Source organism: Equus asinus, chromosome 16 (genome assembly GCF_041296235.1).
Source record: "Equus asinus isolate D_3611 breed Donkey chromosome 16, EquAss-T2T_v2, whole genome shotgun sequence".
In the NCBI taxonomy this organism is placed as follows: Eukaryota; Metazoa; Chordata; class Mammalia; order Perissodactyla; family Equidae; genus Equus; species Equus asinus.
In genome coordinates, this window is record NC_091805.1 from 12,524,427 (window position 1) to 12,596,515 (window position 72,089).

General features: G+C 40.2%; 1 protein-coding gene across 3 annotated transcripts; it reads left to right on the forward strand.

Moving 5' to 3' along the window:
- The first annotated feature begins 25,575 nt into the window (after window positions 1-25,575).
- Window positions 25,576-51,526, forward strand: LHX8 (LIM homeobox 8). 3 transcript variants are annotated; one of them, XM_070486606.1, is made up of 9 exons: window positions 25,576-25,767; window positions 27,753-27,839; window positions 28,224-28,385; window positions 32,174-32,295; window positions 34,336-34,556; window positions 35,070-35,173; window positions 39,893-39,988; window positions 46,157-46,340; window positions 50,781-51,526. In XM_070486606.1, the coding sequence occupies exons 1-9, from the start codon at window positions 25,687-25,689 to the stop codon at window positions 50,855-50,857; spliced, it is 1,134 nt and encodes a 377-aa protein (XP_070342707.1). In that variant the 5' UTR covers window positions 25,576-25,686; the 3' UTR covers window positions 50,858-51,526. The 3 variants fall into 3 exon arrangements, with proteins under 3 accessions (XP_070342707.1, XP_070342706.1, XP_044605438.2); XM_070486605.1 differs by lacking the exon at window positions 25,576-25,767 and adding an exon at window positions 25,800-26,018; XM_044749503.2 differs by lacking the exon at window positions 25,576-25,767 and having other exon boundaries at window positions 27,410-27,839.
- The last annotated feature ends 20,563 nt before the right edge of the window (window positions 51,527-72,089 follow it).

Genomic DNA, 72,089 nt, shown 5'->3' on the forward strand with positions numbered 1-72,089 from the left:
AAAACTTCAAAGGGTCACATCTAGACGACACCTTCCTGTCTCAGGGAATTGCTTGCAACCTCCACCCTGATGCAGACTAAAGAGAAGGAAAGCCTGTCAAACCTCATTGACCATAGGTAATGGTACAGGGTAATTTCTTCTGATAATGTCACCCGAAAAGGAAATCCTACAGACTAAACCGATTAAGACCTCAAGGGAAATATCACATGAACGAAATTGTTTTTTTCTTTTTTGCTTTTGGGGAGTTGTGGGGAGGAGAAAGGGGTTGTAGATGGGATGTTTTAAACTGATTTGGGCCTTTTTTTGTAGAAAGACAGAAAATGGAACTAAATTTGGGAAAAAAAATGTTGTGATATATAACAACAGATACATCTCTTACAAGATCTCCTATTAGATATTTATGAACTCTTATATCCTTGGTTCCCCACAATCAGAAAGCACGTGCTTTTTCAAGAACAGTTATTTCTTTAAAAAGAAAGAAAGCTGATTTGGGGATCTTGAGCAGTTTAATTCTTACTGTGTGCTTCTGAGATGAGACAGGAAAATATGGTTTGATTAGCTGAACTGATATCCTGTGAATATATATTTAATACAAACTTGTTTATAGCATTCATTTATTCATCTATAAACATAGTGATTAAAGAAGATATAAGTATTAACATTTAATATTAACATTTAATTCTAGTACTTTCAAGTTCAGATGTCTTATGTGAGTAGATTTCTTATGCTTATTATGGTATCATATATTTTTATTTGAAATGGATTTTTTAAATGAAGACAAAAACTTTATTCTATGTTTTAAAATATTTTTATTTTCCCCTTTTGGCCAAATTTCTCTTTTAAATTACATTTTACAAAAGCACGAGTGTTTTAGGTCTTTATAATGACCACCGATGTATTTTGAAATACGTGTGTATATTAATGGAATGTACTTGACATTCCAAGATAATACTTCTGATGATTCTATAGTCATATGAATGTGAACGGGCTGTGAAAGGTTCATCTTGCCTGCCATCCCTATATGTTACAGGGGTGGAAATAACTGTTTTTTGTTAAGAACATCTAAACTTTTCAGACTATACAGCTAGCTACAACCTATGATAGCTAGTAGGAGGGTCTACCTTCCTAACTATTTACCAAGATGGGTCCCACACTATCCTGTATTGTTTGAAAATAGGCTTTGCTGTACCTTTTTTCTCATTCAGTTTGACACTGCAGTCAGCACCATCATTAGTATCTCCATGTGTCACCTTCTATACGTTCCCCCATGAGACTGCACTTTTCTGCAAAATAAGACTCATTTTAAAAAGTTATCCATGGCACTCAGGAACTTTGATTTGGTGAGAAGCGTGAAACCATACCATCAGGCACATTTGCTAGCCTTCTTGATTTGGTTTTCTACATTTGTTTGAGTATGTTTTTGAACAGTGACTCAGGTATCAAAATCCTAATAGACCATAGGTTATTTGTTATTAGTGAAATTACATGCTTCTACAAGAAAACCTCCTTAATGTAGGTTAAAAGAAAAGAGTTCTGTCCACTGGTAAAAGTCTGACATGAAACTTAAAAGCTGTTGTTATTTCCAAGTCACTACTTTTCAAGTTATTACTTAAGTTATAAGAAATATATATTATTATTTAAGTAACTAAATTAAGGCTAACAAATTTCATTCAGGAGAAATATTTTTAAAACTTGCTTATTAAAAATTCCAACTCCTATGTTTTCCTGATTGTAAAAGTAATTGAGGACACATATTGAAAATATTTAGAAAATGTAAAATCATTTTAAAAAGAAAATAAAAATCACCAACATTTTGACACACTTCATTCTATTCTTTTCTATCCCTATATTATTCTGCATATAGTTGAGATCATACTTTATATATGACATCCTTTTTTACTTAACTGTATAATTTTCTCACTTGAAAATCTCTTCAGAAAAATAACTTTAAGAACTATACAATATTCTATTCTAGAAATATACTATATCTTAATGATTCACCTATTTTGGATAACTTGCATGCTCCAAATAGCTTGCTATTAAAAACTACAAATTTGTACTCCTTTTGCACAAATCTGAGTCTATATTTAGGATTATTTCCTCAGGATAGATTTCTAGATGTGAGATAGCTGAGGAAAAGTTATGAATTTTTTTAAGGTCCCTCTTCCCTAATTTAAAATAAGATAATGTTCTTTGGTTACTAGCAGTAAATAAAAAAGCAATGGGAAAAAATGCCCATAACTTTCCTCCTTGTGCAACCACATTCTGTTCATATTTCCTTCCAGTCTTTTTTCATTCATTTTAACATATTTGAAGTTATTTTGCATATATACTTTTATAGCCATCTTTTCTCATCTAACATATCAGAAGCATTTTCATATGGCATTAAATTTATTTATAGTTATTATTAATGACTGCATTATGTTCCACCATTTGAGTGAAGCATAATTTACCTAACTATATCCCTGGGCATTTAAACTGTTTACAATTTTTCCTTGTTATAAATAAGGCTGTGCCAAACGTCTTTGAGTATAAACCTTAGTGAGAATTTTATATCATTTCCTTTGCATAGATTACTAAAAAGGGAAATACTGCAATATAAACATCTTAAAGCTTTTTTGCTAAATATTGTTAAAAGCTGAACCAGTTTTTACTCCTAGCAAGAGTATTGATGACCTACCCCCTCACCAGCATTACATATCTTTTATAGGCTTTGAAATCTTATTTGAGTAATGAGTAACCTCATTACTCTATTATTTGTATTTTTTCAGATACTATTGAGGTTAAAGTTTTTTTTCATATGCTTCTTAGCCATTTGTGGCTAAGTTCCTCTTTTCTAAGATAGTCATGCTTTTTGCCCATTTATTTATGGGATTTATTATTTTTCTTATTGAGTTACATGAGCTCTTTATAGAACAAGGTTATCAATTCTTTGTCACATTTACTGCAAATTTATTTCACCATGTTAGAAAATTTACTATTTAAATAATACACAAAGCCAATTTTATTTAACATATCATAGTTCACATATAAATGGTACACCAAAAAATTCCCTGAAATATTTTAAATATTACCAAAATAATAATTGTGTAAATTATCCATGAGTAGTCACTCTTTCTTAAGAAAGGCTAACTTCCATTTATATGATCAACTCTAAATTAGCAGAATTTAAATTAATAAGCCTTTTCTGAAAGTAGATTAAGTGTGCCACCTACCTTTTGTCACTTTAAAGGCTAGAGATGACCATAAAATGATAATCGTAATTCATGTGGTTTTTCTCATATAGGAAAAGTCCGTGCATATACAGAGATGCTACCAGATATAGACATTCCATAGGGATTTCTATAGTTTTATAGCCTATTCAGCATAAAAGGATTTCCAGAAGACAAGAAACAATGTGTAGCATCAACTTCAGGTCCTCTACAGGATCCTTAATTTGAAAGAGTAAAATAAGCAAACAAATCAGTTTTCATATAATAAATATATTTTTTAAGTGGAAAAATATCTAAAAAAATCTTGGCAAAACTCTTCCTTTCATTACATTAATAGTAGGGAATGGATTTCACAAAAATACTATTTCATTTTAATTCACTCAAGATTATAAAAGTTATTATTTTAATCAGATGGACATTGTCAATATAAGCATTTATCCCACAAAATTCTCAAGTGACAGATTGTCTTTCTAGTTCCACATAGTTTTTTAAAATACTTTTAATTATATTATATACTTTGAAAGTTATTTTGTAAATTATAAAAAGTTTATCAAATTATTATTCATGTCCTCTCATTTTGATGCTTTCAGGGGTTTAGAAAATTCTCAGCTAAAAAATACATTTAAAAATCTACATGGGAAAAGAGTTTGAAGCCTTCATTCTATAAGTAAAACATATTAATTTCAATTTATTAGCAACCAAGCTGGCCAATGAATATTAAGAATTTCTACATAAGCAGCACCACTACCCATAAATGTTTCACTCTTAGAGAAATTTAACCAAGCATATATTAGAATGCGCTAGTTAAAATCTTGTCAGAACATTTCAGATTATTTTCAGAAATAAAGCAATTTCAAACTGTTTAGATCTTTTTTCTAGTTGAAAAAAATATGATGCAATTAAAGCCAATTCAGATATTCTCTATCAGTAATAAATCAGAGGTAGGGGGATGGTAAAAACTCAGCTCAGATGTAATCTAATTTCAAGATATGCTCTTCTTAATTTCTTCATAAAAAATTAGAAAACTTCCATGTTGTTCCCTTACAAACATACTCATGTATTAACATTTTACTGGCTAAAAAGTAGGGCATTTTTCTCATTAACAATGAAATCAACAGTATACATTTTAAGAATCTACACTTTTTCCATGGGATCCAATAAAATGAAGAAACAATCTTTTATCATTTACAATGTAACACAGTCTGCATGTGAGATATTGTCTGGGTTTCTTTATTTGTATGTTTAATATTTTAATTTTCCAATGAGTATATATACCATATTTATAGTTAGAAAAAAAACAGAATAATTTTTAATTAGCCTCAAAACATTCTTCTCTGATATACCTTCCTGAAAAAAAAGTTTGCTTAACACAGCACTACATATTTATTTCCGTTAGGGGAAAAAAATGTTAGTAGTCCTAAAAATGAAGCCATGAAGTCATCATATCTACTATTATAATTTACCAAATCAAATAGTTCACAAATAAAAATATGCTGGCTCAAAATCATACTTTTTTTTAAACAATTACTGTAACTAGGGATCCATATATGGTTTTCTCTTCAAGCATTTCTGAATCATCTAAGTACTGCATGATCATTCCTGTTCTTTTCTCCAAAGTAAGTCAAACATAAAACAAATCTACCCTGATTCACATACATACAAAGGCTTTGTGTCTAATGATTTGGACATGATGAAACTGCTGGAACCATGCCTTTGACGAAACAGATGGAATGCAGCTAAGAAAATAAAAAGTAAAGCTTCCAATTCTGAATGCACTGTTACTTTGTCTAAACATAGCTCATTATTTCAAATTATAAAATGTAAAAATATATCTAGCGCTGGCATACTTTATGAAATGCAAAAGAAAACAAAACAACGTAGGCTCTTCATTATAGTATCTTTGTAAATTGATTGAATACATCAATTATTTCAAAATGACTTTGTTGAGTTTTTTGTTTTGGTTTTTTTTTTTTTGCCTTGACATTGGCTTTGAACATTTTGGAACAGATTCACAAGGGAATTCATATAAAATTGATGCCTAAATTGTAATCCTTAATTTTAATGCCAACATGTTTATAATGACCTATAATCTTAACTAAGGAATATGTACTATAATATTCTGTTAACCAGATACAAATATAATTAACAAAGGATTATAAATGTTAACTATATTTATAATTCCTCATATGTAAAATATTATGTAATATTAAACATCTTAATTATGATTATCTAAGTATTTTGGTAATAAAACTGCATATTCTAATACTTTTTGAAATATAAACTAGTGTTTTAATTTTTATTGTTACTTTAAGAAAAGCTTAAATTTAAGAGCATTATTTCCTTACTACAAAGAATGTTTAATATGTAGTTGATCAGAAGGGAAATAAACTCTTATAGTGTCTACAAAATCTTTCTTTTTATATTTTTGCAATTTCATTTTAGTAATGATTTCAAGTCTATACAGAAAATACCCAAAGAAATATATCACAATTTTTAAAAAGTGGTTGCTGCAATATCATTTTTCCCAGAAAATATTTTACTTTGCCAGCTCAGTAACAGAAGTTAATCTTCACTGCCTTAATACTGTATTTCCCTCCACCATAATAGCAACTTAACGTGAAGAATCAAGATGTTAATAAAACAATAAAAAACATTGAAATCTATCACTATTTTACCTTGAATAAAAGCTCAATTTCCAAAGACTTTATCAAAAATAAAGAGTGAAAGTGTACTTGGAACTAAGAGTCTATTAAAATCCACCTTATTTACACTCTAATTCTGATCAATTACTTTTATACACCTATAGAGAATAAATTCAAGATATGACTGACCAATTTTCTAAAAACACTATAATAACGTATTTTCTACAACACATTATTTGAAAATTTTTTCCAAATGGAATAAATATCAGCTCTTCATTTGTGCAATTTAATTCAAATTTTGGTTATTTTTGCTATCATTTCAGTTGTTCATAAATCTCTATTTAGCATTTCTCTTTGATAATTTAAGATAAAATGTTTTATCAACAGTATTATTTTAAACATTTTCTTGCTTTCTAAGGAGAAGAGTAAAAAAGAAATGCCCTAAAATTAGAGAGGTTTTACTTGAAATTTAAATCTTGCTGAGACTTTTGGCTTGTTCTCTTAAAAAAAAAAAACCCACATTTAGCAATAGATACGATAAACAGCAAGGCAGCCAAAATAAGTTATACTTGAGTATTAAGGGTATTTTTACTTTATCTCTCCTTTCCCCTAAATGCCTAGAAATCCTTTCCAAAGACAAAATGCTGATTAAACTATAATATCCTAGGTAGATCTAACAGTGGCCCCAGCTGAAAGACAAATAATGGCATTTTACCCATTACATTTTCATTGAACTTAAAAGATATGAACTAATTAATTACTTGTGAGCATTTTAAATACATCAAATATAGTATATACTTATAAATTGCCAGATTTGTAATGAAGCATTTTCCTATACTTAAAGTTTTAGTAGGAGGAAAAAAAAGAAGATACTAGATTTCCAACCTAAAAAGATCAGCACTGAACGTATTTCAAACTGCATGTCCTATATATTAACAACTTACTTTAAAAACCACCAATATTCTGGAAAGTCTCTAGAATTACTAATACATATGCCTTTGGTCAATTACCTATTGTCACCACAACTGCTGATGGTCAGAGAGTTTAACAGGTTGCCAACTGGTAAGCTTTATATGAGGAAATTGCAAAAAGAGCCAGAGTCAAAAAAAAAAAACCAAAAAACATGCCATGTAAGTCCTGGAAAGTCCTCCACCCTAACTGGTGCTCTAGAACTCAGTGCCTATGCTAGAAGGAACTACAGACTTTCCCACTTAACCTCACCATTAGAGACTCTTTAAAATCAGAGTCTAAGCCAGAGAGAGGCAAACACCTGAAGACAGAGACATTTACTGTAAAGTTTTTTAAATGTACCCCTCAACAATTAAAATAGTGAGAAAAGTCTAGATGAATGCAATATATAGTAGAAAGTCTCAACTATTAGAGCTGAAGCATGACTTGTTCTGAATTTCTAGCTGGCAAATATCAGCAATATATTTACCCCCTGGATTTCATCATTTTCAAAAGCTCTCAAGTTGGAGTTTTTAATTTCCTCTTGGTTCTATTTAGGGCAGAAGTACATTTTAAGAGACATTCACAAAAATAAAAGGTTACTATGCTTTACTTTAAACCACAAGTTTCCATAATTTTTCTCTTTACAACATGAAAATCAACACATCAAAATTTTAACATACTCTTTACTTCTCAAGAACCAGAAAAAAGTAATCTATGAGGAGTATTTGCCCCATGTAAATCCACAAGTTGGAAAATACCATAAGCAAAACAAGTGAACAGTAGCTCAATATAGAGAAAGGCAATACCCCAAAGCAAACTCTCAAACGCATCTAGGAGACAGTTTAAAGTTTAGCAAACAAGAAAGCCTAAATCCTTTAGCAGACACTCTGAATTAATGACTCATTACATACTCAACAGCTTAAAAATATTTTATAAAGCATAAAACGGTGGAATTGGTGATTTGGCAGTTATTTAGAAGTATGAAATACTTTCTAAAAATGGAAGCTAGCTGCATCATGATAAGCAAGCCAGTCTGATTATTTATTTTTCTCTGATCTAAACTACCAGATTAGCTGGTAGCTAGAAATAATGGACAGATGTGGAAAGCCTCTTTGCAAAATAGTTTTCTAAATAGTCTTTTGTGATGTGAGATAGGTAGTAAATACGGAAGTATTTAAAACTGACTGATTTACAACTGACTCTGAAGCCAGCAATTTCTAAATAGTGTTTATTTGGCTTTGAAGTTTTTTGGTTTTTTTTTTAATTCTTTCTGCCCTGTAGACTCTCAGGTTTTTGATATTGTTGTTTTTTAAATTAAAACTACAATCATCAGCTCCATAGGGTCATAGCCTGTAGGAGGAAAGTAAAATCTCATTTTTTTCCCTACTGTATTTCCACGTCCTTCAGGATCTGACCATGAATTTATTCATTTATGCAACAAATATTTATTGAGCATCTGCTACAAATGAGATAAATAAGAATAAGAAATAATGGGAAATATATTTTAATGGACCTTTTACCTTTAAAAAAACCCACTAAAATTTATTTAAATAAAAAGTTCGCAAGAGCGTTTATAGTTAAACTGTTTATCAAACTTGGTTTTTATTCTTACTTTTTTTGTTTTTTAATTATTTGCTTTATTCACTTTGAGATTTTGGAGAATTTGCCTATGTCTACTTTCAGGGTTGAATTTGATTCTACATACTTAAACAATCAGACTTGGCAGTAACCTTGAAGAAGAAAAACAAAGAAGTGCGATACAATTTATTCTGAAGGATGCAAGAAAATTAGTTTGAAAAGAAAAGATGAAAGAATTATATTATTCTACATTAGAGAACTGGTTCGTAAATATTTTTGCACTATCATCTATTCTCATCCATGGGAAAAATTATTTGTAAAGTAAGTTGTTTAATGTCTATGACAGCCACCTGCCGGAGAGCATCAAGGGATCAGAGGGACTGTGTCTCTTCTGTTCATCAGTATGTCCCTAGGGCCTGTGACAGCACTTGGTACATAGCAAGTGCTCAGTAAATACTTGCTGAGTGAATATTCACAAGCCATCTTTTCCATTCTCTTGCTATCAAAAGAAAAGATGTACTGCTGTTCTGCTCATCACTTAGGTTATTTACACTCTGTACTTTTTTAAAAACAACTTCTACCTACCTACTCCCCTCTTGAGGAAAGAACCTTAGTGCCACAGAGGAGTTTTAGACTCTGCCTTCCTAAAGGCCTCACTGTAAAGTGAAGACCAAGAAGCAGCACAAATTTGCTGGGAGAAATGTAGTGAACCTCTGTGGGTATGTAGCCTAGTTCAAGCAGTGTCTGTCCCATTTGCCATTCCACCAGGACTTCCCAATGTGTTTTCTCTTAGTAGGAAGCCTTTTTGGATCTCATCTTATCAATTCTTTAAAAGTCCCAAGCAGTTCTAAACCCCTAGGTTGTACATTATCTACCAAAACCAAATCACTGAATTTAGATACGAATTATAATAGAAACCACTATCAGACTTCCTCATTATGGTCCCTAAGTGCTAATGAGCCCTTATCCCTGTGGCTTTTTTTTGTTTGTTTGCATTCAGAATGTCCTCCACAATTTATGCTCTAGAAATTCATACGGTTATCTAAGATCTGTTTATTGCTTTACATTTTAAAAAGCATCTCTGATTCATTATTTCATCTGATCTTCAAAATGACTTTATAAGTTAGTCAAAGAAGTTATTATCTTCATTTTCTAAATAAAAAAGCAGACACAGGGGCTGGCCCCGGGGCCCAGTGGTTAAGTTTGCACGCTCCGCTCCAGCGGCCCAGGGTTTCGCCGGTTTGGATCCTGGGCGTGGACATGACACTACTCATCAGACCACGCTGAGGTGGCGTCCCACATGCCACAACTAGCAGGACCCACAACTAAAATATACAACTATGTACGGGGGGGATTTGGGGAGAAAAAGCAGAAGAAAAAACAAAAGATTGGCAACAGTGGTTAGCTCAGGTGCCAAGCTTTAAAAAAACAAGCAGGCACAGAAAGGTCACAAGGCTAGTAAGTAGCAGAGCTGAGTCTTTTACTAAGTTCAGATTTTTTTAAAAGAAGATCTAATGCAGGGAGCCCAAACTAGCAATCTTCATAAGTGTCTTGACACTCAGATTTTTAAAACCAAAAATAATTTGAGTGTGCATAAGCAAGTACGTCACAAGCCTACCATCCCCTATTGTATTTTATTGGGCCCCTTTCCACATTCACATTACTACGTGGTCACTAAAGCAATCTGCAATCAGACCCTATCAAAAGAACAGCCATTCATTTATTCATTGATCCATCCATTTGTTTGTCAAACACAGTACAAGCACTATTTGAGACACTGGGAAGTTCCATAAGACATGGTCACTATCCTCAAAAAGTTTTAAGCTAGTGAGGGAATCAGACAAGCCCATCTGGACAACAGGGTAGCAGATAGAGGAATGTGCAAAGTGCCACCCAAGTACAAAGCAAAGATCAGGTATTTAAATCAGAATGTGGGGATTAGATCATGGAAGGTAATCACCGTATGGCTATTATAAGTCTGCATTACCTCTCTCACTTTGATTTTCAAATGGCATTCCAGAGTGTAGCTTTCAAAGTTTAAATTCTGAGTTCTTATTAACATTCTGTCATATGGAATGAAAACTATAGACTTAGCTTCAGGTTAAGCTCAAATCAGCTCAAATCATTACAGATTTGTGTTAAAAACTGGTAACTGTTTTGGAGGAAAGCCAACTGCTACAATTCTAACATACATTTAAAAGTGTTTTAAATAGATCTTCAATATATAATGAAAAGGTAGGTAAGAGAGATGCTTATTTCTAATCAATAAAGAAAATTTATTCTATATTATAGTTAGATTAAAGCCATTTCAAATGTTTTATTTAGCACTTCATATAGCATTGTGTTCTAAATACACATGAATGTATTATAGCAAACTCACGGAAAGTAAAAAGCAACATAAATTTACCTAAAAGGAACATATCCAGTTTTCCATGTATTATCTAATATTCACTAAGCCTCTGGATCTAGAAATACTGAATTATATTTTTTGAAACTATTTGTGGGTTTGTTAAAGGAGCTCTGGCTCAACCATGATATGAAAACTGCTTAGATTTCACGTCTTAGAGTTTTCTACCAAAAACTCTAATTCAGTCAAAGACTGTCATGTGGTAATTTTGTTTTCAAGTCTTTAAACTCTTAGCCTCAAGAATTGGTATTTATAGGAAAAGAGCTAATGAATGAATGCACTAATTGTTCTTTGTTATATACCTTGAACCATTTTCAGTATATCATTTAGGATGCTCTTGGTTGAACCAAAAAAAAAATCTAATTCAAGATAGTTTAAACCAGAGAGGTAATGCAGACGTACAGGTTAACACAAAGGGTCTGTTTCTTACTCATATTCTTAGCTTTGCCCTCCCTCCTCCTTGTGTGTTTCATCCTTGGGCATTTCCTTCACCACCACAAAATGGATACACCTGCTACATGCTTCCTAGTTTGTACCTAGGAAAGATAGGGACTCTCCAACATTCTGAGGATCAAACAAAACACCCAAAGATCATTTTGATCAGGCAATCTTGCTTTATTCATTCTTTCAACAAATATTTATTGATCACCTATTGTATGTCAGGTACTATTCTTGGCACTGGGAATACAGTCATGAACAAGAGATTCCCTATCTTTATGGAGCTTAAGTTCCTGTAACCATCCCTGCATCAACTACAGAGAGGTGGAGGATTGGGTTACTTCATTAGTTTGCCACTCCTAGACCTAGGGTTAGGCTCACTCCTAATTAAACTGCACAGTTACTATGCAATGGTGTAAGGAATAGAACAGAAAAGGTAAGTCAACTTCAATGTCTTATCACTCTCACATATTAATATTTTGGCAATGGATATTGATAATCAACTAGGTCAATTCATACAGAATCCTATATGAGTTGAAAAGAGAGATATATACAGAATTACTTTATATGGAAATAACCTATACCTTGGGGATAACAGAAGTAATCCCCTGCAGTTGTAAAATGGCCTGCAGATCCCAGCCAGACAGGATGATGAGACTTCTGTTCTACCCAGCTGTTACTGAGATGCCAACCACCTAAAAACAACATTAGCCATGCCAATGTTTTTACCACCATAATTAATGCCAGGAAATATGTTGAATAAGTTTTTTTAAAAACATACATTTTTGTAAATTAAAATATCATCACACTCCAGACCAAGCCAACAGTGTCCTAGCTTCTTTTAGTCTCTTTCATGGCCACAGCTTTCATCGTTGACTTAAGTCCACTGCCCTGCAAATATCTACTAAGGAGACCAGAAGAGAGGATGGACATTTCAGTCCAAATACATTACGACTACCACAAAACAAACATAAAAATATATGACATACTCATGATGAGTGAGAAGTCTCCTTGAAATAAAGGACACAAAGTAGAATACGCTGAACTTACTAACAAACAACCTATCGGATAACATTACAAGTTTCTAGCTCTGCCTCATCTGCATCATTAGTGGGGTTTACTTAACCCCAAACTCTAAGGCTGAATCACCGAAAACAAGATGCCAGAGCTATAACATTAGGAGAATCACATTCAGCTGTTCCTGTAGTAGGCCCTAACTAAATAAACAAGCAACTGCCCAACTTGATGAAAATGGTTGCTCAAAAAAAAGAGAAATCACCTCCAGCTTGAATGGAAATGTTCAAGGAGAAGGTAGCATTCAGGCTAGGTTTTAAAGGTCGAAGGAAGAGAAGTGGAAGATTGAGGAAGCTTGTTTTGGAATTTCTCATTTTGTTAGACTTGAATTCAGACTCTGGGCTGGCCTCAGAGTTAATGTCTCTTAAGATAATTTTTTCTAGCTTTGGAGAAGAAACTGCTGCTGGTTACAGGCAAGTTCAGCCTCAACTTGATTTTAGTATATACTATGACATAACGGTACTCTTAAACAGAGAGACAACCTGAAGAAAAATTTCCCTCTGGAGGACTGTCATAACTAAGATTTCAAAGCTAGTTTAAGAAAAGCTCTTGAAAATTTGTGAATAGTGATTTACCATTAAAAGCTAAAAAGATTTTCAATGATAGCTTACTCTGATGACTGTTATCTCGCAAAAAGACGGAAAAACTAAGGCTCAGAAAGTTAAGTGATTTCCCCAAGGTCATCACACAGCTAAAAATCGAAGGGGCTAAAACTGAAATACAAGTCAGCAGACTCCATCTGCAAGAGATTTCACTTCAGCATTCTGGCTTTCTAAGAAGCAAAGACTTGAGGAAAATGGAGAGAACCAGAAATGAAATGTGTGACAACAGCCAGTAGGAATCAATTGTTCACATAAACAGATCGGTGACTATGATGAGGGAAATGAGATGCAATATCCTCTAAAAGGAAAGCATAATACAGACTTACTCCAAAAGACGTGATTAAACAGAAGACAATTAAAATACAATGTTAGCCTTTAAAATTTAAAAAACATATAGAAAGTATTGTGATGAGATCATCTGATACTTTACCAATTCAAAGCCCAACCAGTGGACAGAAATCAATATAGAATTGCAGGGTTGAGCTGGTTGTATTTCTGTCAGTCTCCTTAACTGATGGGAATTTTCTGAGAACAAGGACCACCCATGTCCTATTCTTCTCTGTAAGCCCAGCACCCAGTACATTGTAGGTGCTTAATGAATTAAACACATAAAGATGTACACAGCTTTCTTTCAATAATCATTGACACTCATTTTGAGAGCATCTTCCTTTTATACAGATGTAACTGCAAAATATTTTTTTTAGAAAAATGCATCTAGTTATTCCTCTAATCCCAGGTTTTATATAATTTATATAACTATGAACTAAATATGTAGGAAAAAGCATTAGAACTTAAAGAAGCACATAGAAAAATGGTGTAGAACTCCAGATTGACCAAATCAGGCTTGTTATTTTTTCCATTAAATAGTCTAAGCAGATTAATTGGAACCAGACGTGAAGATTCATAAGGTTTGCTTTCTCGTAACATCAGTTATTAAAAAAGAAATTTATAGGTCATATTTCAGAACATCTAAATTAACAATTTAAGGAAAATGTAGATCTTGATAAATAACTTTTTAGAAGTATATGTAGCTAGAAATGTTATGAGACTGGTTCCCTTTTTACAACCCCATTTATCTCACAGTAACAGGTACTGAATTCCAACTGTCTTGCATAAATGATGTGAATTAGCTATATCACCAAGGATACATTTTGTTTAGAAATTAGATACACCAGTTTCTTTAGGAAAATTTGGTTTTCCTAAAGAAACAGAGACTACGCATCCCTAAGCAGTTATCTAATGCCCACACTTTTAAGCACAGCATCTGCAATAAAAGCAGTGTGTCCAGGTAACAACTGAAAGGATGTGATGACCTGTTTTTGACAGATTTCAATCAAAGGAAAGTTCTTTGTCAACTGAAGGATACTGATTTCCAGCAATGAATGTCATAAGCTTATTAACCCAAGAGTCAAGGCTGATATTTCCTGGGGTATAACTAAAATATCATGTGCAATTATAATTTCCAGGTCTTTACACCGGGGTACACATGCTGAGTGTAAACAAAACAGGTCAATGTATCAACAGGAGTGTTGTGTTCTAGAAAAGATATTTGAAAACATACAGCCAGTATTCACTTTTTCAAGTCAATTCCGTCTCGTAGTTATGCCACTATTAGATATATATATACTTAGCCATCAAATATACATCCTTGAATATTGTTTGAGCTGTCACAAATAATCCTACTTTTAAAGAACTCAGAAGTGGGCAACATTGCCTCTTAGCTTTTCATAACACGGTGTAAAATCTTTATGAGTGGCCTCAGGATGAAAAAAAAAAACACCACTTTAGTTAGGCTCAATGCTTAAGTTCATCTGTATGTGTTACATTGAATATATATTTGATACAGTCACATTACCATGTTATTCTACTTTATTATTTTTTAAACCAGTTGTTACACCCTTGGGAATAATGTCAAAAATACGAATTTCTAAATTTAATATATATAATGAAGAAACATAAATAGTCAGAACTATACATTAACTCCCAACAGCCACATTTAAATGCGTGTGTGTGTGTAGCAGTTGTTTATTTCGATCATTACTTGATTTTAATTTAATTGTTTTGTTTCCAAATATTTTCTTTTTCAACATCTTTACTATTTTAATATTGTGCCTCCTATCCAACATTTAGCTAAACTGCCGTTGACCTGGGCAAATGTGTTTCTGATGTCTGTCAGCAAGCATAAAAGCATAATTTCATTAAAGTGTATTATATATGCTCAGGACTGAGAGAACATTACAAAATGAAGAAGTTTGGCTAAAGTTCAACTGGGCATCAAATAGCATTGGCAAGAATTTTCTCAAACAGATGGTGTAAAATCTTGCTAACACAATAGTGGGTGCTTAACACAGGAACAATATCAGAAACAGATGTGCTGCAAATGACCAAAGTACCAAACAGAAACAATAAACACGGGATATACATTAAAACGATGCCCTTGCCAACCGAAAAGAAAAAAGACTGAACAAACGCATTTCCTTGTCAAATAAGAAATGCTACTGATATTTTTCCAGACCAAGGTTGGCATACAAATATTTTCCGTTTGGTTTCCTCTTACGCATTGGTATTAAACCTCTATCAGGGTGGCCAAAATTAAGAATATAAATTCTTTTACGCACGTCAAAAAAAACCCTAGTCATACAAAAAGAAAAGTCCATGATTTAACATAAGAAATTGAGGGGATCTCTGGACTCCTATCCATTATTTGGCACTGAAAATATTCTCATCAGCCCAGCAAAATCTCTTCCTCTCCCTCTCTCTCTCTCTCTCTCTCTCTCTCTCACACACACACACACACACACAAACACACCCCTTTTCCAAGAGCTCTAGACAAGGGCCTGGTAATTACAAGTATTTGCCCAAGCATTGCACAACAGTATTAAAAGTACCAAGAGCCAAGCGACTATGGCTGGCACAGAAACCAAGGCCAAGTAGAAGAAACTCGAATCCCTGGGGAGGCCCTGGCTGAGGCTGTAACCCTGCCCCTCGGGAGCGCAGTTCCGGCCCGCCGCCCCCGGGGCCCAGCCGTGCGCGGCCGCGGCTGCCCGCGTGGATGCCTCGCTGGAAGGACGCTCGCTCCTCGCGGGGCCGCATCACTAACTCAGCAGCTCGGCACGCGCCGCTCCGGCCTGCTCCGGCCTTGCCCCAGGCCCTGTTCCCAGCTGGCTTTCTGGCTTTCCCCCTTCTTGCAACAGCTTTCTGTGAGGTACCGGATGTGCCTTCTGGGCCTTCTGAAGGGTTGAGCAAGAATTACCTACCTACGGACAGACAGATACGGCTGAGGGGAAGAAGGGCCCGGGCCTTGGGTCTCCTCCAGGCGCTGACTTTCTCAGAAAGGAAAAGTCTTAACATCCTCTGGAAGCCAAATCTGATTCCAGGAGACGGAGGTTCCGCATTTGAGACCCAAGCCTCCGCCCTCGGGTCGCCCACGGAAAAGGGCGCGAGGAGCGCGCCGGTGGGACCCTACAGGGCGACGAGCCTGCCTCAGAGCCGGGCCTGGGGTAGGCGTTCGGGCCACCCTCCTCCCCGCCTTCTCCCCGAGTGTGGACTAGTGATGAGGTGGGGGTTTCACGCAGGGCCCCCCCTCCCCCAGCTTTCAGACGAGAGCACACTTCCGGGGTGCTGCGCCCACCCGCCGCGGCGCCTCCCGGGGTGCATCGCGCGGGGACGCTCCCGGCCTGCCCCGGGGCCGCGCCGGCGGGGCCGAAGTCAAGGGGGCCGCAGAACAGGGGCCTGAAGGCCACCAGGGCCTCCGGGGCTCAAGGCTGCTCTCGGGAGGTCGCCTCCGAAGGCGGGCGCCGGCGGGAGGGCCTCGGCTCCCACAGGAGGCGGCCTGGGGGTTACCAAGGAAATGCAACAATATTTACGAGCAGCCGGCGCTGAGAAAGTGTGCGCCCAGCACGCGATCTACACCCCCCCACCTCCCCCGACAGTTTCCTAATCCCTCTAGCCCGGCCTCCCCGTGGGCTCCCCACGTGCGCCTAAGCCCTACACAACTGACCACCGGCGCGATCAGGTCCTTCAAGCTTCCAGGCTACCCCTGCTCCCCCTCCCCCCTCCAACTCCCAAGGGAATCCGGGCTTCTGGGACTCCAGGAAAAAGGGAGGAGCTTCATGTCCAACCAGCAGGAGGGGGCACTTGGCTTCACATCCTCCTGCACAGTTCACAGTATATCCTATATATCTAGCACAATGGTTAAAACCTTGGAATGGGTTTGCATCTAGACTGTCGCTAATTCGCCCTAAGAACTTGGGCCTCCTCTCTGAGCTGTAGGTTCCCCATCTGTGAATTGGGCATAATGATAGCTACCTCATAGATGATTGTGAGGAATATACCGTGACAACATATGTGAACTGTGGGGGATGCTAAACAATAAATGGTGTTTCTTACAAAAGGATAGCTACATATGTACGTATACACTTCTAAAAATAGAAAGGTTTTTTTAGGAGGAAAAAAGATATCTCACGGGGCTGGGGGGAAGAATCTGGAATTATGGCTTAGTTTACTAACTGCCTATTGTTTTCCACCCTGACCTTTAAAAAGCACATTTACATGGACTGACCCAGATAGTTTTTAATGCGAGAGACTTTTCCCACTATACCCCTAGAATAAATTATTGAAGCAAGGCAAAAGTATTTTGAAAGGAGGAGGAGGAAGAAGTCTTGAAAAAAACATTGTATGTATTCAAAGTTTCACAAGAAACTGCTGCCTATTGTTTCTGTTGATTTTGAAACTCAAAAGCAATAATAAACGCAAACTATAAAGCACTGAGCCGGGTCAAGGCGTTATACCTGAAAGGTGGTGCAACCTGAAGGCACCCTTTTAAAAATCGCCCCTCTGAGTCCCTCCAGGGGCAGCTATGCAAAGGAAATGAGGGGGATTCGACACTTTTTAAAACGATTTTTGCCAAGTTTGTATGCCTGCAGCAACAGTGGCTGAGTTTGCAAACTTTCTTGGTGAGTCTGCCTAGAGATTGGAGTCTTCATAATAAAGCTCTAGTGCTTTCCCCCTTGGTGTCAGGGTAAATTCAACACCATGGGGGCTGGTGCAACCATCCAAGGTCAAGAGACCTCTTCCAGCCCTTTTCCAGGACTCTGGGGCCTTAGTCCCTGAGTCCCACGGCTACTGTTCCTGCTCCCAACCGGCTGGGATGATTAGAGACTGGGCCGAGCCACCGAGGCATCCAGGACACAGGATTACGACCTGGCGCAGAGCAGGGATCTGTCCTGTTCAAGACTCCATCTACCACCCGCGCGTCTCTTCCGTGGTCTTTTGCCGTTTTGCAGTATGCATACAGGGGTGCATCTCCATTCCAGGCCAGGGAGGCCTGAGAACACCAGCATGTGGCTCCGAGTCTTGGCGGTTCCCATCCTGACTCTCCACCCTAGGCCCCATTCTTGCCACGGGGCAAGCCAAAACTTATATCAGCTTTTGTGCCGGCCAACACACACAGCATTTCCATGTGTGCAGTCAGAGTGGGTAATAGAGGCTTTCCCAGGCTTCTGAGGTCCAACACGTTCCTACTCCGATTCCCGATCCGGTAGCCACCTCCTCCACAACTGAGGCTCAGACCCGATGGTCTCTTAGGCACCCAGAGTAGGTTTCCAATTTAATTGCAAACACAGGTCTGAAAGACTCTCCAGAGGGGCGGAAATGAACCATTGGGCCTGATGATCCATGGGAGGTTACAAGTCCCTGGCACTAGCAGGAAAGTGGAGCCCGGGAATTCCCTCAATTTAAGTTGTCAGAATCTCCGTGCCTTTCCTTGCCTCGGTCTTCTAGGGATTAAAAGATTCAGCTCCTGGGCAAGAAAGTGCCAATGTGAAGAAGTAGGAAGCTAGAATTAAGAATACAGAGAAAGACACGAAACCCTCTATACCTGCCAGTACATTCTTTCTTTCATTCAAAAAGCCATCCTTTATTGTCGGGTGCCAGGCACATGGTTCCCGTCTCCAAGATGCTAGAAGCCTAGAGCTGAGGAATGATCTGTTGGGGGCGGCTTTATTCACTTGTTTCTGTCGGTAAAACTATTTCTAAGGACTTCTCCCGAGTGGTGATAGTGAGGCGAGATGATCTTTGCGCAGCCTGAGCCGGGCACTGCGGTCTCTGAAGACTCCACGTAGCGACCCGAACTATGGTCGAAGGCGAAAGCAAAGTTCCAGAAGTAAGCCCCCGCCTTTGAATTGAAGGAGGTACAGAGAGCGGTGGTCATTTGTTCTATCCAGGTTTTGATCACTCCCTGATGATTAGTCATGGGATTCTGCAATGTGCAAAGAAAAGGAGAAAGATTTTACCGCCGATTAAATGCTCGACTACTTTTTCCCCTTTGCTGCTGCTTTATGTGACAACTCCAAACCATTGTATGCTATTTAACCTCAGCACAGCGAGAGTAGAGGTGAGAAGGGGGCGCTCTTTCCCACCGGATACCAGAATCCCCGCAGCTGCCAGCAGCTTGCCGCTTGGCCGGAAGCCGGCCCGGGCCAGGGGCTGTGGCTGGACCAGCTGCGCTAGAGCCTAAACCCAAGTCAACAAAGACTATGTAAAGAACCATCTCAAGTTGGGGCATACGAATCCATTAAGTGAAAGGGTCCGTTTCTGAACTCACTGCAAAGAGGACAACATAGCAATATAGCGGAATAGTTAAAAGGCAGGCCTTTAAAAAAGAAAGCAAGCAAGCCGGGCCTGGCATCCGGGTTCGAATTCCGACCCAGCCTCCTAAGGTGGCCTCACGTAGGTTACAAGTAGGGTTACGGGCCTCAGCGCCAGTGGGACGTTTGACGAGTAATAAGCAACAGCTATGATTACTGCTACTTTCACAATATTCAGAAGTTTGCACAAACTGACAGAAGTCAGACTGCCAAGCATTTAAACAATCCAAAATAAACCAGTGACAAAAGGAGAGGAAAAGTTGTTCATTGTGCGTCCTTGGGCCGAGACGCCCTAGTAGAAGTGGCTGCCAGCTGAGAGCTCTTCTCCAGAGCCTCTGCAGACCTGAGAGGCTCCTCCGGAGCCGGCCACCGGATCTGGTGAACTCCTGGAAATGGCCAACTGGAAGCGAGGTTGGTGCTGAGGAGCATCGGCCTTTCCCCTTCACCTGGGGAATGAGGCCTTTGGTGACGCCCCTGCACCCAGGGCTCTCTAGGGCAGAGAAAGAGAGCACCGGAGGAGAGGAAGAAAGTTGCATTCATTGAGAACCTACTGTGTATGGGTGAAGACATTTCAACATAACTGCTGTCATCTCCATTTTAAGGGTGAGAAAACCGAAGTATTAAGTTGTTAAATTGCTCAAAAATCCATTACAGGTTTGATTAACTTCAAATCCTGTACTCTTCCTATAATAACACGTTGTCTGGCTCTTAAACTCTGAGCTCCCGAGAAGGAAGGCAGTCAGGCAAGGAGGAAGGCAAGGGAAGGAGGAAAGGAGGAGGGAGAGGGGGAGGAGAGGAAAGAAAGGAAGAAAACACTGCCACAGTTCCGAGAACCAGTCTCCTGTAGCAGAAATCCATATAGAAAGTTATTTAACTCTAAAAATATACGGCTCAAGATTATTCCTCGGACTTTTTTTTTTTAAGTATCATTTTACAAGACACATCGGATAAGCTACGACGAGACGTGCAAGTGTTGCCTGGGAGAAACGCCTAACACCGAGGTTGTGGGCAGGACGGTGCGGGCTTGTGTGGGGCGCTCTCACACTGCCTGACAACCGGAGCTGCGTGTTCCCTTATCAAAACCGGATCGAAGCCTGCGAATAGGAGGCTCACACAGCTCCTTGTCACCGCCACCCCTCCCCACGCCACCCACGAGACAGCGTCAGGCGCCCATGTTTTTGCACTCAGATCAAGTTTGGCTTTCCTGTCTCCCTGGCCCGGTTTGAGTTCGGCTCTCAGGGGTCCCTAGGGAACAGAAGAGTGGAGGAGGGGAAGCCTGTGGGTCTTGGGTTTCCGTCCTCTTTCTAGATTAGCGAGCTCCGGGCTGGATCCGCCCCAGGCGCCTAGGATGTGTAGGAAAACACCGGGCAGGGGAGAATGGGGTTAGAGAGCTGTTGGGATTTTCGGTATTTTTCTCTCCACCTCCTAGTTTGATTTTTACAGAGCAGTGTGGGCAGAGGTTTGTAAAAGCAGGTTAGAATCAGGTTTCCGCTGTTCCTACCGTGTTGCTCACTCTGAACTATAAAATGCATATAAAATCAGCAGCTCCAAACCACAAGCGTGCTTAAGGCGAGATTGTCGGCTTGGAAATGTCACAATGAGTAAATGGTGTAGTGGACTTTTGCGCTTGGCACAGTAGCGTTTAGCCCAGGAGCGTCCCAGACTGCCCCCTGCCTAATTTCGGGCTCTAAACGGCTCCTAACTCTCTCTCCCGTCACCCGCCCTACCAGGCGAGAAAAGCTTCCCCTCTCCTTCTGAGCCGCCCGGGCCAGTTCATTCGCGCTCTGGGGGACGAGCGCGCCGACTGAAAAAACGCCGCATCCACATGTACAACTCTCTCGGGCGCAGAACTCGGTTTTCAATTGTTGTTCTAGCACCGCTGGAGACAACTGGCCCCAGCGGGAGCACCCGACTGCCGTCAGCAAAACAGAGGCCGCGAGACCGAATCCCCAAGGCCGGGGACGCGCGCCGGTGCCCAACCGGCTCTCCCGCGCCCGGCCGAGCACGCTGGCCTCGCCGGGAGCCCCGCGAGCCTCGGCCTCGGCCTGCAGGGAGGGAGAGACCAGGGTGTTCAAGACCGAGGCCCTCGCCACCTTTGGACGGCCTCCACTGGCGTGAATAAAGGCACCCCTCCCTTTCCCTCGGAAAGTGGGTGACAAGGTCAAAGAAGGAGCCTGGGACCGGTAAAGTCCCAAGGTGAGCCAGTTTCCCGCTCCGCCATCTCTGAGGGGTGACGCGGCTTCTGAGTTGCTCAAGTTTGTGGGAAAAACCGCTGGAAGCTATCTCCTTCAGTCCCTTTCCAGAGCAGTATTAATAATGGTTAGACGGCGTGGGCAAAAGTCGAAGGACACCCTCTCCTACCCGAGAGCCCAGGGTGACCCGCGCAGTTTCAGAGCGCTCTGGGCTGAGCTTCACTTTCACGGGTAAAGAGGTCGCCACGAGAATCAGCCAGAGCCGCGCCTACTCGCCGGCGCGGAGCGCGGAGGTCTCCCGCACCTCCACCCGCCGACAGTCGGCCGGCAGGCCCGGCGCGCGTGCTGCGGGCGGTCAGCGAGGGGCGTCGGCCCGGGAAAGCGCGGGGCCCCGAGGGCTGCTGCTGGCCCTGCGCCTGCGGGCGCGGGAGTCCTGCACGCGTCTAGTTTGCTCAAGCTTTCGTCCAGGCCCCAGCTGTGCCTCGCCCAGGCCTCCACCCGTCTGACCTGCGCGCGTCCTCGAAGGCGGGTGGGAGGGCTGGGAGCCCGAGCCGAAGCAAGATTTCGGAGATTGCCGGAGTGCCGCGGAAACTCCAGGTTAAGTTCCCTCAAACATGTGGTTACACACTGCGAGGAGCTCAGAGGCAAAGGGCTCAATAGTCAAGTTGGTGGGGACTTTCCCTACTTAAAGTAATAATTTGCTAATTCGGATCTATTGCTTTTAAATATCGAGTTCCAGAGACCTCTGTCAATGCGGGCTTAATTTCATCCCACTGATGAAGGATGTTTATAAACGGCTCCTGTGGTGCAAGCCGAGTGTGAAAATATCAGTTTTATGCCTTTTGATAAGAATTACCGAGGTGGAAGGCTTATTAGGCGATTACAAATTTCGCAGCTGCTCGCAGCCCAATTAGGCAGCTCTTCGCGGTGAGTGGAAACTGTGGGGGTCAGGGAGCGTTGGTGTTCCTGCTCTCCAGCCTCAGACCTCCAATCGAGGCCTGGCTCTACGGGACCCAGACCCCTTCCCGGACCCCCTCGGGCTTAGGGAGACACACCCAGCGCCTCTCAACTCTCTGGGCGCGGCGCAGCCCAGGACGGGACGCACTCCCAAGACACTCCGGCTTTCTTTCCCCGCCTTTGCTGAGAGCCCTGCCGTCCTGGGGTGTTGGTTGTGCCCCCGGGTGGGCCTGCGGTCTCTGATTTTCACTTGAGAGTGGCCATCTAGAAATTTCAAGTTAGTAGGTAGTATTCGCCCCAAGGCGAGCGATTCCTCCCCCACCTGCAGACACACAAGATGATGCTTTTTGGTCTGTCCTCGTTCGACCAAAATTGCTCTCAATTGGATTTTTGGCTAAAAGCCCTCATTACGAAGACAAAAGGAGTCCTGATTTTTAGCACAAGCACCTAACATAGAAAGAGGTACTCTACAAAACAGCAGGCGAACTTTTTCTTTGCCGGAGCCAAGGAGGAGCGGGGGTAAGAGGTGTGATGAGAGCTCCAAGAAGCCGGGCCACTGTGCAAGAGCAACCCCTCGGTGTGCTTGCCCCGACAAGGGGTCAGGAGGTCAGTGGGTCCAGGACAGGCAGGATGCTCAGCCCCGACATTCATAGCAAATACCTGCACATCCCCCTCCTCCCACCTCCACACACGACCCCCAGCCCACGGCTTACACCACCCGGGACGCAGAAACACACTCACCGCCCGGAGGCCTACAGAGCAAGCCTGGGTGCGGGCAAAGACACCGCGGGAAAGGTCCGCGCGCGGCCGGCCCCGGGAGTAAAGCGCACGCCAGCCAGACCAGGCTTTTAGGTCTTCTCGTGTCTGACGACCATTCTTCTTCCCCAAGCCTAGAGCCTCTAAAAATGAATCATTTCCTCCACTTATGCAGAGATAGGAGCTCTTAGATCAAGATTAGTATTTTGAAAACCTGATTGAGAGCCGCCTGATTAGGCGAGGGTGGGTGGAAAGACCGCATAAACGCCCGCGCCCCCGCCCTACTTCCCAAAACAGCTCCAGCGCTCTCGGGATCTCCAAATGACCCGCGCGATTAATTCTCCCGGATAGTAGCCAAACAGTACCCCAGATTCATTTTGCAGATCCTAACAAATAGAAACTGTAACTAAATCTCCGAACTGTATCTTTATTTTTAATTCCACTTTCAATCCTTTTCTACACAACGGTCGGATAGAGCCAACGTTCTGCTCGACTCTCTTTCCATTCCGAAGAACCATCTCGAGACCGATGCTATTTCATGGAAAATGCATTATGAGGGATTTTTCCCAAAATACTAATTTTTACCCCTGATGAAAAACACAAGTCTGTCTGTTCTCCACGCACAGGTTAGCTTTTCGAGAAGTTGGCCCAGCTCAAGCCTTCAATTCTGCGAGAGGGCACAGGTTATCATAGCGTCCCCCTCCCCCTACTGCCTAAATTTAAGCGAGATCTCCCAGAGAGGACCAGCAGAGGGATGGCTAATATTAACGTGTGCGCAGCTGCGTGGAAAGGAAAACAATGGCGATAGGAAAATGCTCTAGAGACCCTCGTGTTTATGGGAGAAAAATGTAATTGAGGAAAAGCTAAATTTGCAGTCGTTCCTGGGTCCCAGACTGTTGCGCAGGCTCACTTCATTACAGGAACGTCTACCTGTCTCTGCCCACTGGCCCTCTAGTCGGCTGACCCGTCTGCGCGAGAGCACTTCGATCTTCCTCGTCTAGACAAATAAGGCAAGGAGATAAGATATGTGTGTGTGTATATATATATATATATATATATATATATACCAGTCTAATCGGAGCAACATCACGGTTTTGTTAAAGGCCTTTAGGAAACAGAGACTCCCAGTTATTCTTACGTTATTTATAATGCGGAAGTTCGACTTTTTTTTCTTAAAAAGGGAAAATTGGAAATAAAAGATATTGTTAGTCTCTTACCAAATTCCCCTTCATACACTAAACAATGAAGTAAAATTTATACCATAAAGAAGCTATTTAACAAACACACTCCCCAATCCTAATCAAAATCACGGTATTCTGAGAACACCCCTCCCCTCCGCGCGAACCCGCAGCCAAAATTTGAGGCAGGAGCAGGCCATTTCGAGGACTTAAATTTTGTCTAGGACGAGATGAAAGAGCAATACTATTAGCAACATACTTTTGTCTTTCCTGTAGCCTTGATTTCAAATCTAGTCGCAAATCATAAGCTTTTGTGCTGATCAGATGTTCCTTCTTTATCTTTAATGAGAAAACTTTTCGCAAAGGGAGCGCGAACCGCTAGATAAGTCAGCTGCCAGGGAGCGGTCACGTTCCTCGGCTAGACAGGAGAGCCGTGCGTTTCAGGAGGATGACTAAAACGTTCAAGTCCCCCAGACCTCCGCTTCCCCTTCTGCTTACTGCAGAAAGACATGTAACCTGAATCTTTGTTTAGGTTTTGGTTGGGGAGCGAGAATTAAAAAGCCACTGCAAATGCACAGAGCAGATTTTTTTTTTTTAAGTCGAAAGTTAACAGGCCATTCCCAATGGGTTTTTTTTTCTTTAATACTAAATCTGGAGTAAGTTGGCTTGTCCTGATAAAGATCTTAACATGTACAGAAGGCGGGTTTTCCTTAAGGAGGTGAGGCTATTCCTCCAGGAAAAGACTTTGCTCCCCACACCCCCATCCCTCCCTTTAAGTAAGGTTCCACCCTCTGGAAAACAAAACGTTTTTTTTTTCTTTTCCTGGAGGGACAGACCTCAGTGAAGTTGGGAAAAGAATCTTAAGAACAGTCCATCAGAGAGTGGTTACGGCCACAGCGGCCTCTTTGGACGAAGACCTAACTTGTGGCCTTCTTACTCTTCGGTGTCAGCTTTTATTAGTGCATTGGGGCGGGGGAGGGAGGGAAGATCGCAGACACGGACAGCCTCTGACCCTCTGGAGTTGGTATGTGATAAGCAGCTCTAGCAGTGCCATGTATTGGAAAAGCGATCAGATGTTTGTGTGTAAACTAGAAGAAAAGGACGTGCCGGAGCTGGCAGTTCCCACTGAGAAGGTGAGCGAGCCGACGCCTGGCCAGACCAGCTGAATCGCAGTTTCCTTGAAACGCGAGCTGTTTGGGCTCCTAAACGAGGTTCAGAAATTACCTGTAACCGGCCTCATCTTCAGACCTGGCAATTTTTTTTATTACGTAGTAGCGTTAGTCAGTAATCATTGCCTCCCCTCCCCACAAGCTCACTTAACCTGAGGCATGGAGACTGTAATTTGGGAGACGAAGCCTCGAACCTAAGGCGCTCTCGGGTACATGTGAGTGGTGCTTTTGTTCTATTTGCCGTGGTGATCGTGGCGGTCGGGGAGAGCGAGTCGGGAGTTCCGGGTGACTGTCGGGTGGGACCAAACCGAGGGGCGGCTCCTTGAGCCCGGCCGCCTGCGGACCCCGAGGCGCGCCTCCGGCCGCCGGGCGATCCGCGCTGCCGGGGGCCCACGGCGAACCAGAGACAGACGTAGCTCCTGGAAGGCCTCGGGGATCCCCAAGGCGGGCCCGGAGGGCTATTTGACTTAAAATACCAAAAGAAGCAGACTGCAGGGCATGCAAGTCACACCGTTCGTCTAGTGGATGGGGGAAACTGACGAGCTCTCACCTCTCTGCAGGCAGGACCTGTGGGTGTCTCGCGTTTTTAGTTTGAAAACATTTGCAGCCTGTTTGAGCGGCTCAGCGGTTCCCGCACGGGGCACCACTGACTTGGTCTTTCCTCCGACGCTGGTGGGGAACACCCGGCGAACGCAGGGCGTTTCTGCTTAAACTCTCTTTGTGTCTACCAGGACGCGGCCTCCGTGCGGCGGTGCCAGGTCCGGCGTAGGGAGCGCACCCAAGGGTCCGGGCAGAGAGCCCGGGGATTCTCGGGTTCGGACGGTATCTCGCCTGATGCTGTCAGAGGGAGGGAAAAAGGGAGGCGAAGAGTCAGAAATTAAGAGGTGTGGGGCCTCTCAAGTTCGGCGCTCCCCACCCCAGCCAGGGTTTTCGTAAACCAAGGCAGAAAAATCCCAGAGAGGCTGAGTTTTTGTTTAAGATCAAAACTCCAGCAAAGGCTTGGAAACACTTGAGTAATGCGCGTTGCTGCTTTAAAACATTTTGGCCGACGTTGGGTGAGTTTTTTTAATGGCACAAATTAAATTCAGCTGGATATTTTCCATTATTCGACCCGCTTTTTGCGCTGGTTAAAAATAATCCTTTAGTAGCTCAAATGTTGACTTACTGAGCAATAAGTGGCAATTTACACCTTAAAGAAACGAGTGTAAATCACTCGCAGCTCTAATTGCTGTAAGTTTACGAAAGAGCTGCTGGCTCGGTTTAATCTGAAGCATTTTCATTCAAATTGTCATCGGAACAAACACCAGGCTTCTTAAATCCCGCTGTAATTAGCTTTCAAGTATCCTATTAAACCTCTTCACCTTTTGGGCTATCCAATTCAAAAAGCCCCCTTTTAAAAATATATATGTGTCTTGCTCTTTTAATTGAGGTTATTAAAGAAATCAAGTTTCTTCCCCCCACCCCCTCCTCAATCCTCTTTTCTTCTCTCCCACTCCACCCCCCCCCCCCCCCCCGCCCATGCACCTCCTTTAGCCGGGTGATCCCCGCTCCGCTGTGATTGACGTCTAGAAAGAAAATGCTTTGTGCGGGGATGATTGTTATTAACTTGTTACCCCCGGGAGGGGGGCGGGGAACCGACGTGCTCCGGTGAGCACTGGGGACCCGGAGCCCCGAGAGCGCCGGGCGAGCCCTCGGCGCTTGAGTGGCCGCCTCGCCGCACCTCTGGGGCTGCGCTGCCGCCGCCCACTGCCCGCAAGCAGGCTGCACGCCTCTCCGCCCGCTTGCCCGCGGCGCCGGGCCCGGGCGCCCTGAGCGCGGCGCGCGGCCCGGCGCGCGAGGGGCCTTCATTAGCCCGCCCCGCGCGCGGAGAGGCTGAGGCTCTGGGCCGCGCGTGCCGGCTCAGGACTTCTCGTCTGTTTCTCCCCACTTCCCCCACCCCCGCCCCGCAGTGCCAGGGGCTCATGTCGGAGGAGTGCGGGCGGACTGCAGCCCTGGCGGCCGGGAGGACTCGGAAAGGCGCCGGGGAAGAGGGCCTGGTGAGTGGGGAGGGACCTGGGTGCTGGCGAGACTGGAGGTGGAGAGGCGGCCTGGACCGAGGGTTGCTGTCCTCGCGCCCCTTCCGGGGCCCAGCTGGCCCCTCCGCTAGCCGGTGGAGGGAGGGACTGGGGCGGGGCGGGGTGGGAGGCTGAGCCGGTGCTGCGGGCTGGGCAGGACTGCAAGCGCCCCGGGTCCTCGAGGTCAGGGGTCGGCAGCCCCAGCGGGTGCGTGGTGAGAGCTGGGACCCCGGGAGAGGGCGAGAAGCGAGACCTCACGAACTGGGGGTGGGACGGGAGGCTGTGGGGGGGCCCCCGTGGGTCGGTGGGATGAGGAGGGAGGAGGGGTCTAGAACGGCCTGCGACGCGCTTCGTGGCTTCCTGCAGGTGAGCCCCGAGGGAGCGGGGGACGAGGACTCGTGCTCCTCCTCGGCCCCGCTGTCCCCGTCGTCTTCGCCCCGGTCCATGGCCTCGGGCTCCGTCTGCCCCTCTGGCAAGTGTGTGTGCAACAGCTGCGGCCTGGAGATCGTGGACAAGTACCTTCTCAAGGTAGGGCGGAGCCGCGGGGCCCAAGCGGAGCGGGGTTACCCTGGGAACTCCAGAAAAGAGAAAAGTTTATTTTTTCCCTCTTTTCCACTCAAGTTCTCTCTCAAGGTTGTAGGCTTTCTCAGCAAAAGAGCCCAGGCAAGGGCAACTCATGCAGTGGGAAAGAGTGGGAGAAGAAATCTTAGAATCTTTGGCGTTGTTGCAAAACAGCTTGTGTGACACATCGTGGTCTGGAAGTGCCGGTACCCGGTGTTGTATATGTACTGGAGTCAGCCACCGACTCGTAAAGGAACGCAAGTGGGGAAACTCTTACCGTTCTGAAACAGGGTCCCGCCTGATTATTTTTCCCGAGCCCCGGGTTATGGTCCCTCCACCTCCAATAACACCCACACACCTGCCTGCTTATGAGAGTTCCAGGTCAGTAATACGTTACCTGATTTCCCCTTTGCAGTATCTCCTTTGGTGAGAACCACTGTCAAGTTCCTTAAAGGGTCTTTTCTGGACAGATTTTTTTTTTTTTTTTTTTTTACATATTCCTATGTTTATTTACAGTAACATGAGGCTTTTCCAAAGTAAAAGTTCATAGGAACATTTAAAGAAAAACTATTTTGAAACTTTCCTCCTCTTATTAAGGTTTAATATCTAAAAGCCACCCAATGCTTTCTTATCTCTTCTCCAGTACTTGGGAAAAAAATGGAAATTGATGTACAGTTCGACAAAAAACGAAAGAAAGAAAGAAGGAAAAATGCCTGAGATGAAGTACTTCAAGTGGTGCTTTGAGAGTTGACTGTCTGTTTTAATTTGTTTTACTTCTCTCTTAAAATATTGTGGGGGAGTTTCAGAGTAGAAATTCTGGCAAGCCACTGTTACCCATGTCATTGCATGCAGGATCATGGTCCCATGTGTCTTAATCCCAAACCCAGGGGTTTTCAACTTCAATAATTTTTTAAAACCAGTATTTAAAATAATGATCTCTCCTACACTGAATTAGTAGCAAACCGGTTCACTTTCTATTCCCTCCCCCCAACACCCTTCCACCCCCAGTTTTTAAAAGGATTAATTATGGAGAATATGAGTCCAAAAAGCAAGTTAGTGAGTTTCATTGTTTCTGCCTCAACATACAAAGCTGCTTCATCTGTAAAGTGAGAATGATAGCCTACAGATACAACCCAGATAAAGCGCCCAAAGAAGTTTTGGTGAAAACATTAAACAGTGATTAACTTAATCTTAATTGGTGGTTGATTCTTAAAGCTGGTAAATTAACATGGCTTTCTCTTTAAATCTGCGTTCTTAAGATTCCCATTCCAATGTTTCTTGACCTGAGCCTTTTTGGATATTTAAAAACCATCCTTTGGGTTAAAACTAGCTTCTTATTTTCAATAAGCCCTCTTGATAATTAGCCTAATCTTTGAGAATGTTTCTGAATGGATCTATAAATGTTACACACCTTATAGCAGAGAAGATATAGAAAAAAGGTTATTATAAAGTGACTCTTACCCTCTGAAATAGGCAAAATAGTTTTTGGTGTTCATCTTTGATTAAAAATGTTTATATATTATATATTTATATTATATAAAATATCTAAGTTGTCTAAATGAGTTGTTTAAAGCTTTCCTTTGTAGCAGGACTGGACTCCTCCCAATGAAGTCTAGGTACAGTGTGATTCGGACTCTTCTTGTACGTATTAGAATATATATTAGCTCTAATGAAAACTTGGTACTATGCGATTATATAAAAACAGAGTTCTTAACTTTTTTTTTTTTCCATTTTGAGTATTTAGTCTTCCAGATAAGTTGGAATTCAATTCAATTCATTGGTAAAAAATAATGGTTAGCTCTAGTAGAGTATTTGAAGGTGTAACTGTTTAATATAGGAAAACACCGTATTGTGAGACAGGTAAAATGCAGTTAGAACAAAAAGTATGAGAGGAGATAGATGCATCTGCTCTATCTAATGCTTCAGTGCCCTGTCATTTGGCTGGTTTTTCTGGCTGGTCCTATGTACGTATACAGATTGGATCAATACCAGCCATCAAGGAAGGTTTATAGTCTCCAGAATTTTATCTCTTCACCTTACTCTCCTCCCTGGAAGAGAAATAGAAGATAAAAGAACATTTTTTTTTTTTTGAAAGTAAACTTTGAGGACAGGTGGCAAAGGAGGCATTAGGTCTGGTTTTAGGGAGTTGGAGGGTGGCCATGACTCTGCCTCGATGTCTGAATCTACCCTGCTTTCAGAAAAAGAGAAAACCTGGATAAGATGGAAATGCAGAAGGCCCAAAACAGTGGACTACTAAAGGAAGCCTGTACTTCTAAATTTTAACTTAACTGGGCCCATTTTAGGAAAAGATAGAAGGAAAACGCATCTTTATTTCCAGTACAGTATTCACCATTGTTAACATCTTTTTATTCTGATTTCCTCAGGTTTTTTCTATTATTTATTTGTTATTTTTCATGTTTTCTTGTATAGTGAATGTATACCTCTTTTGTAGCAAGACTAAAACCTAAAACTTTCAAAATTTCACCAAAATGATACTCTCATTAATGCTTTGGAAAGAGGCATATAACTATAATTAGAAGTCGGTGAAACTATTTCCTTCAGCTTGGAAGTAATTGTTCTATTTCAGATCACAGAAAAACATGTTGAACAGTAGTGCTAATCTGATAGAATCATTGGACACATAGTTTTTATTATGAAATAGTGTAGCAAAAGCCATATTTCACAATTTCCCATTTTTCCAATTTCCTAATTCCTATTTTAGGCATTAGATTCATTTGTAGGATGTGACTAGTGTTTTTGCATCATTACTGTTCTTTTACATGAAATTTAAGCATAAACCTAATTCTTGTGTCCAGTTAACAGGAGCAAACTTTAGGAGCTTGCATTAGAAGGCAAGTTCAATTCAATACACACCTTCATTCTTGAAGGTTAAATCTTATAGTATGATGGCAACAGTTTAAGGTGAGGGTAATTATGATGTGTTCCCTGAGTTGACAATATTTCATGTTCCTATTTAGAAGATACAAAGTGCTGTGGTTTATTAAACACCATTTTATGCCTTACTACTTGAAGTATAAATGGCAAACAATGCTGGCTGCCTATGTAGATCCACTTATAATCAGATTTATTTTCTTCTTCAGTAACCAAATCAAGTAGGGTAACCAATGCTTTCCTCCTGGATTCTAGTACTTAATATTAGAAAGGAGCCAGGGCTTCTGCCATATCAACATTTAAATCCACCTTAGCAGTTTCTATTTTGTAAGCAAAATGGATTGGCTGGCTTCTTTACAAGGGTAAGTACTGATCATACAAAGCTTGTTTTTCACTGTCTTTCTCTCTCACTTTAACTGGTGCACAGTTTATAATTATTTAGCCGAAAAATAGATTGAGAAGATATGTGGCTTGACTTCTTTAGCTACCATTTTTCGTCGTGGGAAGAATTTGGTAAAAGAAAAAGCCAACCAGTATGTAGGACTTTAAAGTGACCACAATTTTCCCTGTGTTCCTAGAAGTTCAATTTTAAAAAGAAAAAAAAACAATCTGAATTCTTTAAAGAAATAAAAAAAAATTTTTTTAACACAAATGTAGAATATACTATTGTGATTTTCTGGTTGGGTTCTAGAAGAGAATATATCTAGATGCCTCTTTGTGTAAATTACTCCTTTTAGATGGAAACATTCAGAGAATGTGTTAAAATATTAAAGGGTCAGCTTTTTAAATTGACAAATACACAAAACCAATGAATGATACTCTTATTAGAATAGCATCTCATCCTGCCCCTTTTTGCTTCACAGGTGAATGACCTGTGCTGGCATGTTCGGTGTCTCTCCTGCAGTGTCTGCAGAACCTCCTTAGGAAGGCATACCAGCTGTTATATTAAAGACAAAGATATTTTCTGCAAACTTGACTATTTCAGGTACACTGAAACTTTTTTTTTAGAAAGTAGATACTCCAAGAAATTATCCTGCAAAGAGAATTTTGTAAAAACACTTTCTTGTTTAGTTTTATTAAAACCTGGCTTTTCTTATATTATGGATTTCAAAATGAGAATGTTTCCTATATTTGGAGGTGTAATTTGTATTAAAAGAAATAAAATAAGTATGTTTATGTTGTAGGAATCAGTATACAAAAACTAATTTTAAATATTTCCACTTTGGCAAGTGAAAGTTTTAGGTCTTAAAAACTAGGAAACTTCTTTGCTGTGTGCAGGTATACAGCTTGAAACAGAAGATGACTTATTGTGACAAAGCCCCTTATTTTTGGGAGTAGTAAGACAAAATGAAAATATTATGGGGGAGCAGGAAGATGAAATAAAAATATTATGAGGATAAAAATATTACTTGTTTACTACAGAACGATCCCTAGTTATATGCCTGTAAAATATCAGCAGTTTGGAGACTGTGATAAACCATAATATTCAGAAGAATTGACCATTCTAGTATGAGAAATGCACTAGGTCTAATTACTCTGCCTAAAAATCTTGTTTCTTTTGTCTGTTCTTTAATCTTTGTTTTGTGACATTATATTTGCCTAAGATATTAAATGTAAGATTTTTTGTGTGATCGCTTTATAATTGTTTCTTCTAGATATAATTCAATTACTAATGTATAGCTACCTAGAAATTGAAATCATCCTTAAGCATGACTTTTAAAAATTACCATAGTTTTTCTTCATTTGCACTTCCCAATGAAGAAGAATGTTCATTGTAAAAGTGGGAAGTTAGTATTATATAATGAAGTTTGTTAATACTAATTATGTTTATACTCCATTTCAAAAATTGACTTCAGAGAGTTTAGTGATTGATTTGAATAAAATTGCTAGGTAATTTAAAGCACTTCGTGAAATCCAGAGTCTTTTATAAAGTCACAGAATTTTATAATTACTGAAAATGTATATTTCTCATTGGATTTACTCTCCATTTCCTCAAAAATAGTAACAATTTGCCTCCTTTTTCACTTAGGATATGCTAATCTTAATTTTTTATGGTAATTTAAAGCCCTTTGAAAGGTTTGGTTTCAGAGACTTATTAAAAGTCTAGTTCTTCAGGATTTTTTTATACTTCATATTTTATTATATTCTCAAATTTATTTAGAGTTCAGTTTTTCAAGTTAAACTGAAAAAAAGCTGACAATAGCTCTAAAGATATATTAAGGAGGAGACACAGACACATACTTGTTCAGTTTGGTGTAGTTGTTCCAGGCCATGACTAATTGTGATAAGAGATGTGACAGAATGTCCAGTAACTCAGACTGAGAGAAAAAAGAAATGTTTACATCAGGCATTTTGTTAAGTTTAACCTACATTTAATGTTCAGATATGTCTCTGGACGTTTTAGGTGATATTTCCCCTCCTCTGTGGATAGCAGTGCAACAGCTCATTGACCAAAGGAGACATCTCTGAGTTTTCTTTCCTCGCCCCCAGGATAAACAATTTCTGTCCTACTCATTCTTTGATAATATCAATTTTAAGTGTTTAAATGTTTTAACTTTTTGAAAAGTATTTAGAGCATTTTTTAATTATCTCAACTCTGTTTTAAGAAGTCATTATTTGTTTCTTCAGTGGTAGGCTTTGCACTTCTGGGTTTCAATCTGGAGCATGTGTGTGTGTGTGTTTGTATCTTGAATCTCTAGGTAATTTATAAATGCACTGATATTTGTTTAAAGAAGGATATTGAAACTCATATTTCATTTATTTTAAAAGAAAAAATGCAATCTTCCTTTAGAGTAACAATGGAAAGTTTTTGTTTTATAAACAGCTTTGAATTATGACCCTATCTCAAGTCTTCATTGCTTACCATATTGACTTTTAGAAAAATAATTGATTCCTGTTTCATTTTCAAAAGATTTAAATACTTAGGTTGCTCCAATGAGTATTATAACATGTTAATTTACTCTTAGACTCATGAATTTCTCACCAAGCATTAAAATCTCCATCTCCTGCCCTTCTATTTATGTAGAAGGTATGGAACTCGCTGTTCTCGTTGTGGGAGGCACATCCACTCTACTGACTGGGTCCGGAGGGCCAAGGGGAATGTCTATCACTTGGCATGCTTTGCCTGCTTTTCTTGCAAAAGACAACTTTCCACGGGAGAGGAGTTTGCTTTGGTGGAAGAGAAAGTCCTCTGCAGAGTGCATTATGACTGCATGCTGGATAATTTAAAAAGAGAAGTGGAAAATGGTAAATATATACTTAAAATACTTTTGAGTCTTTTGGGACAGTGAATACAGGAATAAAACGATTTTTCCTAAGGTCATCTTAATGCATTATTTTGTGCAGTGTAATTGCGGTAAAACTCATTAAGGACTCTACTGTTAGGGATAGTCTCCATCTGTTTATTTACAGGGAAAGCCATGGCATGTGTTTTAGTCTTGTGCCATATTCTCAGGCAGCAGCCTTGAGTTTAGGATTCTGTTTGCTTTTTGTAACCAGTTGTTTTCCTGTATTTTCCTTTCTAAGGATGAGCCTTAGATGTGCACTTCTAACTTTTTGCACTTTTGACTAATACATAAGCCTACATATGGAATATTGTTTCACAGTATGTTTCTAGTGTGTTTTAAAACTTAAGGGGTTTGACAGTCTAGAAGATGTATACAGTTTCACACCAAAGCAAGAGATGCAAGAAACGTATTATTGCATGACTGGTGGACCCATTGGAGTTACCAACATGTATGGTGTGCTTTTTAAATGCAGGTAATGGGATTAGTGTTGAAGGTGCCCTCCTCACAGAGCAAGATGTTAATCATCCAAAACCAGCAAAAAGAGCTCGGACCAGCTTTACAGCAGATCAGCTCCAGGTAGCCATGACAATGAATTTATGATTTTTGAAGCCCCTTCCTACCAAAAACAAAAAACTAAAACCCAAACAAACAAAATGAGACAGAAAAACAATCTCCATGTTGTCTAAAAATATTTTTATGTTTTCAAAATTTTAGACTGTGGTTTTTGTGAAAACTAACTTGGTGAATGTATGAAAACATCCTTATTGCCCTAAAATGTTTATCAGTATTTCCAGAGGCATGATATGGTATGAACTAGTCATTCAAGCCTTGTTTCTCTGGGGGTCTATTGATATTAACATCAAAGTGGAAACAAAATGTTTATCTGTCCTAACTTTCTGATAAAATCAGTTTAACCCAGGCATTTACATTACTACATGTAATTGTAATAGAAGGCAAAATATTCTAAGACTCTTAACAGAAAGAGACATACAGTATGTGGGTCTATGGGACACTAATGTGTTCATCTTTTTAACAAACCACAATGAGACTTTTAATGGACAAGACTGTATGTTTTCTGAGTAGGAAGAAATTGAATATGCCTTACCATGATCAGGAATCTACTGATTGACTCCAATCAAATAGACCCTTTCTTGTTTTTGCAGAGGATAGAGGGAGTAATTCTATAATTTGATGTTAAAGGTTGATTATGTCCCCTGAAGAGGGAGAGATTACTTTCGGCTTAGCTGCCCTAAATATAATTATTATAAATTCAATTTATGCAAATTTTCACAAAAATAATTAAATAATTACTCCTTGCTTTGTATTTAAGTCTACTCAAATAATGATTTTTTCTGGCATTCTTTCAGATAAAGAAATCACATTTTCTAAAAGATTAATGTGGCTGAGGTATTTGTTTTATGTTAAGGTAAAGTAACATTTATTGAGCACCTAACACATACTGCCAGGTGCTTTATACAGAGTAACCATCTTAGCTCAGACTCTAAAGGACATTTATACAATGTTAACAAATAAGTGGAAGTAGTTTTTTGAAAAATCGTGTAGTGTTCCAAGACTTGTCAACATTTAAGATGAATACAATAAAAGGGTTTCAAGAGAGGATTTTTCAGAATGATTAAGAAAGAAAGATTAAGAAAGAATGATTAAGAAAGAAAACTTGATGTGTCCGAGGGAACTTAATGGCATTGGAAAGCAATCTAGCATTAAAATCTAGATCCATTCTGACAAAGTTCCAAATGATGGTTTGGGATTTCTTAGGCATAGACTGTGTGGTCAATAAGTGATAAATGAAAGATAAGGCAATTTAAAGACATATCTCTGTTTGACCCTTGCTTTTCTGGATGCCTCACTGAGTTGTAGTAAAGATCACATAAAGTCCTAAATTAGAGATATAAATCCCTGTGCGAGACCTGGCAGCAATACCCAGTGGCTAAAAGATGTCTGTGTTAGAATAGAATCTCTAATATAAATATATCCTGTTGTTAAAGTTTTCATGAAAGGCTGGCTATAATTTTAATAATTATAAGGTTGATAACTTATTTAATATAAACATTTATTATTGAAATTGTAATTGTGAAAGTCTAAAACCACTTTAAATGGATACACAGTCTTAGATAGGAAGATAATTACACATGCCAATTAAAAAGGGAATAATATTTTCAGAGGTCTTTGTGTACTAAGTCCTATGCCAGGCATTTCTTTATATTATCCCCTTTAACTCAACAATTCTTCAGTGTAGGTAGCCTCTTCCAAGAGGTACAGGAACTTCTCTCAAGGCAGACCATCAAGGGAATGGCAGAGAAGAGATTTGGACCCTGCTTCCCAAACCTCTGGTCTTTTCATTTTGCTTGGCCTCTCAGGAGACCATGAGTAAAACTCTGCCTTAACAAAACTTCACTTAATGGCAGCAGCAGCTAAAACAAGAGTGAGATTCTGAATCTTGTAGATAATCTTAAAGTTTTAAGTTGCAAACATGCATAAACCATGTAATTCATGCATTATTATTTGAAAAATGTGATCTGAATCATAAGTTAAAAACATTGATATCAGAATCATAGGTTTTAAAGAGTGAAAACAGAAATGATATGCCTTCAAAGCATGTTCTCATTTATCCAGTATTTGTTAGCATGTATCTATGCCAGGGATAGCTAAAACAAATGAGACAATCTTTGTCCTCAAGTGGTTCTTTATAACTTAGAATCTTGGATAGCTGTAGGTTTTTTAAAAACTCGAGTCATTATATTTTGCCAGAACCTCTAATCAATCAAGTAATGCATTGTCAAATTGTCCTACCTTTCAGAAAGCTGAATATATTCAATAGTACTTGAATTCAGCAAAATTATATTATAGATGATCAGTAAGTAAGACTATTCATGAAGTACCTGCTTTGGACAGAGGAGAGTTAAAATGGGAGGAATAAACAAGATAATTTCCCAAAATTCTTCTTTAGAAACTTACGGGAAGAAAAAATAGTTTGTCTCACAAAATAGAATATATTTTGTGTTGGCAAAAACCTTTCAAATATTGTCCCATTTGTAGAAATGATATTTAAGAAGTTCTTGCCAATATTATGGTTTGCTTATTGTAGTTGGAAGCACTTGCTCAATGATTATTATGTTGAACATGCCAAGGTTAGCACTGACTTTAATCTGTTTTCAGATTGAGTTGGTCAGCTGCTACCACGCAGACTCCTGACATTTCTGGTAGATTTCCTGGCCGTAAAATGATGAGTGTCCACAGAGGCTCACTCTTTGACCACGTTCAAAGAACTGAGAAAAGGGGTAGGGTGGGTTTTGGCATCATTAGTGACTGGAGAATAATGAAACGAAGTCGAAATTAAAAGGGTTTTTTGTGTGTGTGTGTGTGAGAGAGACGAAACACTTGTAAGCATATCTTACTTTTCCTTTAGTACATTCCAGTTCTAAACCCTCAGTGTTGGTTTAAGTTTTGCTTTATTCCTTGATGAGAAATTGCTTTATTAAATGTAATTTGGTTCCATTATTAAACTTGAGAATTTGAAATGCATTTGTGAAAAGCATGCTATTTTTATTTTATAAATTATCAATAATGGCCTTATAAGCAAAACCTTAAATATCTGTTCAGCTTTTCTCCTTGGAAAATTAAAAAACAAAGACATAATTAATTTGCTCATTCTTTTTTCTCTTTGGGATGTTATACGCTCTGCTACACGTAAACACAACTCTATTTGTACATGAAGATATTAAAGTAAGACATTGGAGGTAGGAAAGGAATGAAGTCCACTGAGCGAGATTATAAACTTTTAGGCTGATTCTGCCTATTTTTTAAAGCAAAAATACATGTGGTGTTTCCAGTGAGTATGCGGACAAATATAGTTGGACAGGAAGCCAGGAATACCATATTCTACAAGAGGCTCTAATCAGAGAGAACTTAATTTGTAAACCTCATAAGGTTTCCTGGAACAACATCGATCTTTTTCTCCACACTGTCTTCAGATTTTCCTCTTATTGTCAAGGTTCATTCAGTCACAAACTCTTAAACGTACTATGTGACAGGAAGGTAGGTTAACTCTTGGAGATATAAAGAGAAAGCCATTCCCTTTGCCCTCAAGAAACTCACTTTCTGCTACGGAGAGCTGGACTTGCCAACCAATTATTGAGCTACCCTGTAACAAGTGCGGTGGCAGAAGACAGTATTGTATGAGGAGCATAGTGGAGAATGCAATTAATTTTGCCTGTTGGAAATGGTGTTGAGGTCAGCGATGCTTAAGGTCTGTAGCTAGATTGCTCACCCGCATTCCATGCCCGTGGACATACACAATCGTGCTGGATGCCAGAGCCCCTCTCATTCTTTATAATACTTTCTTTGTATTTCATAATACTTCCCTTGATCGCTTGACTTTTAAGTAATAAAATTCAAACATCCCACTTGATTGCCATGATTCCCTTTTCTGAAAGAATCCAAAGCCCTTGGCTTGTGCTTTTGTTCGGGTCCTCCCTCCACCTCCTCCTCCGTGCCTCTCCCTTTACCCTGTATTGTCGGTAGTTATTGGCATGTCTGTGTCTTTCTCCCAGGAAGTTGAGACCAGGGACAGTTTTTTCAGGTATCACTATCTCATGGTACTTAGCACAGTGGCTCCAATCCAAAGGTTCACATTAGAATCACTTGGGAGCTTTTTCAATATATAGATATTTAGATCCTAGGAAATTCTTATTCAGTAGGCTGATGGGTTTCCCTTTTTAAGATCTCAGATATTCCTTTGCATAGAGCAAGTGCTCAAAACAATAATGGAGTCATTGCAATTAAATGGAGTCTATCTGTTGCATTGTGTACTATTTGCAGACTGATAAAAATTGTGATAGAGGCCTTGAACCTGTTTAGCTCAGTAGAGGTTGGAGATAAATGTGATAATGATTTTTGTATTTTTAAAAGTTTTCTAATGCTAGCAATTTTTAACAAAGCAGAAAAATGCTAAATAGATATACTTTTTATGCATTTCATTTGTGGGTTTTGAGAATGGAAGAAAAGAAAAGCTGAGCTTATTTTTGATTGTTTAGTTGAGAGACAAGTTCTTATATTGAAATGGATTATTTTTTAAAGATGTAACATGGCAAGTTGTATGTAAACTTACAAAATATACATTCTTTTCATTTATACATACTTCCCCATATTGATGTCCCAGTAATAAAATATAAGTATCCCATTTTGTTGTGCATGTCTTATCTCACGTGTCATCAAAATCAGGAGATTGAGCTTCTTATTTTTAGCTATTTACTACCTACATTTTTTAAAAAACAGGTTATGCAAGCACAATTTGCTCAGGACAACAACCCAGATGCACAGACCCTCCAGAAACTGGCAGAAAGGACAGGCTTGAGCAGACGTGTGATACAGGTAATTATTTTAAAAGTTAATCAAGAGATACTAAAAGTTCTATTCTAGGTATTTATGAGGTTGCATTTTTTTATGTGAAGAAATGTCAAAGCATTAGCTTCCCATTTTAGGTCTCTTCACACTCTAACTCAATTTCTTTAAACCTGATAATTAGCCTGCTTGGGCTGGGCTACCATTTGTTAAATGACTCTTCGCAGAAGTTACTTCATTCAGTGCTCACAACAACCCTAAGTTCCTCAGGCTGTAGAGGACAACTGCAGTTCCAAGCCAGATCTGGTTCTGAGGCCAGTTTTTTTTGTTTTTTGTTTTTTCCAAAGATTGGCACCTGAGCTAGCAACTGTTGCCAATCTTCTTTTTCTTTCCTCTTCTTCTTCTCCCAAAGCCCCCCAGTACATAGTTGTGTATTCTAGTTGTAAGTGCCTCTGATTGTGCTATGTGGGACACTGCTTCAGCATGGCCTAATGAATGGTGCCATGTCCATGCTCAGGATCCAAACCGGTGAAACCCTGGGCCGCCGAAGTGGAGCATGCAAACTTAACCACTCAGGCCAATATTTTTTTCTACTTTTCTATGGTTGTGTATGTGAGTGAATACGTGTATGTAGGGGATGTTGATGGTCTTTGTTAAAGATCCAGGTAGAAAGAGTAGTGTGAAGAAAGCTAGGGAAGGATGAGTTAGAACAAATTTATTGGAATGTAGGATCTATGTTTGCAAATTTGGGGAGATGAAATTGTTGGAGAGGCCTGTGAATGCAGTGTTCTCTCCTGAGCAGGAGAAAGCCTTGATATGTGATTTTAAGAAAAAAGGGCTGGAGATAGTACATGGGAGGAATTTGAGTTGTGAGAGGCTAGATAGAGATAGATTAGTTGGGATACCCTGCAAGGTAGTGATTTTTGAACAGATACTTAACTGGGGTAGTAGCCTAGAATTCATCAAGAAACATTTTATTGACTGCACACTGATGGCAGTGATGGATGCTAGGGAGACAAGAAATGGAGCTGGACACTGTAAAGGGGAAGCAGAGAGAAGTCAAAGATGACTATTAAATTTAAAGTCAAAGTATCCATGGGAATGGTGCTATTGAAAGGAATATTGAAGTCAGAAGAAAGCTGGTTTTGTAGTTGGGAGGGAGATGAATTCCCTTTTAGCTCTACTAATCATACAATGATGGTGGCAATTGAGCATGTAAAAAGGTATTTTAAAGGATGACCATGACTCAAGTGAAAAGATCTAATGCCATGAAATTGGATAAGATCCTTTAGAAAGAGATCATAGACAGGAAAAAGTAAAAAATGGACTTTAGGGAGAGAGCAGGGTAAGAAGTGCTGGTTGAATGGGATGTAATAACAGCCAGAATCAAGAAATGAGTCTGGTGTAGAAGCATCATGGAGGCTGAGGGGGTGAGGTGGGTTCAAGATGGAGGTGGTCAACTGTGTCAAGATCTTATAGAGAGGTCAGGGAAATGGAAAATAATTTTAAATAACATTCAGGGTTCAAAAAAGTTTAAGGAATTAATGCAAGTAACCATAATCAGCAAGATGAAAGTCAGCAGGGGAAAAAAAAGGTAAAGTTCAACATTGTACGTGTAATGTTTTGTTTCTTAAATTGGGTGGTTGATAAACAGGTGTTTATTCTTATTAAGACTGAAGTATTTCATAATTAACCAATCATCTATACAAAGAAACCAGTGGGAAAGATGTGATGGTACTGCAGCTTCTCTGGACACCTAGATTCCCAGTGGATTTGGTTGACTGCAGTGGGGTGAGGCTCTCTTGAGGAGGCGAGTCCCATGACCTTGGTGCTTTTCAAATGTTCAGGGTACTGTGTTTATTTCAGAGTGCCAAATTTTAAAAAGGGACTAACAAGGAACCAATCTGAAAAGAGTCCCCTTTTTTAGAGAAAGGCAAATAAGGTCATGAAAGATCAAGAAAACATGTGCTAATATTAATGGCAACAGGGATATTTATCTGGAGATAAGATCAGGAGATGATGAGGGATGGAATAGTATAAACAGAGTAGCTATCTTTAAATATATGCGACAGGCTGTCCTGCAGACAGCAGAATCAAGTCTCTGCAAGGGATGTAGAAAAAGGCAGATTTCACTCATGATGAAGAACTTTCTCAGTATGAAAGGCTAGAGAAATAGGGTGGGTTTCCATTGGAGGTAGTGAGTTTCCTATGCCCAGAAGTGAAGCTTCCTTTGTTGTAGTTCAGGCTCAACGGGCTGAGGGGTCCTTCTAATCTAAGACTATATGTTCAATGACTGTGACAGCTGCAGCTAAGTCAGATTCATGACTACTATTTTTTAGATTATTTTGAAGTTGGAAGCAAAAGAAAATGGAGGGTTTTCCTTTTTTTTGAGGAAGATTAGCCCTGAGCTAACAGCTGCCAATCCTCCTCTTTTTGCTGAGGAAGCCTGGCCCTGAGTTAACATCTGTGCCCATCTTCCTCTACTTTATATGTGGGACGCCTACCACAGCATGGCCTGCCAAGCGGTGCCATGTCCACACCCGGGATCCAAACCAGTGAACCCTGGGACGCCAAAGCAGAATGTGCACACTTAAACCACTGTGCCACCAGCCGGCCCCTGTGGAGGGTTTTCTGAGAGCTTTTCTTATCGTTTGAAGAAGTAAAGACCCCAGACAGACATCTGTCATGTAATTTCCAGGTATTTAGGTCATCAGTATTATGAGCAAGTTAACTTGACTCCAAGAACTAGAACTTGAAGAACACATTATTGGATGGTGGCTTTTAATATGTGAGGATTAAATTTAAATATTTTAGATAAGTTGACAAAGGAAGGAGTACTAACATGCATATATATATATATTATTTTTATATATACATAGGTGTATGTAATTTAAATATATAGTCCTTCACAGTATTTTTGAAGAATTAATTACTGTGATCTCAAATAGTAGTTATAACCTCTTTGCTCAGCCTACTTCCTAGCATTGGGCACACTTTAGAAAAGTTAAAGAAAAGTTTTGATTATTAGGCCTTGATCCTAATATACAAACTATGTTATCTAAAGATTAGGTAGAAACAGTGGTCTGATTATAGGGACAGTCATACCTTTACTAACTAAAGTCTGCTTAGTGAGACATTAGTAACAGAACAGGTCATCATTGTACTGAAATCACAGAATAAAAATGGGTAATTTTACTTTTAACACTCTGTGTCCCTATATAATCTCTGTTCACATAGCCTCTTAGGTGAATTATGAATTGTATATTCTACAGAAACAGAATAAAACATTGCTGTTTCTTCCACTTGGTGTACTGGGAATACCTTCCCATGTTAAGATCTACATCATTTTTATTGCTGCACATATTGAGCTAATTTATTTCCAGTTTTTCACTATCATAAAAATGTTACAATGAACAACATTGTATATATACCTTGCATGCTTACTCAGTAGTTTCTGTAGGATAGATACATTTCTAGAACTGGGATTAATGAGTCAAAAGATAAAACATTTTTGGGGCCTTAACTGAGTACAAAAATCACCTTCCAGAAAGTTCATACCAGTTTATTCTGCCAGCAGCTACATATGAAAGTTCCCTCTCCCCAACCCGTGTGAATCCTGAATACTGCCGTTCTTTTATATATTTTCCAATTTGGTAGTCAGAAAATCTCATTTTTTTATACATTTCTTTTAGTATCAATGAGTTTTAATGTTTGCTTATTTTGCAATCTTAAAAATCGTACATTTTTAGCCCATTTTTCTACTGGTGTTTTTTCTTTTCCCTCCATCTTACTGACATTTATTAATTCATTTATTATGTTAAATTTCATAGTTCATCAATTTCCTTTTCATTCATTTTTTCCACATAGAACTTTTATATTTCTTTGTATTCAAGTCCCCTCATTTTTTTTTTCATAGATTTGGCTTTTTTTATGCTTCTCCACTCAGAGTATATCAGTAATGGCTTTTGTTTCCTCAAACATTTATGGTTCCAATTATTTATATCTAAACTTTGATTTATCTGAAATTGACTTTTGGTTACATGTGAGGTAGGGATTTTTCTATTTTTTTCTCCCAAAAGATTAGCCAGCTTTCTCTAAATCAGTAGTATACCAGGGTTTCGCAGTGATTTAATATTCCATCTTTTTCTTACACTAAATTCTTTTATTTGGCTCTTCGGGCTTTCTAAGAGACTCATCTTACACCTTAATCTTTGTCTTTTGCAGAATGTCTACAGGGCCTGGTTTCAACTTTTATAGGTTACAATTTAGAACTCACAAATTTTTAAAGTATGTTGCTCAGAAGAAATTTTAACTTTGTTAGAGATTTGTGAAGCAGGAGGAAATTTTAAGTCAGTGAGAAGAGTCAACATGACTTGTATTTGAATTCTGAAGCTGGGTAGCCCTCATGTCAGAACTTATTTTCTGATGTCTGGAATCCTCAGCTATATTTTGCTCTACAAGTTACATCACACTTTGTGTTTAAAAACCTCTCTCTGCTTGATGACTTGTTGATGGTCTTTCCAAGAGGCTATTCGAATCAGCGTTAAGGTAGTTATTCTGCTGTTTATGTCATGCCTTCTTTTGTTTCCAAAGTCTGGGATTTTTTTTTAAACAACTGAGTAGGTTCCATCCAATATATAAGTTATTGGAGACAGAAGATACTTTGAAGAAACTCTGGGAAGCACAGTGCCATGTGTGTTAGGTTATATGTAGTCCTCTGGGGTGTGTGTCTTGTGGGTACTGTCAGGGGAAAAGGCAGGTGGCAGCAGTTGCCTCTGACAAATTGGAGACTCTGTGAGTGTATCTTCTTGGCTGGTTGGGTGACAGTAATGGCACCTATTGTTAAGGAGCCTGTGGAAAGAACTATGACTGGAGACTTTGGGTGTGGTCTTTGTACTAAGAGTCCAACTAACACTCTGGAAGACAGGGAGAAGGCTGTGACTTTCTGCTCCTTTTCCTTGATATCTGCCTTGTCTTGTTCCTAAAACATTCCTTGGCTGCTGCCTTTCAGCCACCTGATCAGAGCTGCATTCCCCATTCCATTATTAATTTTTACTCCTTTAGTTTTAATCCCTTGAGTTTATACTTTACCAGCCCTCTATTTTTGAGTCCCAAGGGCAGGGTGTGTCTTTGCAATCAGGCCAGCTTTTTCATATAAATCTTTTTGCAGCTTCCTTCTCTTCCACATTCTCCAGCTTCGATACCCTTGTGCCATCAAGTCACTACCTCCTAGTCCTGGACAGAACCTTGTGCCCCTGACCTTACCTGGGCCTTCTCCTCTGATCCCAAATGTTCTTAATTTCCTTCAAGTTTTTATCTCTCCATTTCTCTTTCTTCTTGTGACAGAATTGTCTTGGAGTGATAGCAAATAAATGCTGTAATACTTTAATAGAGTAACACTTTATAGTCAAGTTTTATCTAATGGCAGGGAGTTCAAACTCACGCAGGTGAGTTGCTGGAAGCATTCTTGGCATTTTAGCCTCACTTACTCGGACCTAGATGGAAAACTCCGCTGGCCCTTGAATGCACTTCCTTTATTTCTGGGATAGAGTGGACAAGAGGGTGGATAGCTCTTTACATTTTGTGAACTCGTTCACCAATGTATCTATTTGTATTTTATTCTACTTAAACGTTACCGGTTTTTCCATATTATAGGCCTGACCGTAACATGCTTCTTAGGGAATAGCCTATGTATTCACTGAAGAAAATTGAACTCGGCAGGTTAAAATGTGACTGGAATAACTGAATCAAGAGGTTTGTAGAAAGCTTTAAGCTCTCAGTAGGGATTTTAGTCAGTTGAGAAAGGATTTGAAATAAGTCCAGCAGGTGTCTAAGAATACGTTTTTTAGTGGTTTAAAAAAAAATTTTAAGTTCTGATTAAAAGGGCTTTTTCTGCTTTTCTTTTTGTCTCAAATGCCAGTAGTAAAACCAAGGAGACTTTTGGAAGATTCTGGTTTAGTATAGAATTGACTTTTAAGTAAATCACCAGATAGTTATTATTTGAGAGAAGAAAATGACCATTGTTATTTGTGCTAGAATGTTTCTCTTCTGCCTGCAGAACTTTTTAAAAAGGTTATTTAGTTTTATACTGTGCTCATATGGTAAAGTAATTGAGGTTGCATTCCTTTTTAAACTGAGCTGATAGTATCCTCAGAAGCCGACATGTGATACAGCTGCATTACTTTTCTCCCCCCTCAGGTGTGGTTTCAGAATTGTAGAGCTCGCCACAAGAAACACGTCAGCCCTAATCACTCTTCCTCCACCCCAGTCACAGCAGGCCCGCCCTCCAGGCTGTCTCCACCGATGTTAGAAGAAATGGCTTATTCTGCCTACGTGCCCCAAGACGGGACGATGTTAACTGCGCTGCATAGTTATATGGATGGTAGGTATCCCAACATTTAACAGCTATCTCCCAAGCAATTAAAAGCTGATAATTTCTAATCTTAGATTATTGATAGGATTCACATTTTGAAATATTACCTCAGTAGTAGCTGACAAATGTTGTGGGGGGTGCAGCAGGGAGCAGAACTATCCAGACATTTTTATTTCTGTGGCTGCATTTTAAGGGACAAATTTAACAACCACTTCACAGCTAAAATACGGATGTAGAACATGACTCTTAGTGCTTGATTTTTTTTACTTAGAAAGCTTTTTTGTTTGTTTTGGCTTTCATCTGAAAAATATTTAAATAATTTATTTTCCTATGGTCAGAGAAAGTATTCACACTCAGATTTTTAGATTGGGGTTTACTGAGCTTTGTTAAATTTTTTATTGAAGCAAAGCATACATATAGAAGCTTGATGAATTAATAAAGTGAACATATCCATGTAAATGCTACCCACATGAAGCAGCAGAACATAATTAGCACCCAGAAGCCTCTCTTATGTCCCCTCCCAATTATTATCCTCTTCTTTGATTCTAAAACCATGTTTTAGTTTTGCCTGTTTTTGAGCTTTATATAAATTGAGGCATACAGAACGTATTCTTGTGTGTCTCACTTCATCCAATTACGTTGTTGGTGAGATTCATCTGTATTGTTGCAAGAATCAGTGATTTGTCTTTTATTGTTAGATAGGATTCTGCTGTAGGAATATACCATAATTTACCCGTTTAATGGTTGATACTCGTTTGCATTTTTTCTCATTTGGGCTTTTATGAATATGCTGCTACGGACTTGATTGTACATGCCTTTTGGTGCACATTAATTCACATTTCTATTTGGTGTGTACCTAGGAGTGGAACATAGGGTCTTAGGCTACACATACACTCAACTTTAGTTGATTCTGCCACAGTTTTCCATAGTGGTTGAACCAGTTTACACTTGGACCCACAGTATATGAGAGTTCAAGAGAGTTCAAGGTGCTCCATGTCCTCACCAACACTTGGGATGGTGCGACATCTTAATTTTAGCTAATTTGATGGTTGTGTAGTGCCATCTCGTTATTTTAATTTGCTTTTTCCTCCTGACTGATGAGATTAACCATTCTTTCGTTGGGCATCTGTGTATCCTGTTTTGTGAAAAGCCTGTTCATGTCTTTTGCCTGTTGGTCTATTGGTTTGTCTGTTTGTTTTTTCCTTGATTTGTTTTAGTTCTTGTTATATTTTGCATTTAAATAAGTTTTTGATGATTATGTGTTGCAAATATCTCCCCCTATTCAGTGGCTTGCCTTTTTCTACTCTCTTAAGGGTATGTTTTGTTGAGCACAACTTTCTAATTTTAATGTAATTCACTTCATCACTTTTTTTCCTGCATGGGCATTGTTTTTGAGTCCTGTTCAAGAAATTGTTCCTTCTCAGAGATAGTGAAGTTATTCTTCCTGTGTTATCTTCTAGAAACTTTGTTTTATCTTTGGTGTTTAGATTTACATTCCATCTGGAATTGAATTTTGTATCTGGTGTGAGATAGGAAGCAACGCTTTTTTGTTAAATTGATGAAAATACCAATTTCCCAGCTGCTTTGTAGTGCCACACTTGTCATAAATCAAGTGTCCATATAATGTATGTGTCACTTTCTGTACCCTCTATTGTTTTATTGGCTTATTTTTATATTAATACCTAATTGTTTTAATTATGCTAGTCCTATAATTCTTGATAGCCAGTAGTACAAGTCTTTCCACTTGGTTGTTATTCAACTTTGTATTGCCTATTCTTGACCCTTTGTATTTCCATAAATTTTACCAGCTTGTCAATTTCCACTAAAAAAGGGAAAACAATGGGGCTGGTCTGGTGGCATAGTGGTTAAGTTCTCATGCTCTGCTTCAGTGGCCCAGGGTTCACAGGTTCAGATCCTGGGTGCAGACCTAGCACTGCTCATCAAGCCACGCTGTGGTGGCATCCCACATAAAATAGAGGAAGATTGGCACAGATGTTAGCTCAGTGATAATCGTCCTCAAGGAAAAAGAAAAATTGGTGACAGATTTTAGCTCAGGGCCAATCTTTCTCTCTCTCTCTCACACACACACACACACACACACATACACAAAGGGAAAACAGTTGTATCATAATCTCAAGCTATTACATCAATTTGTAGGAATCTGCTATCTTAATAATATAGTCTTCCATACCATAAACTTAGTCTTTTTATTTATTTAGGTCATTTCTGAATTTTCTCTTACATTCTAGAGTTTTCTGTTTAGTAAACTTGCACATCTTTTGTTAGGTTTATTCATATTTGTCTTGATGCAGTTGTGAATGATATTTCCTCTGCATGTGGAAATCCAGGTTGGCAGCTATTTTCTTTCACCATTTTGAAGATAACATTGTCTTCTGGTTTCCATTATTTCTCTTGTTTAGAATATGGATAGTTAATTAACCTGATACCCCTTATTGTTGAAGTCAGCTGTTGACCTTATTCTTGCTCCTTTGAAAGTGAGTCTTTTTTTTTTTCCCCAGCCTTTCTCTTTGTGTTTGATTTTCAGTTTTGTTATAATGTGCCTAGACGTGCTTCTTGAATATGTAGTTGGATGCCTTTCATTGTGGAAAAGTTTCAGCTTTTGTCTCTTCAAATATTGTTTCTGCCCTATGAAAAACATTCCATGTTTTCCAGCCTTTTGACCTTCCATGCTTCTGTCTAGATATTTTCTTCTGACCCACCTTCTAGTTCACTAATATACTGTAAAACTCATCCACTGAGTTCTTAATTTCAGTTATTTTATCTTCAATTTTAGAATTTCTATTTCATTCTTTTATATACAGACATACCTCAGAGATATTGCAGATTCAGTTCCAGACCACCACAATAAAGCAAATATTGTAATAAAGCAAGTCACAGGAATTTTTTTTGTTTCCCAGTTCATATAAAAGTTATGTTTACACTATACTGTAGTCTAAGTGTGCAATAACATTTTGTCTAAAAAAAGTGCATTCCTTAATTAAAAAATACTTGATTGCTAAAAAATGCTAACTGTCATCTGAGCCTTCAGTGAGTCATAATCTTTTGCTTGAGGGACATCTTGTAAAAATCCCAGTATCTGTGAGACACAATAAAGTGAAGCACAATAAAACGAGGTATGCTCGTAGTTTCTACTTCTATGCTGGAATCATCTATTTTGTCACCTATTCCTTAACTAAATAATTGTCATACTAATTATAGTAAAATTTGTGTCTGATAACTCCAATATCTGCATCTTTTGTGGGTCTGTTCTATTGTTTTTGGGTTTTTCCTCTTTGCTTTCAGTCAAGTCATGTCTTATTTGCCTTGTCATTTTATTTTTTGCATTTCAGATGTTGGGTATAAAAAACAAGGAATAATTTGAGGCTCTGGACGATATCTTCCACTAGAAAGGATTTAGTTTTGCCTTTGGCAAGGGGTTAGGCTAGGGGAAGATGAACTTAATCCAATCAGGCATCAGTCCTGGAGGGCTGGGGTATTTCTGGTTCCTCCTCCTTGGACTTAGCCCTCAGGGAATCCCCAAGAAAAGTCTGTGTTCTATTTTGTTCTTTCACTTAGACTTCTCTTCCATCGTCCCTGATCTTTAATTTTTGTGCCCCACAACCTAGCCAAATTCTAACTCCTGAAAACTCTGCTAAACCTCTCAGCCTCTCAGATATTCTTTTTCTTTTAAAATCATCACTAACCTTCTGGGAGAAAAGTAGCCACATTTTTTTTCCCCTTCTCTTCTGGGACTTGACTTTGAAAGTTTTCACTACCTTGGTATCTTTCAGATGCCTTCAAACAAATTTTTAAAAATTTTGTTCAGCTTTCCTAGTTGCTCTTAGAGGGAGGTTTGGTTTGAAGCAAGATAGCCCTTGCTGAAAGTGGAAGCTTCATTTTAAGTTTTGGTTAAAAAAAAAAAAAAAAATCAGAGCCTGTACCATTGTTGCCATTTACTTATACTAGCAGTGAAATTGTGTGTGTTCACAATGACTGCAGTGTTGCCTGAGTCAAATGTGTTTTGATGTATGTTTAGAGAAGAGGCAGTTAAGCATTCATAAATGAGAATTTGGGGTGGGGGGACGGTCACCCTATACAGACACTGTCGTATGAAATCTAGCAACATCTCTGCAGACAAAGCTCATGTGTCTTTCTAGCTGCAGGGTGAAGTGCAGTGAATGGGGTATGGATGGAGGACATTAAAGTGGAAACAGTTGTGGCCCCAAATAAAAATTCAGGGGTAAACCATTCCTGGATTCTTATTTAATACTGTACTTACTATGCTGAATAAGTTAATTCTTCTGCTGAGGTCAGTGGAATGAATGTAGTTTGGTGCCCTCAGCTGTACTGAGTAATGAAAGCATAGTGCCTTGGGTTGTTTTTGTTTGTTTTTAAATCAGTTTTATTTACCCTACAAAACTGATCCACAAATTTCTTTCTATTTTGTAGCTCATTCACCAACAACTCTTGGACTCCAGCCCTTGTTACCCCATTCAATGACACAACTGCCAATAAGTCATACCTAATTCCTTTTTTCAGGGATAGAAATGATTAAGGATATAAACTTGTCATTTATTATGTATAAAATACCACTGAAAAGATATTAATGTTAATTTTTTATTTAACACCCAAAGCATTTCCAACATCACTTTGCTGACCAGGTATGTATCTCTAGTTGGCCTGCAAGACACTTTTATTGATTCTTCATTTTTTTGTAAAACTTATGTTTACAAGAAGAAAACAAATCGAAACTTTTTTTGTGTGTTGTCTGGAAATAGTTCACTCTAGTGTGTATCTGTTAATTTATTTGTCATCAAAAGAGCACTTTGCCTAAAAGAAAGGACTGACAAGTGTGCAAAATGTTTACAATCCTTTGTGAAATTGTAGTTTATCATTAGTTTGTATCTGTAAGTTATTGTTATAAATATTATCTGTATTTTTTTTGGTTATATACAACTTTATACTTTGAAGCTTGTTATCTGTGAATTTGCAACTGAAATTTATTTTGCCAATGTTTTCTGAATGAACTGAATAAAGCTTCTGTTGTAGCATGCCATGCAAACACATTATTGTGTTTGTGATTGATGAATTATGGCTGTAAATAACACTATAGTTTAATAAGTCCACCATTCTAAGTTTATTAAACATTTTCCATTCTTGTGAAAATTTCAACCAGTTGGTCCTTTTGTGTTTGTTTTCAGCTGTAAGTTGACTTTAGTCTCTTTCAAATATAACAACTCAATTAAAAAAATTTTTGTTTTGAGCTGCGTTGTGAATACATTTTTAAAGGAAACTTAGATGAAACTTTTTTTTTTCACATTAATGAAAATTAATGTAAAAGAAAAGGCAGAGCACTTTTCAAAATGACTGTCTGGGTATCCTAAGTCAGAAGTGAAATATAGACCATGAGAATATATTTCTTTAGGGAGAAGAAGTAAAAGGAGACCTGGAAGCATTTGGAGTTGCTGAGGAAGCTTTCTTGAGCCAAGACTGTATTTTTTCTTCCTAGTGAACTCTCTTTGGGGATTGTGAGTCTGAGAGCTGAGATCTAAACCTCAGGACTTGATTCTGGGTAGCCGTGGACACTAGTCTGGGCATTGCAAAAGTAAGGAGTGCCACCCTCACCAATTTTTGGATTTAAAGAACTCAATCAGTACATACTTCTTGTCTTTCATTTACCAGTCAGGAAAAAAAAGGTAATGAGAAAAGATCTTCAGTTTAAGTCTTTGTTTAACTTAGCTGAGTCACATCTGGCTGAGGACTGGAAGTAATAGCGGAGTATTTGTAATTCTATTCTAGTAATCATAAATGCAACCAGAAAGCAGTCATGTGGATGTAAGTAACTTGCTATCTGCCTCAAACCAGAAGCAACGAACCTAAGTTTCACTATGGGGGAGGGAGGAAGAAAGTTTTCTTTTTTTTTTAAACCAGCTACTCCAGTTAAATCTTTTTGGCCGAACACAAAGAAGGTAGCCACAGTCACTCTATCTGATCTTGCGAGATTGATGCTAATCTCCTTGGGTTTTTGTCTACCTGTCCCAGGCACAAGTGGGGAGGTCAGCTTTACCTTTCCCAGATGTCAGGAGAGCTCTTGTGGTCTAGCCCAGCTCTGCACTGTTAGCGGCTTATAGCACTTCCCAGCTGGATATAATTGGCATCATTTAGGTTGGAAGGTGCTTGATTGTGATTCCTTCTCCTCTCTCTTTTGTCTTTTTCCTGTGCTCCCACTCACTGACTGTACCAAAAGTTTTTACAAACCACATCACTACCCTTTTTAGTTCCAAAGATGAATGCCCGAAGTTAAGTAAAACTTCCATAACAGAGGGCCTCAAAGCTGTCAAAACGAATGAGGTTTATTATCCTGCATATATACTTTTTAATGTTAGTGATGAAATGAGATAGATATGAAAGTACTAAAAAGAATTTGCACGTTAGGAAAGAATTGAAGTATTTCCATGCTATTAATATTCAGTGTAAGCATGTGGGCACAGTACTTGTTTGCTTGAAATTGAGGGGTGATCAAACAGCTTTTGTCAAGATTGGAGAAAGAAACCTTTGTATTTTTGTGCTAGCAAAGACCTGAGTAATGAGTAGTTATCTCTTAGGCATTCAGAGATTCCTGAACTGGGAAATGGTAAGGATAACATTTTTGCTATGCAAATCAGTTGAATCACCAATTGAAACATTGAAACAGAAGTCACATTAAGTCAATACTCTTAAGTGTCCTTTTGTTAGTAGAACAAGGTAGCGTTAACATTTAGCAGTAATTTTGCATTATGCAAATATTCTTAAAATTCTATATCACTTTAAATTGTAAGTACATCTGTTTTGAGTGTCCCATAATAAACATTGTTAGAATCAAGGTTCATGCTTTTAAAAATTGCTATAGGCATTTGAAAACTGATAGCTGTAGTATTTCTTGACTTGGTAAATTATGTATGTAATCACTCTAGTAGCGTTATGAGACTAGATGGGATCTTGGGATTTTTGCTACGGCTTGGAGGACTTTACCTGTTAGTAAAAGAAATGCTTCTATTTTGTTATTTAGAACAGAAATCATTTGGACTGAAATACACTAAGTACCAAAAGTATAGTAGCCCAGGGAAAATTCTCAATGGCCTCCATCCCAGGAGGTAAAGGAACTGAAATTAGCACTATTTGTTTTTTGCTCCTTTGGAATACAACTAAATTTTGAGAGAGAGAAATGAATTTGAATTCAAAACAAGTTCAGGTATACTGGAACGTGTAATAAATGTCTGCTTGGATTCAGAGAGTAAATACTGTTTTATAGCCTGCTTTTCCCCTTTAATATAATAAACATCTCTCCAAGTGAAATTTTCATCTAAAATATCATTTTAGTTGAAATATAGTACTACGTTGCTTGGATGAAACAATTTGTTAGATATGTAGGTTGTTTCTAATGTTTCATTATAATGCACGTAATCTAACATCGTGAGTGCTCTCAGTGCGCCCTCAGTGCCTTAGATGTATTGTGTTAAATATTTATAGCCATCTCATGAAACAGGTTCTATTATTATCACCCTTATTTTACAAGTGTGAAATTAAAACGTAATACGTCCAGAGTCTTGGTGAGAAATAATAAAGCCAAGATTTGAATCTAACGGCTCACTGACTTCAGATGCCATATTCTTCACTTCTGTACTTTAAGCGCTATTTTAAGCAACACCGTGATGAGCATCTTCATAGCTACCTTTTCATTCACATCCTCATTTCCCAAGAATGAATTCTTGTAAGTGGAATGGACATGCATGCATAGTTTTAAGACTCTTGAAAGTCATTAATTGCCCCCACAATGCTGCACTAATTTACATCTCCATGAGGAGTGGTTGAGGTGTTTCCAGAGCACTTGTCTATGTTGCCTACCAGTGGAATTAATATCTTAATTATTTTTCCAATTTCTTGGGCAAAAGATAATTTTGTGTGTGTGTGTGAGAGGAAGATTGGGCCTGAGCTAACATCTGTCCCAATCTTCCTCTATATTTTGTATGTGGGATGCCACCACAGCATGGTTTGATGAGCGATGTGTAGGTCCAGGCCTGGGATCCAAACCTGCAAACCCTGGGCTAGAGAAGCTGAGCGCAAGAACTCAAACCACAATGCCACTGGGCTGGCCCCAAAAAGATAATTTTTAAAGCCTTATGTTTCATTTATTACTTTACATGACATTTTAATTTACATTTCAGAGAACTAGTTCTTTGTGAAGGGAGTTAAGTTAAACACAGGCTACCACTTTTGTGATCTTTCTTCCTTCAGTTATTCTGCACCCATGGCTAAGTGAACGTTCTTCAGCATTTGTTCAGCTGAAGTGTCATTCACTTGATACCAGATATTTTACTTTAGTACCTGGCACTCTTTATGTTATCACATTATATTAGCTTTGTTGATGATCATATTGGTACCTTTATTTACATGGCCCTTCACACTTCAAACACATTTCTGTGTGTCACCATGTCTCCATCCAACAGGTAGGGTGAACTGAAATTTAAGGAACTTTGATGAACATAATTAGGCCTGTGGTTTTAATATGTAAGAGTTCTCCAGAGCACCAGATTATTTTTATAAATCTGTAGAGATCTCAGGAGAATAAATTCATAAGTGGTTCCCAATTGCTTGAGTTTCAGAAGCAGCTCCAAAGAAGATAGACTTCCTTAGGCTTAGAGGCTGTCAAAACCCCTGCAGGAAACACCCTTCTCCCTTTCTATGTTGTGTCAACGTGTACAGTACTTACCAAGGATCTGCACTTGGTGGGGCCTGAGAGCAGAGTTTAGGGGTAGACCGTGTGTATGGAGGGGGGAGGGAGGGGTATCACAGGAAGAAAGAAGGATGTTAAGAAGTAAGAGAAGAGGTAGTGAGTCCTGGGAGGGACTTGTTTCCATTGCCTTCCACAGTGCCTGCCAGAGTAGGCACTAGGTAAGCACTCAGTTGACTGAAGGAGGGTGGTAGAAAAACAGTCAGAATGATGTTCCATGCTTGAGCATCCTAGGATGACTTCAAATTCCAAAAGAACTCTTCTTAAAATTCTCACAGAAAGTATTCTTCCTCCTTTCCTTCAGCAAATGTTTTTGATATACTTGTGGGCATTTTAAATTCTTTTTACACCATTTAGTGTGAGATGCAGAACACCTAGAATTTAGCACATTCTCTGACACCAATGAACTCTGTAACAAGGACACTTAGCTTCCCTGGATGCTGGTTTCCTCAACAGTGAAAGGAAGATTTTTGTGAGGCTAAAGTGAGATAAGAAGTGGAGAAGAGATGGTAAAAACATGATCTATTAATTTAGGAGGGTGGGGCTGGTGGCAGGAGACCAGGCAAACCAAGTCTGGGTGCTGGAGCACGAGAATCCTGGCTAGCACTGCCCCAACCCCAGCAACTCGAGGAGCGGCGTGTCATCCATTTCTTCAGATAGAGTCAGAGGTGGAGCATCTGCGCTGGTAATGAATTCCATGTTCTCAGATGAAGTTCCTCTCTTATCCCAACCTAGTACAAACGGAAAACATCTATTCGCTGTCCACGTAAACTCCCTTCTTGATCTTAAAGAGTTTTGCGGGCAAGTAGAGTTGTCACCTGTAACTTGGATGTAGAAAATCTCCGTGTGATTTAGGTGATCTGAACGTTTGCAAAAATATATTTTTGAAACCCAAAGGAATTATGGTGCTATATTTGAAAATGGAAACCATTGTTGCGAATTCAATTTCAAAATATTTACTTCCCGGAACCAGAGTGAAGTCTCCAGAGAACCACCACTAGTTATTAGCTCACTTCTTTCAGATGCACTGGAATGAGTCTGCTACTTCGCCAGCTTGGATCTGAACCACAAAATTCATCTTTGATTGAAACTCCTCCAGGCAAGACCATGTGCAATTCTCCTACTTCATCATTTATCTTTCAGAACATGGCCTGCATTTTATGACAATGGTAAAAACATGTCTTGATGAGCAAAGCTAGCTTCGCAGTCTCCTCAGCAGAGCCTGGCACTTACAGGAGATCAGTAATGGAAGGCAGGTGGGAGAGCCATCAGGAAAATTCTAACAAAGACGTGGATCCCACCCTCCGGCAGGCTTGCACTCCTATTGGGATGGAAGAAGAGAGACCGTGGTGAAACTAAGTGGAGGCAGCCAGAGTCTGCAGGGAATTCATGGGCTCTGAGGAGTGCACTGAGCTCCCACAGGGCTGGGGACTAGGTGCCAGGGACAAATCGGGCAGAGTTGAGGTGATGCTGAGCTGGCTCAGGACCAGGCAAGTAAAGGTGGCATTGCTACCTCTGCGTGTATTCACCTGCTAGAGTTCCACTCTGAGAGCAGACTTTTGGCCTCTGTGAAGTGTGAATCAATTCTGATCTGTCATGGATGTGTGGCAACTGCATGGCAGTACCCAGGGCTGCAGAAGCCGAGTTACAAACAAAACCACGATGGGGAGAAACAATGCAAAGACTCTGAAGTCACTCAGTCTGAAGTCTTGGTTTTGCCACAACCCACTGGCGTGACTGTGGGCAAATTATTGAACTGTCCTGTGCCTCAGTTTCCTCATACACAAAACAGAACAATAGTAGTGCCATTCCCAAATGGTTATTGTGAAGATGCAATAACATAATGCTTATGAAGTGCTTACTAAGGTGCTTGGTGCATAGTAAAACCTGAATATTATCTGTTAATATTCTTTGGTAAACTCTTACCACCAAAGGAAAAAAATGCCACCAGACTGCACATTAGCCTTCCCTCTCCCTTCCCCAACTTTCTTTTCCTGGCTAATAACTACTCATCTTCCAGGACCCCACTCAGGCATCATCTCCTCCAGGAAGCCTTCCCTGATTGTTCCCCAGCCCACACCCCATCCTAGCGTGGGTCACTTGTTCCCATCATTTCCTCAAAGGCATCTCCATGCTTCACACATTTTATTATAATTATCCTTTCTTGAGTTGATCTCGAGTCTAGCTTTTGAGAAACGTCAGAGTAGGGATTGTTCCTCTTAGGGTCTCCAGCACAGGGTACTGACAGAGCGCACCCTTTATCAAGGTTAACTACATCATGCCAGCTTGAAGACAGGCTCCTGGGGGCAGCCTTTCCCCTGCCGGCCCCTCAGCCTGGGCTACACCATGGCCCTTGGAAGGTGTCCAACTCAGATGGAAGGTGTCCAACTCGGATGGACCTGTTTCTTGTTCTCTTCAACTAAGCAAAATAGACAGTTGGGTCATTATCGAGTAATTCAGGCGAGAGAAGCAGCCAAAGCACATGTTTTTATCAGAGTTACCCAAATTGGCTGACTCCCCAGCCTGCAGTTATTGGGTAATTGCTCAATCTTACACTTGGCTTTTGCTGTGTAAATGTGGCCACTGTCTTCCGTTTCTGTTGACTGGCTCCTCCCATCCTCTACCTGATATAGCTTAACCCATAAGATTTACCTTTCGCCATGCCCACAGTAGCTGCTCTAGGCCAGCAGCTGACCTGGCTCCATCAGTCTTCAAAGGGGGCTGAAATGCTTGGACATGGGGTTGGCAATTGTTTTTTATCTGTGTTCTAGGTAATCTGCTGTCAACTGTCTTCTTTTTTGGTATGAGAGGAGAACAGGCCACAGACACAGGATACACATGCAGACAACTCAGTCCTAAGTTTCACATGCTGGAGACTTTCTGTATTTTGGCCTCAGGCTCAGGAAATCCTTTTCTCAGTAACCTGTCACCATGGCTCACTGCAGTTTGGAGAAAGATCGCAGGGTTTGGTTTCAGGTAGTCAGAGCCTTATTCCAGCCCTAGCCCAGCCTTACTACTGATGCTGGGCATATCGCTTACCAGTTCATCACATGCTGTTTGTTTGACCCTTGAAATATCTCTAGAATCTACGCATTTCCCCATATCTTTGCCACCAACACCTAGTGCAAACCACCATCTCTCAGCTGGACTATTAAACAGCTACACCACTATTTTCCTGGCTTTCACCCCTTCTTCTCTAAAATATGTTCATACAGATCTATTTAAAACCGAGGTTATGCTTCTCTGCCCAAAACCTGCAGTGGCTTCCCTTTGTATTCAGAAGAAAATCCAACATCTTCTACGGCCTTGAAGGGCACCTATCATCAGGGGGCTGCCCCTGCCCCCAGCCTATTACTTTTTGACCTCATCTCCTGCCCTCACCCCCACTCACTCACTCACTCATTCACTCTCTCGCTTGCTTCCAGCCACACTGGCTTCTTGACCTACAAGCGAATGGGCAGAATAAAATACGCTTAGAGATTTGGAACAAGACACACAGGGTCTGCCACTTTATGACTGTGTGAGCCTGGGAAAGTTGCTTAATCTCGTGGAGCCTGTTTTCTGTCTGGTGAATGAGCACGCCACTACCCACGTAGCAGGGTTACCATGAGGATTAAATGAGATAGGAAATATAAAGCAGTAAGCCTAGTCTCTGGCATATTGTTGGTCCTAAATCAAGAAGTGGTGGCTACTGCAGTGAGGGGTGAGGCGAGTAGCAGGCGGAGGGGAGCGGGTGCTCTGAAGTGGAAAAGCAGCCTTAGAACTTTCCCTAAAACACTGAAACAGTAACACTCTCCCTCACGACCAGTCTTCAATTTCAAGCCCAATTTCTGCTGAAGTTCAGCCCAAGCTTACTCTTTTGATGTTCTTAGTAGAAGTATTTACACTCTAACTATCACTTAGTCATCTAAATGTACGGTTAATCTCCCCTGAACAGCCGCTCTTCCAGCCCACAACTCTATTGCTCTGGTCTTAAGGAGACCAGTCCCTCAAAGAATTTATTCCTCCAAAGCTTGATTGATCTTGATTGCCCTTCATGGCCTCTCTCCAAGTTCTCCATATCACCACTCAGCTGTGGGTCCCATTTAATAAAGCCTCCACTAACGTCGGGGGAGCTTTCAGGCTTTGCCAGTGAAATTGACTCACTTCCTTTTCAGGCTTCATGGAGATTCCCTGGTTTCACTGCTGGATGAACACTGGTAACCTGACAGCTCTGCCAACCCTGTTTCTGCGTTTACAGCAGATGCCCCAGAGCTGTGCCGTATTCTACATTGCCAAAGAAGTGGCCAGTGTTTGCTGTTCAGATTTTCACCTTTGTGCTCACATGTATCCATACTAGCCCAGTGTCTCATGCTGCTGGGTAATTTTTCTCTGTTCAACTGTAAGTTCAAGACGTCTGTGCTCCGGTCAAAGTTTCTTTTGGAAGATTGAGTCTCAGAATAAGTGGATTTGAGACCAGGCATCTTCTACGGTAGTTGGAGTTTTATTAGGCTAAATGAGCAAATAATATAAAATTGTATTTAATAGCCCAGGGAATTGGTTAAGTGCTGCTCATTGGGCCTAAATAATAGTGCAGAATTACTTAGTTGGGCAGCAAATCAAGGAAAAATAAAAGGACAGCTTCACCATGAACTACCTTGACTAGCTTTTTAAACCCCCAAATTGACCATATTACCTAATCTTTCAGAGGACTTGCAGACCTCAGGACTCAGGAACTGTAGAGAGTGCTTTAAAAATCTTTGAAACATATGACACGTCTATTTCTTTACAAACCCATGACTAAAAAGAGTAATATGTTTTAACAAGTGCTCTAATTCAGTGGTTCTCCAATTTTAAAATACTCGAGTCGTCTGGAGATTGGAGAGATGTTAAGAGATGGTGATTCCTGGAGATTCCGATTTGCCACATCTGGGATGGGGACCAGAAATCTCTATCTCTTATAAGCACTCTGAGGGATTCTGCAGCAAATGGTCAGAGAACACACTTGTGGGAAACCCTGGGACAGTGGGAGGGAGTTTAAACAGCAGTTTCATGATGAATGATCCTGCCTCTGCAGGTGCTAATTCACACTGTGTTTGCCCTCATTAAGCTACTATTTCTTTATTAAGGGTCTGCTGTGAGCTGGGGGCTTAACATACGTTATATTTACTCCTCACGACAATACTACAGGGTAAGTTATTCTCATTTCCACTTTACAGATGATAGAAATGAAGCTCAGGTGGCCAAGAAACTTTCCTACTAGCCTGGAATTTGAACCCACGTCTTAGATTACTTTTTTTTACTGCATATGTTACAGTGAAGGTTGAGAAAGTGAGACAGGTGGCCTGGCAGCAAACCAACCAACGCACAGTCAGAGCTAAGGCAGCCCTGGGCATTCAAGAAATTATAACAAATAATTGGGTCTATTTCGTTTACACCAAAAATTCCTTGAAATCTTTGACCGAGATGCTATTTGGCATTACACAGTTGCCAAAAAGTGAGTCAGCCCTCTGGATGAGCACTTTTGGTACCCCACATCCACATATTTTTAAATATTCAGACATTTTGGCTAGTCACAGAGACATTAGCTTGAGCCTAGTTTTCTAATTTTCAGGTAGGAAATCTGAGTCACTGAGTGACCAAGAAGATGGGGCTAATTTTTTGGAGGCGGGTATATTTTCTTTACCTGGTATGCTAACTTGCATGGATATAGCTACTTCTTCCCAAAACGGTAAGAACCCCATATGCTTGGTGGTGTTGGAGGTCATTCTCATGTGAGAATCCTTTCCTAAAGAAGCTGACATCTGGAGATAAAGGGTATTTGTACTAACAGGCATGTCCTTTGTGCCCAAGCTGGAGCCATAACATTAATGCTTTGCTTTGCTTTCTAAAATTGTGCTATGCTTTTAAGAGAGTGAAGCTTGGTGTGAGCAGGAAGACGGCACTAGGGGAAGACTGCTGTCTCGTCTCAGATTTCAGTTGATGCCTCCTAAGATTCTCTTCTCTTCTCTTCTTCTTTCTTCCGAAGAAAGAATGACAAGCAGGGTGACAAGGCCGTCTTAGAGACAGAATGGCTAAGAGAGAAGGAGCATGGTGAGTCTGAGGCTTTGCTGATGGACTGAATAGAGTGGCTTCAGCTCCTCCGTTGAGAGTTGAGCCAACATCTTGGCAGAATGATTGGTGTTTGTGTAGGGCGAGAGATCCTGCACTGGAAATTTTAGGGATGCTCTGGTAGAATAATGGCAAAAAGATCTGCACAGCAGCTGCTTGTCTCATCCCTAGTCTTGCCAAAGCTTCCCTCGTCTTTCATCTCTTGAAGCACAAGAATTCCTCTCTTGCAACAATACGTTAATTCCATTTTAATATCCTTATCCATCAAATGGAGTTTTACAGTCTAATTTCATGACCTTATAGCACACAAACTATACTGCACATCACAACTATTTGGACTGCCTCCTAGAGACATGTAGGGCTATTCCATTAGTCCCGAGATCTTCAGACAGTCACACTTGAATGTAACTCATGAATTATTTTACCCTAGTAAGTCCGGGCCTAATAACCATTGCTCAAACAGGACATTTCAAAAGAGAATAAGGATCACTTAATTGTTGCCACTGTCGGACTTGTCCATCCAAATCCTTTTAAAGCATTCTTTGACAAAACACAACTTCTAGCCATGGTGAAATGAGGAGAGACTGGCTGGATAAAGAAGCTTATCTCTCTGCCAGTCTAAGATTTTCCCCCAACCTCATGTGCTTCATTTTATTTTCCTTAAGTCTGAGTATGAAACTCACATCATTTCCCTTACCAGGGTATTCTGAGGCTCAGCAGGAATTTGATTGGGACATATTTTCCTGAGCATCTGCCTGGATTCTCCCTGCCTTGAATATTTTTAAATCTCCCTTTTTTTGTCATGCTCACAGACTCCCTGCTTTGCAGAATGCTGGAACAGTATTTAGAGATCATCTTATCCAATACCCTTATTTTACTCTCTGAATCCAACTTCCCCTCCCTTCCAGCTTCTCCTTAGAAATGGAAACAAAAATAATCCAGTTCAGGCCCATGGCTGAATCTCCGGGGAACACCCTGGGCTCTGCTACACGATTTGCTTGCCAGTGGTGTCTCTGTGGGATCACTGAGCTGCTCCCAAGTCTTCATGACACTACCTGCTTGTACCTTAAAATAACTCTCAGCTGGAAGCCCTACCATCAAACTCTGAATTCTGGCATTCTATCTCTTCAGCTCACTTTGTTTCTTTTGAAGAAAGGGCTCCATCATTGAGTAGATTGTGAATGTGCTCAGCCAGTTCTGAGAACCTTTTGTGAACCTCCATTTCCACTGGGTAAAGCAAGATCCCTAGGAAAAGCCAAGGCACTATTACTACCTGACATTTCATTTCATGAACACGTATTGTGTGCCAGGCACTGTGCCAAGTGCTCACTTGTGTTAGCTTTCTTTAATCCTCCCTATATCTTGTGAGTTAGTTATTACCATCCGTATTTCACATTTGAGGGGACTGAAGCATAGGTCGCAAAGCTTGCAAATGGCAGAGCCAGGATTTAAATCTAGGCAGTTAAGCTCCAGAATATATATTCTTAATCATTACGCTATCCTTTCTCCAAAAAACTAAGATGTAAACAAGAAACCATCGTAAGTTACCAACTTAGAGAATCAAAGAAAAGGAAATGATCTTTTAAATAATCTAAGGAAATAACTCTGAGACCTCATCCTAACCACAAGTGTGTCCTTCTTCCTTCCCATCATGGTAGCTTCTAGAATCCCAATTATACTTCCTCAGCCTAAGGAGTTCTCTATCAGTATGGCCCTGAAGAGAGAACCCTTTTTGTTCTGTTGAAGACTCCCGTTCTTTTGGCTGCTGTCCCACATGGCGTCACTGAAACACTGGCAGCTTAGTGACTTGGTCATGAACCCCCACCGCCTAGCCTGGCAATCTTGGAGCCTGGTACAACCTCTATCTGTTGAAGAAGAGTGGTAACATCAGGTCCCTGCTCCTGTCTCTGGTGTGGCTGGGGGTTCTCCAGGTGCAGAGGAGAAGAGGATGCCTCTCTTCTGATCCCTCACCCAGGGTGTACTCAGCTAGACTCTCCCTGCCCCCATAAACCCAGGTTCTCAATCATTTTATATGCTTGGTTCTATAGCTTCTCTATTTTATACATGTACGCCGGTGCACGCACACTCCCCCCAACACCCCCTCCCACATATCCACACACCATTTTCCCCAAGGCACGTCTGCAAGGGCCTGAAGCCTAGAACCAGCTCCTTTCCCTAACTCTGCACTCTAGCTCTGAAATTGCAGCCTCAAAATCCATCCTATTTTCTGTTTCAGGATAAATGACATTTCCTCTAGGAAATCCTCCCAATCCCACCCCAACAGTTTCTTTTTCAAGTTAGGACATGATAAAGTGCTACAGTGCATGGCAGCAGATGGAGTATGTCTTCACCACTCCTGGTTTTCATAAGAAGGAACTTTCTCTGAACACTTCTGGCTGATTGCCCCACCCTCTGCTCCTCCCTACGGAAACAGAGATACTGATGAGTGAGGTTAGGAGGAGTGGTGGGAATAGTCAGTTCCTCACTCCTCTTGCACCTGGGAGACAGCTGCCCCTGGGGAACAGGCATTCTGCTCTGGTGTTATCAGAGAACTTGGCTTACCTGTGCGATAGCACTGAGCTTCCTATCAATGGGTCCCAGAATTAGACAGAGTGAGCCGCTTGGTCACAGGCGGCACTGGGAAGTGTTTGCTCCTCCTGCATGTAAGGGGGCCCTGTGCACTTACTGCCTGGGGCAGCAACAGCCGTAGTTGTCGTCCATCAAAAGCATCCCCAGGATCTGTGCATTATGTCATCCAATCCTCGAAACATCCCTATGAAGAAACTATTCTTACTGTTTCCATGTTAAATATGAGGAATTTGGAGCTTAGGTTGGACCAGTGATTTATCAAGGTCATATAGCTAGTGTCTTAGCTCAGGTCTTTAGAAGACAAAACTTACATGTGGACACTTTATTGAGGTGTGGGGCATGCCATTCCAGGGAGTCGTAGATGAAGGAAAAGGAAAAGTGAGGCAAGGAAGGAGGGAAAGCAATTCAAAGTGGTGCTTTACTGGGAGCTTTTCTCTACAGTGGTCTGCTTGGTCCTGTGGGATTCCCTGAAGAGTCTAGACATCCCTGTGGAACCACCGCATCTCAGGACAGCTCACCGTGGAGAGCGAGAGCATGCACTTTATCTTCTGGTTCCTTCTTATCTCCTGTCTTTCTCTTTATTAACATCTATCTCACTTGGCATTAATTTTTCTTCACTTCCAGTTTGTCACCTATCACCTCTTGGCAACCATTTTGGGAAAACAGAGTCCCCATTGGTCCTGTTAGTGGGCCTAGGTGCTGAAGTCATTGTGACTTCTGCCACAAAGGATTCCTTGTGAGCAAAGACCACAGGCAATGTCAGAGGGAATGACCTGGGCTTTATGTGGCTGAGTTGACAAGAAGGTTGCAGGCTGAGCGCCAAAAATGAGCGCGGTACAGGTCGTAAGTGGCAGGGCAGAGTCAAACCCTGGACAGTGCTCTTCCACATAGAGCCCAATCTTGTGGCCACTTATACTATAGCTCATGTTCAAGGAATGACCAACCCCCCGAAGGAAAGTCAGTTCAGCACTGTGTTGGGTATTGTGAGGAGTACCGAGATGGGGTCTTTATCAGTCAGGGTCCTCCAGAGAAACAACCAATAGGACATATATAGATACAGAGAGAGCTTTATTTTAAAGAATTGGCACATGTGATTGTGGGGGCTGGCAAGTCTGAAATCTGTAGGGGAGGCCAGCAGCCTGGAAATTCAAGTAAGAGCTGATGTTGCTGTCTTGAGTCTGAAATCTGCAGGGCAGGGCAGACAGACTAGAAACTCAGGCTGGGTTTCTGTGTCGCAGTCTTGAGAATGAATTCCGTCTTTTACAGGAAACTTTAGTTTTTGCCTTCAAATGATCAGATGAGGCCGACCCACATTATGGAGGGTAATCTGCTCTATTCAAAATCTACTGATTAAATGTTAATCACATGCAAAAATACTTTCACAGCAACATCTAAACCAAACAACTAGGCACCATAGCCAAGCCAACTTGACACAAAAAATTAACTCTCACAAGATCCATCCTTCATCTGGAATTTATGATATTGGGAATTACCTCCTGGGGACACTAAGAAATGTTAGAAGTTAGTAGACTTGAGATGACTGCAATTTCCAAGCAGAATCTATAACAATTGTTAATTCTTTTATCTTCATAAGACTTCCTTCTGGTGCCTTGTGGCTGCTCTGTCACAAGTTGCAGAGGCCATTTCTGGGCTATCCAGTAATGAGGTTTGCTCAAGTTTCTGTTTAGGAACAGCTGCCCAGATGGGCAATTTGTGCCTGTACCTATGATAAAAGGCTCCAAGGAAACTCTCTGAGAGGTTTAAATTTCTTCAGGAGTAGGAGAAGGAAATGGTTTGAGAGGACCAATGGTGTCCCCTTGGCACAAGTATCATCAGAGCAAAATCCTCAAACTGATGACATAGCAGAGGATGATTCCTGGGGATGTTGCCTGCTAACTTCCAAGGAAGATTTGAAAGGCCCTATAGCTGTGATTTCCTGAATACCAACAGTGATTGCAATATCAGGTTAGGCATTCGATATATAGGATTCAATACTACCAGAAACAATACTACCAGATAGGTATTTAACAGATGAGAAAACTGAAATATGCAAAATTTCAGTAACTCAACCAAGTTTCCCCAGAGAGTAGATGGCTGACCTAAAAAGAGCTATTTTTCATAGTAAGGGGAACTGGAAACTGCTGATTAGCTGTGATAGCAGTTCTGAACACCTAGGATCAAAGTCAACCTGCTGAGGATGGTGTCTTCCTTAGAGTAGGCAAATGAGTGACTGAGTCTTCGGTCAGGGGGTTTTTACTGGGTTAGCAGCCTTTTATTTGTCAGCATAACCCTCTTCCAAAAAAACTTTACATAAAAACTTAAAATATAGGAAAAAATAGTGGGGCTGCTCCAGTTGATGCGAGGGTGGAGGAGCCAGAGAACCACTTGAGACATCCCTCTTGTCTCCACCTACAGTCCCTGAGACACTGCCATAAAACTGCAAATTAAGGCCAAGGTAAAGTTTGGAAACCACCAGCTGACTCCAGCCCCCAACTCAGCACAATAAATAATGTAGTATTTATCTGAAAAAGTCCTCCCTTGGGTAATAAGGTATTAACATGGAGCTCTTCTAATTTCCGTTTCTCTTGATGATAAACAGCAAATTCCAAAAGGAATTGCGAGACACATGGCTGTGGCTGAGAAATTATTAGAAGACTTGTCTGCAATGTGTAGGGTATAAAAGGGTCAAGTTGTAAGAGATTAGAAAGGCTCTTGTGGGGGAAAGGTTGGAGAGTGCCTTCTTTACCATCATCTCAATTCGAGGGAAAGAGGGCTTCGGTGGGTCCACTAGAAGAGCTGGATGCTTGCCTCTTGTAGTTGGCAAGCACAGGGAACCAAGGGAGGCTGTAGAGAGAAGGGCTCGGCCAGCTGCTTTGCCAGTGGAGCAGAAGAGAAATGCTGCTATATGAAGAAGGGCCTGCTCTTCCAGATCGTGTGTTTGTAAAAACAAGACATAGTGCTAGTTTTCTTAGCTCTTTATGGCCACTAAAAGGACACTAAAGATTCAGCACAAGAGGAGCGGGAGGAGGATTCCCAGGGGCAGAGGGGAAAGGAGCAACTGTCAGACCGGATTGCATTTCCCCACGTCAACTGAACTGCAGACATGAGACCATGTAGCAGAGCAGCCAGTTCGGCCTTTCCTGCCCCCTCCTCTCCTTCCTTCCTTTGCTTCTACCTGGAAGGGTGGGAAATCACAGTGAGCAAGCTGGGGGAAGAGAAGCAGCAACAGGCGGGGAAACAGAGAAGGGCCACCCCCTTTGACATCGCCGTCATTTTTAATTGCTGGTTTGAGGCTGTGTTTTCGACTTTAAGTAGCTGTGGAACTTTCTTTTACCTGAAAGGGAACATAAAAGTCATGGGCTTGCCCAACTTTTCATCCAGAGTAGGGAAAGACTACTTTCAAAGAACAGGTTTAAAAAGACAGTGTGAGATGAAAGTCAACTTTCATTTATGTTTATACCCACTTTGCTTATCCCATATACTGGTTTTACTCATGTTCAGATGAATTATACATTTTGTGACTTCTGCCGGTAGATTCCAGCCCAGCCTTAAGGAACTCACAGACCAAGACTTTCCATATGACATCTCTTAAAACATTTGACCGAAGCTTGTCCTGTCTCCCCTGAACCCCTTGTCTCCATATTCATTTCTCATGGACCGTAGCTTCACAGTTCTCTCTCCCCTGGGCTCCCTCTTCTGGAATTGTTGCCATTTGTCTTGCCTCTCACCCATATGGAGCCCAGACCTGGGTCCAGCACTCCATATGTGGAGGCTTTATTCCTCTTTGCTGACTGTGAGGAGAATTCTTAATGTCCTTCAGTGGAAGATCAACCTACATAAATGACCTAGCTCCAAGCATGTGAGGGCTTCTGAGTTTGCTTTCTCTTCCTCCTATTGTCAAGCTCAGATTCCTAACCTTCATTCTGAAAACATCTACTAAGATCTGGGCACCAGTAACTACGGCCATAGCTTTCAGCTTTCAGCCTCACTATCAGACAGTTTTACCAATCCCCCTCTCAACACACTGTGGGCATTGCCTGCTTTTAACTGTCTTCTGAACCTTTCCTTCCTCTTTCAAAGAGGATTTTGTTTTCCTCTCTACTTATTTTGCATTGACTTTGGCATGTATCAGCACTAACCATTCTTGACATCTTGGCCTGTTCTTTAAAAAACTCTTGTACAACATTTCAACAGGAACTACCCCCTAGAAATGGTATCAGATAGCATCTGCCATTGTAGACAGCACCATCACTATTTCCCAAGATATCTTTATGGGAAACAGCTGGATCCTGCCTGCACCATCTGGCAAATAAATGCTATTATCAAAACATAAGCAAGCTTCTTCTTTCTTGGGATGGAGGAAAACAAAACACCAATGAGTAAACAGAAAATTCTGATGCTTTCTTTCCCCTTGTTTTGTTATATTTAATCAAACCATTTTCCAAAGAGAAAGTTTGCCATCAAAATTTGGATGTTTTGTATGCAAGTTACTAGATCAGCCAAGCAAACCATTAGTTTATAAAAATATCATCATAAATGTAATTCAAGCCTTAAATTGAAGTGAAAGGAACTAGCAGCCCATTCTATTGATTTTGGTACAAGTGGCCCATGCAGCTGGTATGCACAATGTAACTTATGAATTGGGTGTCAAAAGGCAAGCTTTCAGTGAGTTGCTTGGTGGCAGATCTAGATGTAGAATCATTATCTCCTAACTTGAATTCATTTGTTCATTTTACCAGATTCCACTAGTATATATTTATATATATATGATTGAATATTTATATATATTATAACTTAATACATCAAACAAGAAAACCCAAGAAATAAAAAACCCACATATTTTCTAATTATGTGAATGTCATATTTAGAAGCCCTTTGCTGAAACTAAAATCTCATCAGAGTAAGATCAAATGTTAGTAGTGTCATAAAAGTGATATCAGAAAATATATTAGCTGAGGATTTAAAATGCATTCTATCAATCAAGAAAAAACACTGTCTCTAAAAATGGCAATATTTATTATTGTTCTCCCACACCAGATTTAAGCTCTATGAGGGCAAAGACCAGGGCAATTTTGTTCATCATTGTATTCCCAGCACTTTGCTCCGTCTAACTAACGTTATTAATTGAATGTGTATGAATGTTGACTATTTAATCAATTGCTCGATGATATTTATTCACTCATTTTTCGTTCATTAACGAGTGGGTTCTTTGCTAGGACTCTGTTAAAACAAGGGTAAATAAGCCATGGCCCCTTACCCAAGGAGTTCATAGCTCAAGGAGGAAGACAGACTTATAGATAGATGTTTGTGACACAAAATGGTCAATGCTCTAGGAGGTGTTGGAGCTGAACACAGAGGAGAGAATGGCTAACTCCACCCTGGGGAACCAGAAAAGCTTTTCAGAGGATTCCTTTCAGCTGGGTCTTGAAGAGTGAGAGGCCAGAGAGAGAAACAGATGGAGTATGCAAAGACTCTGAAATAAAGAAATCTGAGAAAAAATAATTTCTTTCAAGAACTTAAAAGTTGAGACTATCTGAAATGACTTTTTGGGCTTTCGTTTTGTTTTGCCTTTCAAAATCATACAGATTACTCTCCATTAATAAAATTCTTTTTTCCCCCTATATTTTTTGGCTTCAAATACAAAGCTGCAGACACATTATTCCCTGTAGCCTCATTTCCACGTGGTGACTACTTTTCCCCAAATCTAGAAACTGGGATTTGAAGTGATAGTCAAGCTTGCCTACATTCATATCCCTCTACTTGTTTTGTTTTCACAACATTGTCTTCCACATTACGAGATGTAAATATCATTTCTCAACCAGATATCATTTATTTTTCTTGTCCTAAATAAATAAGTGCCCAAATGAAGTAATAAAATCAAGATTCTTTAAAATAAATCATCAAAACATCGTTTATACTAGTCCAAAGGGAAAAAAGAAATTTAAAGGTACACTTGGTAGAATCAATTGTATTAGACCATGAAAATGTTGACCTTGTTTACTTACATCTGTGTGTTCAAGAACTGGAAGCTCCTCTTAGAGATAAACAAAACCTTGCAAAGTTTAAAACATCTTAATGAATAACAATCCTCTTTGGGGGAAAAAAGTCACCAAGTCTTGTGCTAATAATAATTTTATTATTTTATATGAAATATTAGCATGTTCACTTAATATTTTGTTCAAGGACTTGGCGTTAAAAGAAAAGAACTGATTATGTTGGTAGATACGTGACTCTATACATTTGTTAAAATTTGTAGAATCATATATTTAAAGGGTTGATTTTATTGTATGTACGTTTAAAAAATAAAATTAAGAAATTTTTTTTAAAAAAGAAAAGAGATGAGAGGGAGAAAGAGAAGAAAATAGACTTTCAGCTTTATCATTTGGAGAAAATTAAACTTTGGGCCTTTCCCCTGACACTGCTCTGGACTCCTTTCCAGAAGGCAAACGCTTGGGACATTTCAAGCAGAAAAATTAAAATCAATCACCCACACAGTCAGGCCAAGAATGAAGAGCCAAAAACTTGGTATTTGACAAGAAGGAACGAGATCCAAGACAGGAAACTGACTTGGTCAAACGTGTGGAAAATCAAGACAACCCACAGACCATTAATGAAGGTCCCCATAAGACAGCCTCTCCCTCTGCACCCAGCCCCGGCTCTCTCCAGCTGTGAGGATTTATTTCAGAGGAGCTGTGCCAGCATCCTCCAAGGGAAACACAGTTGGAGCACATTTTACCAAGCAATGCTGCAAAGGAGGCACAGGTGGCATGCTGGAAGCATCTTCCTCAGGATGCAGAGAGGGAGCCAACCACAACCAGTGCCCCTGGTCTCCATCTAAGGAAACTCAGCTCCTCTGAACAGATATCTCAGCCCCAAAGCTGAACAAAGGAAAACCCAGTTAAGAAGCCTTCACCCTTTGAAAATAATAGAAGCAGTATCTTTTCATGACTCCTATTACTGAAACACATTGAGAGGCAAACACATTAAAATGGTCATTAGAAATGACCTAAAGATAGTGGGACTGAGAAGCGTTAAAAAGGATATGGGAGTGGATTAACATCATTGGACAGAAGCCAGTGTTAGATCAAAACTGCACAAGGATTAGCCAAAGAGGATATAGACTAATGCATAACCCAAGCCGAGCACTTGTGTTAGCTCACCAGTCTGTACAGGATTAGAACTGAATCTCGCAGAAAGGTCTATAGTTTTACATGAAAAGAAGGAAACATATGTGTGGCCAGTCTTCCAAGAGGAAGATAAATCCTTGCGTGTTTGAATCCTAGCGCTACCACTTACTAGTGGCATGACCTTGGGAGGGTTGGTTAATGTATTTGTGCCTCGGTGTCTCTATCTGTAACAAGGGGGAGATTATGAATGCCCATTTTGTGTGGTTGTTGTATTAAGTAAGCTAATACATGTAAGGCTCTTGGCACAGTGCCTAGCACATAAGATGTGCTATATAAATGCTAGTTCATATGGTTGTCATATAATAAACGTTCCAGATCAGAGTTGGTCTTGGTATACCAATACCAAGTGTGATCTGAAATAACCCTGAAACCTCACCAAAGTCTTTGAACCACGAGAAGCTTGTTTATAAAGTTCCTGAAGTTTCCTTGCTGAGTCATTTACTAAGACTTTCACTGATTCTTTCAGGATTTCTAGCTGTATCTTCCTTGAATCCAATTCCAGTATTCCTGGTTTCCAAGGCCTGTATTATTAAAATAACAATGAAGTGGGTGACTCAGTATCTAGTTGAGTTATTTCTCTGGGTCACCTGTTAAAGTCACTTCCCCTTCCTGAGCCTGCAACTCCCCCCGTCACAGGAGAGGGTTGGACTAGATCACATCTGTGCTTCTTTTAAGTTGTGACATTTTCTTATTCTATTCAAACATTTTAGGTGATTTTTTACCTTTTCATTTGAATGTCTTTGTTGCTGAGGTAAAGTGCAACAGGACTCTGCTTGTGGTCTTGGATGTGCTTCTCCAAATGCCTCTGGGCAGCTCCACCTGGGTGCTCCCTGCAGGCTCCTCCACCTCTATATGTGAAGGCAGATTTTCACCCTCCTATCATCCCATGCAGCTATATCCTTTCCCTCCTCAGCTTCTGGAGAGTGACCCCACCATTCTCTTGGTCCCAGAGCAAAGCTTCAGATACCTTTGATGCTCTTGGTCTGCATTGCCTCTTGACATCTCTTTTCTCTGTCTCCTCCCTGTCATTCTTGAGCAGCCACCCGTGTTCAGGCTCTTCTTGGCCCTCCTTTGACCAGTACTTCTTCTATTTTAATGTGCACACACATCACCTGGAAATTC

Excerpts from the sequence above, each read along its gene's own strand:
- LHX8 (XM_070486606.1), top strand. The coding sequence starts at position 25,687 with ATGTATTGGAAAAGCGATCAGATGTTTGTGTGTAAACTAGAAGAAAAG. Across the intron at positions 25,768-27,752 it reads TGGCAGTTCCCACTGAGAAG|TGCCAGGGGCTCATGTCGGA; the intron begins GTGAGCGAGCCG and ends CCCGCCCCGCAG. Across the intron at positions 28,386-32,173 it reads TGGACAAGTACCTTCTCAAG|GTGAATGACCTGTGCTGGCA; the intron begins GTAGGGCGGAGC and ends TTTGCTTCACAG.